The sequence below is a fragment of the Acinonyx jubatus genome, chromosome D3 (genome assembly GCF_027475565.1).
Source record: "Acinonyx jubatus isolate Ajub_Pintada_27869175 chromosome D3, VMU_Ajub_asm_v1.0, whole genome shotgun sequence".
NCBI lineage: Eukaryota > Metazoa > Chordata > Mammalia > Carnivora > Felidae > Acinonyx > Acinonyx jubatus.
The window spans coordinates 12,292,532-12,364,620 of NC_069392.1; the positions used below are offsets into that span (position 1 = coordinate 12,292,532).

Consider the following 72,089-nt stretch of genomic DNA (forward strand, 5'->3'; position numbering starts at 1 on the left):
CCAACTTTATACCACGGGACCCTGGAGAGGGGCGCTGGGATGTTTGTACCCAGACCCACCCCACTCCACGCAAGAACCAGAGAATCAGGTGCCTACTACCCAGGAAATCCCTGAGTTTGGTGAATGCCTGATACGTTATTAAATGCCCACAGCTCTGTGTGGGAGGAGATAAAGCAAGATACTTAAGTGCAGTCTGGCTTCTTTCAGAAGAATGTGAGTCTCGGGGCGCCTGGGTGGCTCAGCCCGTTAACCGTCTGACTTCGGCTCAGGTCACGATCTCGCAGTTTGTGGGTTCGAGCCCCGCGTCGGGCTCTGTGCCGACAGCACAGAGCCTGGAGCCTGCTTTGGATTCTGTGTCTCCCTCGCTCTCGGTCTGCCCCTCCCCTGCTCATGCTCTGTCTGTCTGTCTGTCTGCCTCTCTCTCCAATATAAATAAAAACAGTAAAAAATTAAAAAAAAAAAAAAAAGAAGCGTGTGAGTTTCATGATGACTTCTCACTTTTCTGGCCCCGCCCTCAGCAGACGTCCACTCAAAGTACGGACCTTCCTTCAGGAAGTAGCCACACTCGGACTGTCTCTACTGTCCTCGTAAGCCTAACGCCAAGAGCTAAGGGTCATGGGCACACGTCAAGGCCAGTGGATCTGAACTGAACTCTTGGCTCATCATCTGCCCCTCTCCATCCCGAGCTCTGACATTTTTGCTGAAGGCAAAGGTGCACCTGTTATCGTGTCACACGTCTGCTCCAAGCACAAGGGTGACCCTTAGGATTCGATCTCAGATTTCCAGTGCAGCTCAGTTTTGGCTCATGTAACCTTCACTAATGCTGCCCCAACCCATGCCCCCCACCCCCCCCCCCGTCTCTGAGCTCGGGCCACACTGAGCTTTTGAGAGCTCTTCAGTTGAACTTTTTTCTGCCTTAGGGCCTTTGAATGTGCTGTTCCCTTGACTTAGAATACCCTTTTCCCTATTCTTCCCTTGGTGAATTCCTATTTGGTTTTTGGCAGAAGGAGACCTTTAGACTCTCTCCTCTGTTAGTCACTTAAGATTCTCTCTCTCTCCCTCTCTCTTTGGAATGGCAAGTACTTTTTTTTAAAATACAATCTAATTTATGGAAAACAAGACCTAAGAAGGAGATTGCCAACTCAAAAGCACACAGAGCCTAGGCAGCTAATGTCACAGAGTCCGAAAAGGCAAAATATGTGAAAATACCCACTCCCACACACATAATACAAAATTACTCGCTTTAACAGAAGTATCCTGGGTAGGCACATAAGATACTCCAACCAGGGATCTTATTAGATGATATTTAAGATTAAAAAAAAATTTTTTTTTTTACATTTTATTTATTTTTGAGAGAGGGAGAGAGAGAGAGAGAGAGAGAGAGAGACAGAGCACAAGTGGGGGGAGGGGCAGAGAGAGGGAGACACAGAATCCGAAGCAGGCTCCAGGCTCTGAGCTGTCGGCACAGAGCCCGATGCGGGGCTCGAACCCACGAACCGTGAGATCACGACCTGAGCCAGTCCGTTGTTTAACTGACTGAGCCACCCAGACGCCCCTAAGATTAAAAAATTTTTAATGGGAAACTTAAAATAGCCTTGATGATCAAATTTTTCATCCTTCACTGCCGTTACATTGATTTTTAACTGGAAAGCTTACACCTTTTTTTTTTTCCTTTCTTTCTCCCATCTTATTATTTAGTTATTTAGGTAAGAACACTTAACACAAGATCTACTCTCTGAGCAAATGTTTAAGTATTACAGTTTGGTTAGCGGCAGGCAGTGTGCTGGACGGTAGACAGCTGGGGCTTCTTCATCCCGTGTATCAGAACTTTGTACCCTTGACCGGGACCTCCCCGCTTCCCTCTCCCCCAGCTACTGGTAACTGCCATATTTGCTCCAGTGAGTGTGGCCCCTTAAGGCGACATTTAGTGGCATCACGTAAGAGCTGTCCTTCTGTGTCTGGCTTATGGCACTTACTGGGATACCTTCCAGATCCATCCATGCTCTCACAAATGGCAGGGTTTCCTTCTTTTTTTTTTTAATTTTTTTTAACTTTTTTAAATTTATTTTTGAGACAGGGAGAGACAGAGCATGAACTGGGGAGGGTCAGAGAGAGAGGGAGACAGAGAATCCGAAACAGGCTCCGGGCTCCGAGCTGTCAGCACAGAGCCCAACGCGGGGCTCGAACTCACGGACCGCGAGATCATGACCTGAGCCGAAGTCGGCCGCTTCACCGACCGAGCCACCTAGGCGCCCCAGGGTTTCCTTCTTTTTAAGGCTGAAGAATCTTCACTGCACGTGACTACCACATTCCCTTTATCCCCTCAGCCACTGATGGACATTTCGGTTGCTTCCGGGTCTTGGCCATGGTGGATACTTCTGCAGGGGACCTGGGAGTCCAGATAATCCCTTCGAGGTCCTGATTTCCATTTCTCTGGAGACATACCCACGAGTAGGGCTGCTGGATCACAGGGTAGTCCTATCTTTACTTTTTGAGGACCCTCCATCCTGTTTTCCCACCGTGGCGGCCCCAATATCCATTCCCACCAACCGTGCACGAGGGGTCCCCTTTCTCCACGTCCTCGCTGACCCCTGTTACCTTGAGTTTGGTTGGGGTTTTGTTGTTTTTGTTTGCTTGCTTTTAATTAATAGCCACCCTAACCCGTGCGAGCTGGTATCTCCTCCCCCTACTTGATTTGCACGGCCCTGACGATTGGTGATGTGGAGCACTTTCCCGTGTAGCCGTTTGGCCACATGTGTGTCTCTTTTGGAGAAAGGGCTCTTCAGTTCTTTTGGCTCTTTTTAAATGGAGTTCTTTGTTTTACTGTAATGGAGTTCCTTATATATTCTGGATATCAGATATATGGTTTGCACATATTTTCTCCCATTCTGTGGGCTGCCTTTTCATTTTGTGGATCATGTCCCCGGGGGGGGGGGGGCAAGAAGCTTTTTAGTTGGATGTAGGCTATTGTCTGTTTTTCCTATCGCTGTCTGTGCTTTTGCAGTTACATCCAAGAAAGCATTGCCAAGGCCAACATCAAGAAGTTTCTCTCCTGTGTTCTCTTCTGGGAGTCTTACAGTTTCAGGGCTTACGTTTAAGTCTTTAATCCACTTTGAGTTGATTTTTGTACGTGGTGCAGGATAAGGGTCCAACTTCATTCGTTTGCACGTGGCCATCCCGTGTTCCCAGCATCACGTATTGAAAAGGCATGCTTAGTGTACCTCAGTTTTCTCCCCTACGATATGGGATGATATTCTTTGGTGAATATTGTGCTTTATTGCCCTGTGGGCATACCTGAGTGAGGCGCATACTCCAAAGAGTCTGGCACGCAGGACCATGCCCCCGGTAAATATTAGCTTCTGTCGCTTTCAGAAATAAAGGAAGAAGGATGGTGATGAAGAAGCATAGAAAGGAATGGATTGAAAAGACAGGCTGATACATCAAGGTGAAAGCCAAGGGACGTCCTTACGCAAAGCTCTGCAGAAATGCTACGGATACCACGGTTCCTGAGCGGCTCAGTCAGTGAAGCATCCCACTTTGGCGCAGGTCGTGATCTCGCAGTCGGTGAGTTCGAGGTCCGCGTCGGGCTCCTCGCTGGCAGTGTGGAGCCTGCTTGGGATTCTCTCTTTCTCTCTCTCTCCAACTAAGGAAATACACTTAGAACAAGAATGCCACAGACACGAGGTGTCATGGAACAGAGAGGTTGAGAGGCAGGTGAGGGCTTGATGTAAATGGACTGCCCCAGGACATGGGGAGTCAGCTACGAGGCAGGGAGAGATTTCTGACGACTTTGAAACGTTGATAAAAGCCACATGCCTTCTACCAAATGAAGTAGATACAAATTTCCACGTATCATTTCACGGGCTTCATGGTCTCTTAAAGTGGATTCACATCCACGAATCCCTCCAAAATCCATAGAATGCAGGACAGGAATTTCTAATTGAGATGGTTTGTCAAAGCACGTGTACAAACTCGCAGTTACCCTTGCCCTTGACTTGGACCTAGCACGTTCTTGGTAATAATAATACCTAGTGAATGTGGACCATGTGCCAGTGAACATGTTAGGAACTTTACCTCCAGCATCTGAATCATCCTCACAACAGCCCCATGAGCCAGGGACTATGATTATTATTAAGGCTATTTTTTAAAGCAAAGTTGTACGTTTAAAACCACATTGAGGGGGAGCCACAAAGATTTCCCATTATTACCCTCTATTTTATTGAGGAGAAAGCTCAGGCACTGAGAGATTACATGACTTTCCAAAGGACACTGTTGACTTCTAACAGTGGATCAAGGATTTAATCCAACTGGTTTCACTGAATTTGTGTGTTTATCAATGACATCATGCTTCTTGACTGTCAAGGTATGAATGGCAGATCAGTCAAGACTCTCGGGTTGCTTGCAAGTGACAGAAAGCCCAACTGAAGTTAGCTTAGGCACGAAGGGAAATGTACTGGAAGGCTCACCCAACTCAAGAAAGGCAGGCATAATGGGGAGCCTCAGGAAAAAGTAGAAGCAGGAAAAGTCAAATGCTCCCTCGAAAATTCTGTCTTCATTTCTGTTCCCTTGTCCTGTAAACCAGTTCCTTCCATGGGGTGGAGAACATCTTACCCCTCACAGATTCACCAAAATAAGGACAGGATGGGTTTTTTTTTCCTGCTTTGGCTGAGAAAAATCCCAGGGAAGTGCTCTCATTGGCCCTCTGAAGTCACATGTCCAACTCTGCACCAATCAGCTAAGACAGGATGGGGAGGAACTAGGATGGGCAACTTCCATGCAAGAAAGGAGGCAGGACTAATTTATCAAAGGGGAGGAGCTATCTATCCCTAATGAAGTGAGAATGTTAGCAGCCCAAACAATGGCAGGCAGCCCCTTCCAGAAGATTCCTTTGTCCTGCCCTTATTATTGTGATCATGCACCGTCTTTTGTGACTACCAGCTCTTCGTTCATCCACCTGTTCTGGACTTAGCTTCCAAACTCTAAGGGCATCTCCTGATACTTTGAAGAAGATGGAGTAGGAGAATTTTTAAAAATTTTTACTCAGCCAGGGAAGAATTTCTTAAGCAAAAGGAAAATTGTTTTTCCTTTAAATCGACCTTAAAGGAAAAGACTAATAAAATTTAGGGGCATTTGGCTGGCTCAGTCAGTAGAGTGTGCGACCCAGGGTTGTGAGTTCAAGCCCTACATGGGGGATGGAGCTTACTTAAAAAAAATGAGTAAGAAAAAGTCTAATTTAAAGATTTCTAATTGTAAAGAGACCTCGTTAAGAGGTAAGTCACAGAGTCAAAAGTTACCTGTAACATTTATAACCTGGTAAAAGTTCATTTTCAGAATATAGACAGCTTGACAAGTCAGTCAAAGGAGAAAGAGTGAGAGAGAGAAATAACATGATAGGAAAATGGGCAGAAGACTCGAACAGGCATTTCATAAAAATGAAAAGGCCTTCCGCCTCAACAGTAGTCATTAAAATGCTAGTTTAAAACACAATGAGGGGCGCCTGGGTGGCTCAGTCAGCTAAGCGTCCGACTTCGGACTTTGGCTCAGGTCGCGGTCTCACCGTTTGCGGGTTCGAGCCCCGCGTCGGGCTCTGTGCTGACAGCTCAGAGCCTGGAGCCCGCTTTGGATTCTGTGCCTCCCTCTCTCCCTGCTCCGTTCACACTCTGTCTCTCTCAGCATCTCAAGGATAAATAAACGTTAAAAAAAATTTTTTTTTAAAAACACAATCAATCAATTCGTTGACCATAAAGAAATAAATAAACGGTGAAAAAGATGTAAGACACAATGGGATACCCCTGCACACTTACTAGAACGGTGACCAGTCAGAACGACCGATGATAGCACATGTTGGCAAGGGTATGGAGCAAACGGAGCTCTTACGCATTGCTGGGCGGGGGACAGAATTTGGTGCAAACACCGTAGAAGACGGTCTGACATATGTAGGTTTTCATGCCGCAATCCCAGTACCACACACAGACCTGACAGAAGTAAATGCGCCGTGAGACAGGGAGAGGAAACTTCGTGGTGCCATCACAGCCAAGACTCCCAAACTGGCGACCCACCACATGCCCACACACGCTGGAATCCCTCAACGCGTCGTAACATACTCGCGCAATGGAATGACACCCAACAAAACACGGACAGCTTCGGCCGCAGCAGGGACAGAGCCATGACCAGTTCTGCACCGCAGAGACCAGCCGCGGGAGAATGCGTGTCAGTAAAAGAACCAGGCAAAAGTCAAGACGGGGGTTCCTTCGAGGAAGGGGTCAAGTCTAGCGGCTCGGGGGGCACAGAAGGGAGACTGCTGGGGGCCGCGGGCAACGTTCTGTTTCTCGGCCTGGGTGTGGTTGGACGAGTGTTCACTTTGTGATTTTCTGAAGCTGTACCTTTAAGTTTTATGGGGTCTTCCCCCACCGATACACTACAATTTATGAAAAGGTTTACAGATATCGGGGGGCCTCCCCTGTTGCTTCCTTCCAACATCAGTGGGCAATGTCCTCCCTGCAGCCAAAGCTTCCCGGGATCACTGTTTGCCTTAGCACTGGGGGCATAAGTGCCCCGGAGCCCCCTGTCAGACCCCCCTCCTCGGGCCCAGCCCCTCAGGTACCTCCGGTTGGCCTCAGGCCAGCTTCCTCCACCCCTGGGGTCTTTTGTGCTCCTCAGGTGGATGTGTTTTCCCAGCATGCTCCAGTCCCTTCCGTCAGAGGCCTGGGGGGCCTGGATTCTGTTTCCTCGGCGACACCCCTCCCTGTGGGCTGCCTCAAATGAATCCTGTGGAAGACAGAGAAACGAGAGAGTATTAAAAATGTCAACGGCAGATCCTGAGATGCACAGCTGGGTAAACAGGGCCGGTGGAGATGTTTTTATTAGTGGCTTTATGGTTATGCTCACTTAGAGTTGTGGATTTAAGGTAGGGGGTGGGGTAGGGGAAGCGGCCTGAGGGTCCTTCCGTCAGTTTCCGGACCTGCTTGGCCCAAAGCATCTGACGCCCTCAGATTGCGGGGGGGGGGGGGGGGGCTCCATCAGTTTGCGGGACCCGTCCCATTTGGGGAAATTGCATTCCTTGGAGTCACCTCTTCGTAACGAAGTCCCCCTGCCCGTGATGGAAACTTCCTGTCTCTCAGATTTCTCCGGGGAGCTTTACCCCCATCCCTACCTCTCGGAAGAACTGGTATTGAATTGTTGCTGCGGTGCAACTAGCTTAGTTTTGGAATGGGAAGTAGGAGAGGAAGGGTGCAGAGGAAGAAAACATCCTACCACGCGTCACAGTGCGTGTCGCCGCAGCCACCAGGAATAAATGCTGTCTCTGTAACTACAACATCCAGCCCGGGCATGCCACGAACACTCATTATGCGGGTCAAAGAGAGGAGGGTTCAAGTGCAAGTTTAGCAGCTTCGTGGCTCCGTGGCTTTGAGGAAATTATTTACGTTCCTGTTCCCTCATCACTGAAATGGAACTAGAATAGTACCAACCTCACAGCGCTGTCGTGAGAGTAGATGACTATAGACCCATAAAGCTCTTAACACAATACCAGGCATACAGCAAGCACCGAATAAACGCCAGACGTGATCAGCGTGAGAACATGTCTTCCCCACAAAACCATCATCTCGCAGAAACGTCTGCATTCCCACGTCCATTGCAGTATTATTCACAATAGCCAATGTCTGGAAGCAAACTAAGTTGTCCATCAAGGGATGAAGGGATCAAGAAAATGTGGTGTATACGGGGCACCTTGGGTAGTTCAGCTGGTTGACCATCCGACTCTTGGTTTCAGCTCAGTCACGATCTCACGATTCGTGAAATCGAGCCCCACGCTGCGCCGGGCTCTGTGCTGACCCAGAGCCTGCTTGGGACTCTGTCTCTCCTTCTCTCTCTGCCCCTCCCCACCCCCAAATAAATACACTTTAAAAAAGGAAAGAAAATGTAATGCACACACACAGTGGAATATTAGTCAGCCTTGAACAAGAAGGAAATCTTGTCATTTGGAACGACATGGGGGAAACTGAAAGGCATTACGCTAAATGAAATAAACAAGATACAGAAAGACAGATAATGCACGGTGTCTCTTACATGTGGAGTCTTAAGAAGAAAAAGCCAAACTCGTAGGAACAGAGAGTAGGAGACTGGGGGAAATAGGGAGAGGTTGGTAAACGGGTACGCATCTTCGGTGATAAGATGAATACAGTCTGAGGACCTGATGTAGAACGTGGAGACCATAGCTGTTAACGCTCTGTTGTAGAACTGGAATTTGCTGAGAGTAGAAGTTAAACGTTCGCACGCACGTGCACTCACATGCACACGCACGCACACACACACACATCAGAAAAGATACATGCGTAAGGTGACGGATGTACTAATGAAATCAGTGCTGGGGGTCTTTTCACAATGTACCCATATACCAAATCATGAGAGTTTACAATACATACATCTTACAATTATGTTAGTTACACCTCAGGGAAGCTTAAAAAAAATGTCTTCCCAGAAGACCTAATATTTGAGTGTCGCCTCAAAGGAGCAGAATAATACTAATAGTTCAGGGTGCTCTATATCACTACTGTAGAACGTTCTACCTCCAGACGTAGCAGCATGGAACCACAACTGTTCCATCGTGTTCCTTTATTCTGTGAGTCAGGCCTTGGGACAGGGCACAGAGTGGGTGGCTGGTCTCCGCTCCATGATGTCTAGCGTCAGCGGGGAAGACTTCAGCAGCTGGGACTAGACAGCCTGTTTCTAAGTGTCTGGGACCTTGGAAGGCTGGGTTCAGACAGGCCTGTTAGCCGCCCCGCCTTCCAGAGACTTCTCCAATATGGCAGCCTCAGGGTAGTTAGGTTTCCTTCCCAGTGACTAGTGTCCTGGTGAATAAGGCAAGAGTTGCCTTACCGTGTAGAACGTAGCCCAGGAGTCTCCCAGTGTCCCTTCTGCCATACTCTCCCAGTTGAAGCAGTCACAAGCCTACCCAGAATCAACCGGAAGAGTCGTAGATGTTATTTCCCCACGGGAAGAGTATCAAAATATTTGGGGGGCTCAGTGTGTGTGTGTGTGTGTGTGTGTGTGTGTGTGTGTATAAACAAGGTTTACTCTGCGTCAAGTCCCGAGCTAAGTTCTTTGCAATGTGTAGATAAGAAACCTGAGCTATCAAGTAGTGAAACAGCTAGTCATTCGAACACCCATCTGTCTGAAACATGTTATTTAATTTTGGAGTCAATTAACCCCTTAGTATTGAATCCCCCCATAAATATATCAATAAATGAGTGAGTAAATAAATGATAGATATGAGAGGTAGACAAATGATATATAGAGATAATAGATTGATAGACAAATAGAAGATAGGTAGATAGTTGCCAGACCTACAGTGAACAAAAGTGAAGCCCAAATTCCTAGGATCCCTGCAAGCCTGAATCCATATTAACTCTCTGAAAGAAAGAGGAATAGAATCCTTGGAGACCTAAAAGAACACAAATACCCCTGAGAAAGCCACCTCAGAGCACTGGCAAAAGCCTCCGAAAGGGTGTCTACAAGACGGTAAACATCTGTCTACTTCCAAATATTTGGATGATGGACTACCATATTTTGTCCAACTTTTCTTCCATTTGTTTGATAAACACAGCTGGCTTAGAAACGAGTAGTGGATCTAAATGCAGGGAACCCTTAGAGATTTTCTCACCCAAACCTCCTCTCTATACCAATGAAGGGAACCACAGAGAGCAAGGGGCTTGGGCAAAGTTACCCACCAAGTGGCTTTGGTATCTTTACTTCAACACGAGTTAAATAGAATCTATCTTGATTTAAGTACGATGTAGCTTAAGACCCAACAATCTACCTCCAGGAAAAACCTGACACAGATCTCTACCGTGCGGGTTGTGGTGGAGAATTGGAAGTAAGCTAGGTGTCCAACTCTAGGGGAATGATAGAGAAAATGGGGGGCAGGTGCACTACGGAGCCCCGTGCATTAGAAACAAATACACGCACACACGACATACACACTTGTGTCTTAATATGTTCACATGGCGACACGGTTCAGCCACATGGTGTTGAGTTAACAAAAATGAACAAAATGAGATCCTTAGCTCACTGACTCTTATGTAAAGTAAGTTCATGCACAAAGATCTATTGCATATATTTTTCTTTATATATATATATATTTAAGTCTAACCCTTCTAATATCTCTTTTTTTAATTTTTTAATTTTAATTTTTTTTATTTTTGAGCAAGAGACAGAGAGAGCCAGCGTGGGAGAGGCTGAGAGAGAGAGAGAGGGTGAGAGAGAATCCCAAGCAGGCTCTGCACTGTCAGCACGGAGCCTGACACGGGGCTCGAACCCATGAACTGTGAGATCGTGACCTGAGCCGAAACCAAGAGTCAGACACTTAACCGACTGAGCCCTGTCGGTTTTTAAAGGGAAAATATTTAAGGGCATGTTCAGACATGAATGTGAATGCCTTTAGATGCCTTTAGCGGGAGGGAGATAAGAATGGGGAATAGAACAAAGAGGGAAAATACAATGTACACAACACAACACAACACAATACAATACAGTGCTTACAATAGGATACGATACGATACGATACGATACGATGGATGGTATGATACAATACGATACGATACGATAAAGCAAGAGGAATGTTTGGCATATTCTAAGTTGATAAAATATGATCAAAGGAGGAGCGTAATTGCTTCTACCCTGCAGATGAGGTGAAAAGAAATTCCTCCTATGTTTCAGCCCAGTGACATCACAGGAAATACCAGAAATTCTCTGGAGGCACACACTACCTCCAGCTCTTGGCCAAAGGTCCGCTGAATGAGGTTGAAGGGGTGAAAGAAACATGTCCTTTAAAAATCCTGTTTTCATCAGCCATAATGGGCTTAAGCCACATGTGAACTATGGGACCAGTTTCACCTTTCAGGACTCCGGGAACCTGGTTTCCATTCACATGTCTTGGGGATTTACGTACATCTCAGCGGGCGATCCCGCTGTGGTCAGCTGGGGAGATCACCTTTCGGAAATGACGGATGAGTTTCCATCTTCCCCAGACGGAGCCCTTTCTTCAGCCCTCAGACATGCTTCCTGGATGGCACCGATCCTCCTCCAAAATACCACGGAGGAAAAGCAGTCCCTTCCACGTCTAGACTGTTTCTTTATCCTTTGCAAAGCGCTCGCAAAATCATCACGTAAAAAAACACGGGTGGCTGAGAAATTACCAGCCCTGCATAAAGAAAGCAAAGGACGAGGGGCGTCGGTGGCATTCAGCGATGTGCCCCAAATCACACGTATGCCTTTTGAACCCTCTCCTCCAGCTTTTCAAGCTATTCCTTCTCATGTAATGTTTGTCACGCTACTGTAACGAAGAATGATCATTCCTTTGATTGATTTAAACCTGTGTGGCACGTACTTTACACAGAGGATGTCACTAAATCCTTCTCTGTGCGGCAAACTCTTTAACCCATTTTACGGACAAGGACACCAACCTGTAAGAGGCCGGGTAATTTGACACGCGGCAACAGCTACTATGCTACCCAGGTAGTATTTGGATCCTGCTTCTGAGCTCTGGAGTCTTGACCCGAAACCACTACCCTTTGCTGTCTCGTTCCACAAATCGAATTTGTCCTGTGCTCTGATCCTGAGATCTAAGCATCTCATTCATTTATTCACGCGCTCAGAAGTGTTCATTGGGCACCTGTTATGTGTGAGACACTGTGTGTGGCCCGTTAGCGGGGCCTACACGTATGAGTGGCGGTGGGGACGGTCCAACTCCCAGACTCTAGATTCAGCCCTACTGAAGCCTGGGGTCCGCGGGAAACTGAGGCCAAGACATTTGCATTAGCAGACCGACGGCGAGTATGATCCCAGAGAGCACGTGAAGGAAAGAGCCAACGCAAGAACGCGTTACCGTCGAGCCACCACGAGGCTGTCATCGTATCCGAGAAACCACACGAAATGGACCTCGGGCCCATTCGTCTGCAAGGAGGTGGAGGGGAGTCTCATCTCACGCTCCCATCCCCCCTTCATCAGAAGGGCCATCCGAACGGGTCACGAATTCCCCCCGTCTCCAGGACGATGCGTCCTCTGCCGCGTCCCACGCTGTGACACCCAAAGGACAGGCCTGCGGCCGGAGGCGAGAGGTGCAACAGGGCGGGCGGGGGGGCGGGGGGGTAAGCCACGTACGTTGCACCTGCATGGAATGTGGTCAGACTCTGCATAGACCTGGACCCCGAACGGTGGCTGGAGTCAGACAGGTGAGGCAAGGGGGTTGGAAGCGTGCATCCGAGGTCTCTGAGTGCGTTCCGGAGGCAGATATCAAATAATAATAATGGCTGTAGAAACAACTCTGTTGTTCTGCACACGGGACTTGCCACCGAGGACAAATACACCGCAGGCTGCATATATGCGTACCTTAGACCAAGTGCTTCTGCGTCTGCAGACTGGCTCCTGCCTCTTCATTGTGATCACGGGAACCAAATGGAGACGGGCGTGTCTACACCTGCGGATGAGGACAGAGGCCGAGGGGCAGAATCGGGCCCCGGGGTTACCCAGAGCGTGACGGATGGGCCGGGATTCAAACCCAGTGCTCCAGCTCCAAGACTCTTTCCCCGCTCTCTGTGAACATTTCTAATTCTTTCCCGATCCTGTTTCAGGAAAGGACAGCTGGGTGGGGGTGAGAACAGCTGCCTTCAGCCTCATAAAAGATGAGTTTCTTGCCCCCCACTGCTACAGAAAGAAGGGAACGAATCCTTTGGTTCTGACCAGAAATTAAAAAAAATTTTTTTTTTTCTTAGCTAAAATATTGTGGGACGGGGGGCGGTGGGGGTGGGGAGGATATTTTGCTCAATTTCATCCTGAAATAGATTTAACCCGTTCAGGTATTCGTTAACCGCTTACGGGGTGTTTGACCCTGGGCGCGTTAACGTTTTTCTCCATGCCTCAGTTTCCCCCACGGCTATAATAACAGCACCTCGTTCCAAAGCTTGCTCAGAGGACTTAAAAAAAAAACATCGGCACCAAACATAAAATTTCGTTATAGAGCCTAGTTCACTTTCCCCCTGTCACTGGACTACTTCTGCCTCTATCCAGGTTATACGAGCAACTCACATCATTGCCATTTCCCTTCTCAAATGCCTTCAAGGGCTTGCATTCAAGGGCATCCAACATAGGGTCTTTTCTCCCTCTTCGTTCGTTTTTACAGCCTGCGTGCTGTTCCCAGGCCACACGCGGCAGTGCCCTGCTTGCAGGATCCCGCCTAGCCCATTCTTCCCACCTGCCATTCGCCCTTCTCGGCCCTCATTCCTTCCTTCCTTCATTCAGGGGTTCTCAAAGCCATCCCTGAGCCAGGCCCACGGCCTCGCCTTTCACAAGATACGCATCTGCTGAGGCCTGCTCTCTCATTTAGGGCAAGCAGACAGCGTTTATCCTGAAAGCCAATTTTAGTGCGCTGCAGGTGGTTGGGCCCCCGGGAGCCCCGTTTCGAGGTGGATTCTAGGGCCACCTGCAGGCTCAGTTGGTCTGCTGGGCTGAATGCTGGATCTCCGCCATCCGCAGAGGAAATGGAGTAGTAAGAGCATCCCAGTTGCCACTCCTGGTCAAGGGTTGGCACGACCGGACGCTATTCGACATCCCCTTTCGCGTTCTTCTCAAATTCGACCTCTTCCATCAGGATGACCGGCGTTCATCTAGCCCCACCTCCGGGTAGATGTGCATTGTCTTTCGGGAACCCTGATTCTTTTCGGCGGTTCACGAAGGCCATTTTCTTTTGCCCAAATACCGCAAACTCTTGAGTAACCGACCGTCCTGTTCTGCTTCCGAGGAAAGCTCAGGTCGGGTACTGAGAGCTTAGAGAGGATCCTTGCAGGAAACACGGCAGTCGTCCCGTTTAGTCCTCGCAAACGCCCTGGGGTTGGGTCTTATTTCACCCATTTTACAGAGGAGCAAACTATGGCCCAGAGACACTAGGGACTCTGCCGTGGAGCTTCACGCGGGTCTGTCTCATTCCAGCATCCACGGTATGGTTCTCTTGGCCACAGGGAACCACAGCACCTCAGAGGTGCTTGGACCCTGGAGGGAAAAAGACGGACCTACTTTGGGTCTCCCTTAGAGCATCCCACGGTGGTCCCAACGCTCCAGGCCACCCGTCTGTTGTCATGCCGAAGTCCACAGTGATGATCTCAGGTCACACCCCTGGAACCCCGCCCCGCTGCGTCACACCCCAGCAGCCTCTGTGCCTCCGGTCCCTGATGAAGCCCCGGCGGGGCGCACAGCTGTCCAGCTAAGTCACCGACCACAGCACACTCTGGCCCATAGTAGGCCCTCAGTAAATAGCTATAAAAAGAGAGGAGGAAGGAAGGAGGGGGGACGGGAGAGAGGGAGGGAAGGACACATGGGAATGGCTAAACAAAGGATTCAGACACAGCCCTGGGCCCCAGGAGCTCCCAGAGGAGTCCCAAACCAGTTCCTTCAAAGGATCGCCTGTCACTTGACCTCCACCTGCCCTGCCCCCCCACCCCTACAGCTCCCTCCCTTCTTTCCCCTCCCTTTACTGCCCTCCTCCCTCCACCCCCACCCCTGCCCCTGCCTCCTTGGAAAACAAGAGCCACGCTGGCCTTTACTGACTGTCAAACACCTCCGTGAGTTTCCTCAGAACAAACCGACTCGGCCGACTGTTCGGTTTGTTGTCTTCTTTTTTCTAAGCTGCTGAGTTGTCCCCGGCCATTGTGCAAGAGGTCAGATGGGGGGGGGGGTGCTGTCAACAGCTCCCGAAGGTAGGCTCCTACCCCAGAAAGGGGGTCCGGGGTTTTACAGGCCTAAGTGGCTGGGCTGGAACACACACACACACACACACACACACACACAGAGCGGCTGTTTGTTTTCGCAGACAGGTCTGGTATTTCCCCGGTGGGAGAGGCGGAGCTTGAAACACAGAAGGTCCTCCTTCCCTAACTGGACACGAACAACAATTTGGGTAAACAGACCCACGTCACCCCAGGTGTGTGCGCCCCTCCCGGAGAGCGGGAGGGAAGGCTGAACGCTTTGAGGGAAATACATTTTGACTTTGTTTTTCAAGTTTACCGTTCATGTATGTTGTATCGTAAAATAGAAGCCAAAAGTCCCCCTCCAAAAATCTTGAATCGCACACCCCGGGGTAAATAGTGACCGCTTGTTGCTTTCATCATCCATTCATTCGCTCAGCAGATATTTATTACATGCCTACTATGTGTCAGACACTGTTCTAGGTTTGGCGAGGAGAAGCGGACCCCGGTTCTTCTAGAAAGTTTCCCTCCGCAGCCCCAAACATCGGAGCGAGCTGCTCTAACGAGGGAAAGGCCTGGTTACATCCGGCCATCTCACACCTGCCCCCTGGAATGACTGTGCCAGACACACGGGTCAGCAGCTTAATTTTCTGTATTTAAAAAATAGTTATTGAACCCTTCGCTATCAGCCCAGGTACTTCTGCCCTTTGCATTTCAAAAGTTGCACATACCCTGCCCTACTGTTTCGATGTACTGTGACCCATTTGAACAGTTTTCTGTGGCTGGAGATGTGGGTTGTCTCTGAGCTGATTTCTAGAACTGAGGTTGCTAGAAAAGGGAACCAGTTGAAAAGCCAACAGACGTAAAAGGGGCTAAGGAGTTTGAAGGGACAAGTTAACTTGCCATCTTCCCCCAGTTGTACGTGCTGCGTCCCTTTCCTAAAAGTAAAGGAATCTGGTCCACCAGCTCGTGGAAAACACAGATGAAATCCACTGCAGTGATAAGGAGGCCCTCTCTGACATCTGCTTCGGAACCCTAAAACGGACCACACCCACCTCAGGGACTTCAGCCTCCTGGTGTCAGCCACCCTGAGTAGGGGTACTACCTGCCTGTGCTTCCCTGGGTTCGATGCTGACCTGGGCAAGCTGGCTCTCAAGGTGGTCCCTTCCCCGTGCCCGCACCCCTTCGTGCCCAGATTCACCCCAGTCCTGGGCCCTGACAGTGCCCCAGCTCACCCCACACATGGTGGGTACCAAGAACACAATGGCCGTCTGTGACCTTCACCATGGCCGCTACCTGACCAGGGACGCCATGTCTGGGGGCCGCATATCCATGAAGGAGTTGCACAAGTGGATGCTTGACACCCGAAACAAGAACAGCAGCTATTTTGTTGAGTGGATCCCCAATGATGTGGAAACAGCTGTCTGTGACATCCCCCCCGGGGGCTAAAAACATCTACCCCTTTGATCGGCAACAGTACAGCCATCCAGGAGCCGTTCAAGCACATCTCAGAGATATTCGCGGCCATGGCCATTCTGCCCCAGTGCACAGGGCACGGACGAGATGAAGCTCACTGAGGCCGAAAGCAGCATGAACGACCTGGTGTCCAAGTAACAGCAGAACCAGGAGGCCGAGGAGGAAGGCAAGTTTGAGAAGGAAGTGGCCTAGAGTTTTCTGGTATCCGGCAAAGCATGGAAGCCACGTGAGCTCTTTATCACTCACAACCTCTCCTCCGAGAGCCATGTCTCTGTAGGTTCTTGTGCTACCTGTCCTGATGTCATGTGCTGTACAGATGCCACTATTGAGGTATTTTCATAGTAAGAAAAAAAAAAGTGAAAGAACCTGTCCTAGGACACTCAGAGAGTGACATTTACATGGCATAAAGCTGTGCCCAGCCTTAAGAAACCCAAATCTCCCCCCATCTTGCTGGATGTCATATCTGGTGATGTGTTGGTTCTTCCTGGAGACCACGTGCTCCCTGAAAGCTAGGGTCTTATCTTTCCAATGCCCAGAATGAGTCTAGGTTCATAGTAAGGACTCTGTAAAAGTCCACTGGAGGAGTAATTAATGAAAGAATAGAGGAGAAAGTGAGTGAATGATTGAATGGATCCCTGGTGGTTAGACAGATGCGGGGGGTGGGTGGATGGATGGATGGATAGATGGATGAATGGATGGATGGATGGATGGATGGATGGATGGATGGATAGATGGTTGAATGGATGGATGGATGGATGGATGGATGGATGGACGGATGGATGAATGGATGGATGGATGGATGGATGGATGGAGAGATGGATGGATGGATGGATGGATGGATGGATGGATGAATGGATAGATGGTTGAATGGATGGATGGATGGATGGATGGATGGATGGATAGATGGATGAATGGATGGATGGATGGATGGATGGATGGATGGTTGAATGGATGGATGGATGGATGGATAGATGGATGGATGGATGGATGGATGGATGGTTGGATGGATAGATGGTTGAATGGATGGATGGATGGATGGATGGATAGAGGATGGATAGAGGGATGGATGCATGGATAAATGTATGGCTAGTAAAATGGATAGATGGAAAGGTAGATGGGTAGATACATAAAGTATGGAGGAATGGACGAATGGAGGCTAGATGAATGTGTGAATAAATGGATAAATCAATGGGCAGGTGAATAGGTAAATAAGGGAAAAGGTGGACGATGGATGGATAGATGGATAATGTGCAACCACCAAATTTATAAGAGTGGCAAATTATAAAGAGGGTTACTCAGCAAAATAATTAATTGGTTTCTGCAGAATACCCACATAAGACTCCTTTTAATAAGCTCCCTGGATGCATTCAGCATTATAATTCAATTTGCGCTCTGCTTATGAGGGGTGCACCAACGTGACAAGTGAACCCAGCAGAACGGTGGCCAGGTCTTGGAGCTGAGTGCACTGGGGGAGTCCAACAGGTAGTAATTAATGAAGGTGATGAACAGGAAAGAAGAGGTCGCAGGCCTGTCGGGGCCAGATGCATCCCGTGAAGCCCCATCACCGGCATTGGCCATCCAACATCTGGAACAGAGGATCCCACACCAGGACCCCTGTGGGCCTGCGAATCGCTCTCTACAGCTGCCACTTTCATGAATATACTTCCTCTTGTATATTCTTGTTTAAATGCCGAGCCATCAACAAGGAACGAAAAGGCCTCCCCTGTCTCCATAGGCGGCACACAGAGCCACCTTTCCAAAAGCAACAGAGATTAGGCAGTCACTCTTCTTCGGATCAGTGTGTCACCAGGCTTCTGTCCCAGCTTGTCTGCCAAGCCCCTTTGACCTGACCAGGAGCCTCTGGGTCTCCCGGTCCCTAGACCCAGCCCTCAAAGGCCAGGAGTTAAATAAATCACCTTGGGAGCCATCGGTGCATCTTCCAAGGGAAACAAGCCTTGGCCCCCGTGAGGTCAGCAGCCAGGAGGGCGAGGCACTTAAGCCAGTATGTTTGTCTGAGGCTTGTCTGTCTTCTCGACAGACAGCAATGTGGCGAGAGTCCAAGCTGCATCTGAGGAGAGACGAGCAAGTGTCCACTGAGAACCTACTATGTGTCGGGTAGTATGCTGGGCTCTGTACAACGTCCCAATTTCTCCTGAGAGGGAGGGAGCAATTTTCCGAAGAGAAGGCTAAGGCTCAGAGAAGCGAAGTGGCTCGCCCAAGGTCGCACAGCTAGCAGGTGGAGGAATGAAGATTCAAAGTCACGTTTGCCTTTCAGCAAAGCCATTTTTTTTTAAAATATATTTCAGCTTTTGACTGAAAGGGTAAAACAATGGGATCTGTTCTCCACTTCTGTGTCTTCGTAATGGAAAATCCTAAATATCAGAACCTATGAATGCATTTTGAGGGGGCGGGGAGGGTCAGAATAAAACTATGCCAAAGAAGGAAGTCTTCTATAACCCAGTGGGAATAGGGAAGAGGAAACCGATCATTCTGGAGCACCCCTACGGACCAGGTAGACACAGTGGTCAGCCCTAAGCCCCCTGGATCCTGCCGTCATGGAGCTTTTAGTTGCATAAGGAAAAGAGCCATCAAGGAAAGATGCACACAAAAAATGCTGAAATTGCAAATGGTGAACGGGAAGTGCATAGGATACTGTTTGTACAAGAGAGGGGAGTCTGAACGTATCTGAGTTTCAAGGAAGGCTTCCAGGAGGAAGTGACATTGGAACTGAAATTGGAAACGCAAGTCGACGCTGGTCAGGTAAAAACAGGCAGAGAGAGAGCATTTCAGCTATTGAATGTGCAAAGGCCCTGTGGCACAAAAAGGCATGTGGCACCTGCCATGACGGGAAGTCCACTGTGGCTAAAGGATAGTGATTGAAGGGGAAATTAAGTGAGAAAAGACTGGGGAGGTCTTTCGAGCCAGATCATGCAGGACCTAGAAGGCCACTGAGGTGGACAGAGACACTCTCTCTAGATCCCTCTAAGGAAAAATGTGTCACCTCAGCTGCCCGAAATACTGTGAGCAGTTGGGTTGACCTGCAGCCATCAGCCTCTTCAAGGATTCCTCCAGTAGCAGAGAGCTGCCTAGCCCAAGGTCACACCCCTTCTCAGGGAGACCTACGTCCAGCGACCGATTCCTTTCGAAGGAATATAAAGGTCTGGTTGTGCCAGAGCAGGGCAAAACAACGCTGGAGGGCCTTTCTGGCTCCAGGGTCCTCCATGGGGTTGGCCAAGTCTGGGGTCAGGCCCGCGTCTCCTCTGTCTGCTCCCACGTCCTTCCTCCCCTCTCCACCGGTGCTGGCTCCAAGAGGACCCCTGAAAATTCATGCTGTGCACGTCACTCCACACAGAGCCCGCTTCCGAGGGAAACCGGTGTGCAATGGCAGTTCCAGAGCTCAGCTTCTGTCGTGAGAGCAAAAGGAGACACCACGGGAGGCTCTCAACGAGAGGGCGACAGGACCCCAGTTGCATTTTCCAACGTGGGAAGGATGCTTCCCTTCTGCTGTTGCGCGACCAGACGCCCTAGACCCCAGAGGCTCTCTCGAATAGCAACGCGAACACAAGAGAGACCAGAAAAGTCTGTGCCTCTTGGTCCCAAGGCTTCAGGTCATCTACATGCCGAAGCCCTGGTTAGCCAGTTCCCGGACTTGCCAAGAACGCGCTGACGGGGGACCCGGGGCGAGGAGGCCACAAGTGGGCCAACAAAGCCCACCCCCGGCTCCCCATCCTTCCCTCAATTAGCTCCAATCTTTCATGCCTGGGCCAAACGCCCCATCACTCACGCAGGCGCACAAAACCATTTTGACGCCCCCCCCCCCCCCCCAGCAATCCTCACCTGTCCTGCCACCAGAGCCATAAGGATGCCAGCTAACTCTACCAGAGTGCCCACCATGTGCCACAGCTATCGCTCAAGAGTGGCTTTATACGGGGGCGCCTGGGTGGCTCAGTCGGGTAAGTGTCCGGCTTTGGCTCAGGTCACCATCTCAGGGCTCACGAGTTCGAGCCCCGCGTCAAGCTCTGCACTGACAGCTTGGGGCCTGGAGCCTGCTTTGGATTCCGGGCCTCCCTCTCGCTCTCTGCCCCTCCCCTGCTCACGCTCTGTCTCTCAAACATAAATAAACGTTACATGAACCGTGAGACTATGACCTGAGCCAAAGTCAGACTCATAAACGACGGAGCCACCCAGGCGCCCCCAGAATTAGCATTCTAAAGTGAAATAAAACATATCTAACCTTATGTCCTTCCCGGCTTAAAAATCTTTGCTAAAGAGCCAAATTACTATGGAGGTAAGAGAGAGATACTGACAGATGATGCTAAAGACATGAGAAAAGGTTCCAGAATACATGCTTAAGGGCATGTGTTTTACTAGTGTCAGATTAGCCATGGGAATCACGTGAAGGGGTGGAGAAAAATGTCCTAGGAGATTATGAGTGTTTGTGGGGTGGTGTCACTGGGGTTCATGGAGCAGGGACAAGACCCACAAACCATCCCCAAGGCAGATGTCCAAAGATACGACTTACACAAAGGAGTGCATACGATTTGGATTCAATACAAGTTAGATGAATGAATGAATGAATGAATGAATGAACAAGTGAATGAATAAACTATTTTTAGAAACGAGTGGCAGACTGCACTCAACATTTAAGAAAGAGCTAACCAAACTCACCACTCTCCTGAGATCATCTGAACCCCACTTGTTGGAGAAAGTCACCTATGGATGAGTTCAACAGGCAAGTTCATATAGACCTTATTAAGTAGAAAATACCACCTGTGCCTTGGATGAAAGAAGGGAGACCAGGGCTCGTTGATAGGAGGCCCTGAAGACCTTCCAGGGTCCCCAGCCTCTCCTGTCCTGCGGCTGCCAGACAGTACGTCCCCACGGCGACAGGAGATGGGAACTAAGCCAAGGGCATCCTTCCTTTTACTCTTGGGCGTCTGTTCTCGGCTAATGAGACAACGATGTAGGTGAGGATCTTGGTTGTTAGTCCCTTACACATCCGATATGGTCCTTGTTTCTAGAAACTTCTTTTCTATGTGCTTTCCCACGAAACATTCATGTGCCTGGCCAAGTGTTAGGTATCTGGGAATCATGTCTAAGACGTGGCCCTCGCCCTCTAGCATCTCCCCGAAGATGGGTGATTATTTCTGAAAAGATAATTTAAATACACCATCGTATGTGCAATTTGTTTCTCAGACATTATCTCACAGGTTATCTCTGAACACAAGGCAAGAGTAGACTTATCACTCCTTTTAACTGAAAATACAGTATGTGCAATGAATTTCTCAGACATATCTCATAAATGATCTCCAAACACATATGAAAAGGGTGAAACCATCACTTTCTTGAATTAAGTCGAGGCGCAAAAATGCTCAGCACCGGACTGGTGCTCGACAAGTACTGAATGAATAAATGTTGAAATGCTGAAATGAATAAAGAGATGTTGAGTGAATATGGAATAAATCAATTGAATGCAGAGACAGACTAGCTGCCCACCCAACCCCCTTCTTCTTCCTCCCCAGTAAAGGGCTAGGCGGTATTTCCCAGATGCCCTTGAGGTTAGGTGTCGTCAGGTGACAGAGGTGTGGCCAATGGGATGCCACAGGCCAATGGGATGAAAGTCCTGGCGGAGGGCCAAGCCACCAGATGGAGGGAATTTGGGTCTCTGAATGACCACATGGAAACACGTCCCCCACCAGGCGCGTCTGATTGGCCTTTAGCGCGACCGGGATAAACGTCCACTGGGTGGGGCCACCGAAGTCTGGGGATCATTTGTTACAGCATCGAGCCGCGCCTGTCTTGAACCGCCCAGCTGCTGCCAGCTTTCAGGCTCAGAGCCCACGGGCGAAGCACCTTCGTGTGAATCAGAAAAAGGCGCTCCCGCCCCACGCTTCCCCCGTCTGCCAACGCTCCTTTTCTCATCCAGAACGAGATCTCCCGAGACAAGGGTCGTTCCGTATTATCTTCACCGTGGTAGGTAACGTCCTGTACCTGTCCCTCCTGAAAGTCTCTCTCGGATCAAGAAATCGTGTTCTGGAAGATCATTGAGATGAGCGCTTGGCTTCGGGGATCTAAATATGTGGTTGGGGTCCACGACACCTGGAGGCTCTCTGCCATTTCTTGTCCCCCCCTCCACATAGCCTGCCCCGTTTCTCCCAGCCCCGGCACACAAGCTTACGGCGCCCCGGGGGCCCGCCCTGGGTTGGCCGCAAAACTGAAATGCCACTTCACCAGCTTTTCCCAGGCAGAAGCACCCAGCCCATTTCTCTGTGCTGCGCCCGTGCCCAGCCCTCGCCATTCGTCAGCTTTCTCGATGACTTCCCCCTGCTCGTCCCAGCCACACTTCTTTGCAGGAAACTGGAAGTCAGAACGTAGTAAAGACGATTTGCTCCGGGACACAGATGCCCCTGACCGCCTCGCCTTTGAGAGCTGTCCAAGGGGCAAACGGAAACACACACACACACACCCCAAAACCCCAGAGCACTGCCCATGGAAGAGGGATGTGTGTGTTTGTGGGTGTGAGCGTGTTGTATGTGTATCTGTGTTGAGTATGTATGTTGTGTGTGCATCGTATTGAGTGTGTGTGAGCGGGTATGTGCTGCTCTCAAATACCCCTGCCAGTCTGCTTAGCAAGTAGTTATTATTTTTTTTAATGTTTCTTTATTTTTGAGCAAGAGAGAGACAAAGTGAGAGTGGGGGAGGGTCGGAGAGAGGGAGACACAGAATCCAAAGCAGGCTCCAGGCTCCGGGCTGTCAGCACAGAGCCCGACGTGGGGCTCGAACTCACGGTCCGCAAGATCATGACCTGAGCTGAAGTCGGACGCCCAACCGACTGAACCACCCAGCGGCCCCAACAAGTCATTATTATTTTAATGACGTTGCAATGTGATTCGCACAGTGCACACTTACAAAACTTCCCCAAGGTCTGTTGCAATTCTTAAAATAATAATAATTTAAAAGATTTTAAAAATATACAATTATTATTTAAATAGGAACAATGCTATAAGAATCTTAATAATAATTTAAATATTATTATCATAATAATTTACAGCTTTAAGATATGATAACAATTCTACAACTCCACCAGGAAGTCTGCAGCTAACAAAGCTGTGCGATGTCTGGTGAGTTGCTTTGCCTCTGTGGGTCTTGTTTCTGGACCTATGAGATTTTAGCCAGATACTCCTCATAGCCCCATCTAGCCCCAAATATTTATGACTTTTTTTAAGTTGTTTTTAATGCTTATTTATTTTTGAGACAGAGACAGAGCACGAACAGGGGAGGAGAAGAGAGAGAGGGAGACACAGAATCCGAAACAGGCTCCGGGCTCCGAGCCGTCAGCACAGAGCCCGACGCGGGGCTCGAACTCCCCAACCGCGACATCATGACCTGAGCCGAAGCCGGACGCTCAACCGACTGAGCCACCCGGGTGCCCCCCAAATATTTACGACTTGATAATTCCATAAAGTACAACTGACAAAAGCCACTGCCAAGCAGAGACAGTACAAAGCTCTGTCATCCTTCAGCTGTGTGTCCTTGGGCAAGTGACAGGGGCTCACTGTGCAGTGGCTATTACTACTCATATTGTTGTTCCCACACAGGGTTCCAGGGCCAGATGAGGTGACTCCCGCAGATGAGAGGGCTCCTCTCTGCAGGGGTCTAGATTCTTTCCAACTGGAATGTTCAGGAATCCAGAGATAGGTGGGGCTGATCTGCAAAACCACTGCACAGGGGTCGGCCCAATATCCACCCACCTGACTTCCCCGGGCAGGAGGGAGGAGAGGGGAGGAAGGGAGGATCTAAACTTCGAGCAGGAAGGGCCTTGAGTTCACCACCGCCAACCACTCCGAAGATCACAGGAAGGCTCCCAGGGCCCCCACGGCCTCGGAGCTGAACAAACACAAGCCTTGTGGCATGCCTTGGTTGACTAACTAGGGCAAATTCTGTGTGTGTGTCTGTCTCCCTCCCTTTTATTCCACTAATGAAAGAGAATGAGAAGAAAGATTTCCCTTTAGAAAATCAGGAGACAAGAGCATTAAATGCTGAAACCCCAGAGGGCATCTTCGGGATCTAGCCACATAAGGCAAATTCCTTGTCTCTCTGAATCCTTGCAACTGTTCAGCCGGCCAGGTGTTGGCAGCTAAGTTAAGGACTGTCACACAGGAGATGAGCAAGTTCAGGTTGGCTCGAGGCCCTGTGGGTATCGGAGCCAGAGAGAGTGAGAGAGAGAGAAGGTCTCTTTACTTGGGGGACGGCACGTGAGGTCGGCCGGGAGAGGCGTCTGGGGACAGGGAGGACGGGACACATGAAGCCAGGTGGCATCTCGTAGCAAAATCCCTGGCCTGGGTGTCTGAGTTTCTCCTTTCAGATCTGGCACTCATCTGCCACATGACCTTGGGCAAGTCCTTTCCCTCCTCTGGGGTTTGATTTCCGCATGTCTGGGATCCCTTGTGACCCTATCATTTCGTGCTGAGGAAGCGGGGCCAAGCTTTGGCCCGGTAGCCCCGAGGATACCCTATTGAGAAGGCACTTGGTGATGATTCTAGTGAACATTTCTGCAGTGAGATTGATCCGTGTCATTTTAATATGGTGCCACCCGTCCCCGGGCCTCCTTTTAAGGGCCGCAGAGTAGATTGTTCTAGTATGTTCTTTTCCCATGCTTGGGTTCAGACAAAACATCAGCGGTAAAGATTGAGAAGGCGAATAATGTGCTGAGTGCCAGAACACTTGAGCACTTACCAGAACTCGAGCAGTTGCTCAAACGATCACTCATTCATCCTTAAAACTATCAAATCACCCGTCAGCTTATAGATGTACGCGTGTTTCCATCATCTGTCCCTTAATCAATCCATTCATCAGTTTATCCCTGGATCCACACATGCATACATGCGCCCATTCACACACACACACACACACACACACACACACACACACACACGTATCCATCCATCCAATCATCGAAACTTCCATCCAGCCACTGATCTATTCACATATGCATACGCCCATCCCCTCCCCCATGCATTTACATAATAACCATTTATATAATCCGTCTAGCCATTGATGCATCCATCCAAATATCCATTCATCTATTCACACATATACCCTTGCCTCCATCCATCCATGCACTCATGCATTCATCTATGAACCCGTACACGCGCACATAAATACGTACCTACCTGTATACACGCATCCACACTTACATACAATATTTACAGCCTCCTATCCATCGTCTATCTCTCCACGCGCCCATTCATTCACTTACCCCCTCAGCAATGCATCATCTACCTTTCACCCAGCCATGCGTCCACTATCCATTCATCCATCCCTCTGCTCTTTGCGAGACCCTCAGAGAAGGAGGACCGTCGTTCGTTCCTTCAAGGGGCTCACGGGCAGTGACAGACAAGAGAACGGCTATTTCAGTGGGGTGTGCAAACTCCCGTGATGCAAAGTAAAGAGACACAGGTGAGGACGGGGGAAATACGTCCATGACAACCACCTCCTGTGCGCCTGGGTCGTTGCTTCTGTTGCACATTGACTTTATGAGCTGGATGTTATAATCCTCGTGTTGAGGGGGAGGAATTTAGGCTTAAAGAGGTTCCTTCATTCTCCCACGTTCTTGCAACGAGTAAGTAGCACAGCTAAGACGCAAATACTTGACCTGAGAGCCCAAGACCCTCATCCACTATTCAACCAGTTCCAACGGAAGAAGTAGGAATAAACACAAAGAAAGGCAGAAACGAAAAGAACTCATCAGAAGCAGCAGGCCAGAAGGGACCTCTGAAAATCTCCTGTCTTGTCACAGAGGACAGGTGAGGGACCACTTCCCTTTTAAAGGGATGGCACGGGGCGCCTGGGTTCCTCGGTCGGTTGAGCGTCTGACTGCGGCTCAGGTCGTGATCTCACGGTTCATGAGTCTGAGCCTCACGTCGGGCTCTGTGCTGACAGCTCGGAGCCTGGAACCTGCTTCAGATTCTGTGTCTCCCTCTCGCTCTCTGCCTCTCCCCCCGCTCACACTCTGTCTCTCAAAAATAAACAAACATTAAGAAAATTAATAATAAAGGGATGGAAACTCTAACATCTTGTGCGAGGTGGAATAACGCCCCCTTAAAGATGCCCACGTCCCCAGAACCTAGAAACACGTTACCAGACATGGCAAATGGGACTTTGCAGAGTTTAGCATCTTGAGAGGAGGGAGATCATCCTGGATTATCCAGGTGGGCCCAGTGTATCACCAGGACCTTAAAGAGGAGTTTAGAGGGTCAGAGTCAGCGAAGGAGATGGAAACGGAGGTCAAAGTCATGCCAAGATGCTCACGGGGCCCCTGAGCCAAGGTGGATTCTAGAAGCTGGGAAGAGACAAGTAAATGGAGTCTTCCCGGGAGCCTCCAAAACAAAGACGCACCTGCCGACACCTGGGTTTTACCCAGTGAAACTGATCCCAGACTTCAGACCCGAAGAACTGGACAATAATCATTAGCGTGCATTGTGTTCAGCCACCAAGCTTGTGGTCACTTGGTGCAGCAACAACCGGGGTATATTTGGGGACATATAACCATGATTCAGGATCTTCTCCAAGAACCAAGAAACTCTTTCCTGTAGTTGACAGCAATATCCCTTCTGATTTTGTTTCTTAGAGCATAAGCACCGAATGGCCATCTTTATGAGAGCTTTATTGAGATAGAACTCATCACATAAGGTGCACAATTCATCCACGTAAGGCGCACAATTCTGTGACTTTTAGTATATGCATGGCCGTGAGCCACCATTACCACAGTCAACTTTAGAACACTTTTGCCACCTGAAAAAAGAACTCTGTACCCATCAGCTGTCACCTCTTTAAACCCCCAGCCCTTCCCCTCGCCTTCAGCAACCACTAAGATACTTTCTGCCTGTATACATTTGCCTGTTCTGGACATTACAAACCAATGGAATCACATATTACATGGCCTTTTTTGACGGGCCACTCTCTCTTAGCATGATAGTCGTAAGGTTCACCCATGTTCTAGCACAGATCGGTGGTTCATATCTTTTCAGAGCTGAAGAATATTCCAGTATAGGGATAGACCACATTGTGTTTATCCGTTCATCTGCCGACAACCACGTGGGTCGTTTGCACCTTTTGGCTGTTATGAATAAAGTCGCTACAAACATTTGTACAATTTCTGCGTGGGCTTGTGTTTTCACTTATCTGTTCGCTCCTCTTGGCTTTTCTCATTTCACCTCATTCCCTCCCAATGGCCAGAGGCAGAAGTCCTGGTTCACATGGTAACTGTGTTCGGTCATCTGAGGACGTGCCTGTCTGTCCCAGAAGCTGCATCATTTTATATTCCCACCAGCACTGTACGAGGGTTCCCATTTCTCCCCAACCTCACCAACATTCGTTCTTTTCTTTTCTTTTTTTTTTTAAATTTTATAGAGAGAGTGAGCAGGGGGAGGGGCAGGGAGAGAGAGAGAGAGAGAGAGAGAGAGAGAGAGAGAGAGAGAATCTTAAGCAGGATCCATACTCAGCACAGAGCCCAACACGGGGCTTGATCCCAGAACCCCGGGATCGCGAACTGAGCCGAAATCAAGAGTCAGATACTTGACCGACTGAGCTTCCCAGGTGCCCCGACACTTGTTATTTTCTGATTTGCTGGACCCAGTCCTTCTTATGGGTGTGAAATGGCATGTCTTTATGCTTTTGATTTGTTTCCCTGACGATTAAGGACCTTACACATCCCTTTCTTGTGTTCATTGGCCTTTTGCTTATCACTTCCTTGAAGGAATGTCTATTCAGATCCTTTGCCCACTTTTAATTGTCTTTTCTTGAATTGTTTTTTTTTAATGTTTTTATTTATTTTTGAGACAGAGAGAGACAGAGCATGAGCGGGGGAGGGTCAGAGAGAGAGGGAGACACAGAATCTGAAGCAGGCTCCAGGCTCTGAGCTGTCAGCACAGAGCCTGATGCGGGGCTCGAACTCACAGACTGCGAGATCGTGACCTGAGCTGAAGTCGGACGCTCAACCGACTGAGCCACCCAGGCGCCCCATGTCTTTTCTTGAATTGAAAGAGCTCTTTATATGTTCTGGATACCGGTCCCTCATGGGATATATGATTCGCAAATATTTTCTCATTTATCAATTATTTACATATTTCTATTCTATGTTAATATTTCTTATGCCTTAATTCAGTATGTCGAATATTTCTTCCTAGCCTGTGGGTTGTCATTTCACTTTCTTGATTGTGTCCTTTGAGCTGACAGCTCGGAGCCTGGAGCCTGCTTTGGATCCTGTGTCTCCCTCTCTCTCTGCCCTTCCCCCACTCGCGCCTCCCTCTCTGTCTCTCTCTCTCTCAAAAATAAATAAAAACATAAAATTTTTTGAAGTGCAAAAGTCTTCAAATTTGGTGAAGTCCGATTTCTCGAGTTTTCTTTCTGTGGCTGGTGCTTTTGATGTCACTTGAACGATTATTTAAATGACAGAATAATAGATTTAAAATATACGGCACAGGGTCTGGCACCGTTATGTACACCGTTATGTAGTTCGAGAATGACCCCTCCTGAGCTGCCATCATCAACAACGTAAGAAGACTTCAATGCAGCGTCTGTCGAGGGCACTGACATGTTCATTCTCCCCCTGCTTCTAACCACCTTAGAAAGGCAGGGATACTTCTCTCCTATAGGACCCCAAGGCCTGAGAGGTTGAATGAGGGTAGGTGGTCAAGCCAGGATTCCCTCCCCAAGCCTGGCATTCCTCCCAGGATCCCACAGCGGCCTCAGCACTTTCCTAAGCCCTCTGGGCCAACGGACGATGAAGTGTAGAGATTGCTGTCTGATCCAGGACAGGACTATTTCTCCAGAACTCGGGCATACTCGTAGCGTGCAGAGCGGTGCCTGATGGAGGAGGCCATGCTGACCCTCTGGCAACTGGGCATATTCATGGCAGCGCCGGGTTCTGTGTGGGGCTGCCTGATACAGGCCAGAGTAACTTGCAGAGGGGACAGAAGTCCATGAGACCTGGAGAAACCAGGGGAGGCTTCATGGAGGTGGTAGCTGTCAAAGAGGGTAGGATTTAGGGGTTTGAGGGCAGGAAGTAAGTAAAGTTGGGTCGACGGAAATGACCAAGAGACAGTGCCGACTCACTGAAAAAGTTCGCGGTGGACAAACAACTTCTCATGAGGAGCAATACCAATAATGGCAATAAGTGTAACCATAATCATTGCTCACACGCCAGGCATTGTTCTAAGGTTCATCGGAGCCCATCTGGTCTTTACGATAATTCTCCGAAGCGGGTAACGTTATCAGCCGCGTTTTAAGTCCAGTGGAAATTTAAGTCCAACTCAAAGATGGGAAGACTGAGGCGCGGAGAGATTAAATAATTTGACCGAGGCTACAAATGAGAAGTGGGAGAACCCCAAACTCGGCCAGCGGGGCGGATGTGGGTGGAGGACACAAGAGAACGAATTCCTAAGTTGAACCAAGACAGGTAGGGGTTCGCTCCACCCGCTTCCTGGCTGTGGAATCCTATCCATGTCTTAACTTTCCCGAGCCTGGCTTCCCCAGGCCACGGAAATGGTTAGTTCGGGCCCCTGAGGGGAGGATTTCCAGAAATCAGAGTCATCCAAGAAGGGACTCAATACATTTTAAATTAGGGGATGACATTATTTTCTTCCGGGGGGGGGAAGGGCCTTAGAAACACAAGCTGAGGGGCGCCTGGGTGACTCGGTTGGTGAAGCATCCGACTTCGGCTCGGGTCATGATCTCGCGGTTCATGGGTTCGAGCCCCGCGTCGGCCCCTGCACCAACAGGGATTCCCAATCTCCCTTTCTCTCGGTCCTTCCTTTCTCAAAATAAAGAAACTTTTTAAATTATGTAAATAAATAAGGGACACCTGGGTGGCTCAGTCGGTTAAATGTCCGACTTCGGCTCAGGTCGTGATCTCACGGTTCGTGAGTTCGAGCCCCGCATCAGGCTCTCTACTGTTAGTAAAAGAGCCCGCTTCGGAACTTCTGTCTCCCTCTCTCTCTGTCCCTCCCCGGCTCATGCTTTTTTTTTTTTTCTCTCTCTCTCTCTCTCTCAAAAACAAATAACAATTTAAAAATCTTAAAAAATGGGACACCTGAGTGGCTCAGTCGGTTAAGCGTCCAACTTTGGCTCAGGTCATGATCTCGCGGTCCGTGAGTTCGAGCCCCACGTCTGGCTCTGGGCTGACAGCTGGGAGCCTGGAGCCCGCGTCCGATTCTGTGTCTCCTTCTGTCTGCCCCTCCCCTACTCTCACTCTGTCTCTCTCTCTCTCTCTCTCAAAGAATAAATAAACATAAAAAAATTTTTTTAATCTATTTAAAAAAAAGAAACACAAGCTGAGGGGCGCCTGGGTGACTCGGTTGGTGAAGCATCCGACTTCGGCTCGGGTCATGATCTTGCGGTTCATGGGTTCGAGCCCCGCGTCGGCCTCTGCACCAACAGGGTGGAACCTACTTGGGATTCCCAATCTCCCTTTCTCTCGGTCCTTCCTTTCTCAAAATAAAGAAACTTTTTAAATTATGTAAATAAATAAGGGACACCTGGGTGGCTCAGTCGGTTAAATGTCCGACTTCAGCTCAGGTCGTGATCTCACGGTTCGTGAGTTCGAGCCCCGCATCAGGCTCTGGGCTGACAGCTGGGAGCCTGGAGCCCGCGTCCGATTCTGTGTCTCCTTCTGTCTGCCCCTCCCCTACTCTCACTCTGTCTCTCTCTCTCTCTCTCTCTCTCTCAAAGAATAAATAAACATAAAAAAATTTTTTTAATCTATTTAAAAAAAAGAAACACAAGCTGAACATCGGGCGAGATGTGTATGTGAGCAAGTGGCTCATATACGGCACAAAGTACCAGCAACAAGACCCAGCAAAGGGGAGTTCACTGTGAAGGTTCACTGTCATTAGTGTAAGGGGCCAGGCTAAGGGCACCCCCAAGCTCCAGAGCATGCCACGCAGGTGTCTTCCAAGGACCATCAGGCCCAGTGCGCGTGGCACCCACAGCGGGCAGGCGGAGTCAGCTCGTCAGCTATTACGATGCTACGATGGGTGTCGGGGCCTTGGAGCCTCCTGCCTCATACGCCGGAATCCAAAGTGTCACCCCCGCGGTCATGCAAGCTTTCAAGAAACGAGGAAGGTGGCCCTCGTTTGTCCAGTGCAAGACCTCCGGCCACCGCCCCCAGCTCCTCCAGTGCACACACGCACACGCACACACACACACGCACACACGCACTCCCCCCAGGAACCGGCCATTGTGTCCGTGCTGTTGTTGAAATGTACTCCGTACATATTTGAGGCCGCACAAGGGAGCGATTACTTCCCAAGTCCTATTTATGGCTGTTTTGTTTTGGAGGAGTTAGCGAGGGCGCGGGGGGCCGGCGGATATCGTTGGTTTTTTCAGAAAGGCTATTTAAAAAGCAGAATGCCGTGGCTGGCTGGGTTTGAAACAATGAGGATGAACATTCGCAGGCGGTGATGCTTTTCCCTTCATTCGCTCGGACTTCTGTTGAAACCTGAATCCCAAATGACCCTAGACACAGACATCCCACGGTGGAGATGCGTTTTTTTTATTATTATCATTTTAAATCTTTAACGTTTACTTATTTTTGGAAGACAGAGTGTCAGTGGGGGAGGGACAGAGAGAGAGGAGAGAGAGGGAGACACAGAATCCGAAGCAGGCTCCAGGCTCCGAGCCGTCGGCACAGAGCCCGACGCGGGGCTCGAACTCGGGAACTGCGAGATCATGACCTGAGCCGAGGTCGGACGCTTAACCAACTGAGCCACCCCGTGCCCCTTCCTTTAATTGTTAAAAAAAGATAAAGAGATCTTCAGACAGACCCTAAATATTTGAATCAGCTCCCTGGTGAAATCTCCGGGGGCACACGCACCTGAACTCTTATAAGCAGCTCTTATAAACTCATGATTAGTTCATTCCGTGTGTAATTGTGTGTGGCAACCCCGCCTTTCTTCGTGGCCAGGTAGAGGGGTCGTTACCTCAAAAGGGCCATGTAGCACATGGGGCGGGCAGCACAGGGCTCAACCTTGGCTCTGCCTTTTACTGGGTGTAACCCGTCCTTTAACCCCTCTGAGCCTCCGGTTCTGGAAAACAAGGGATTGTAACGATTGTTTTTATTCATTCATCCTGGCACTTATATACTTGTTTTTGAGCACTAACTTTGAGCTAGGCACTGGAGGCAGGTCAGTGAATAAACACAGACACAGATCCTACCCTCGCTTTTGTGCAGGATGATCAATCACAAGCACAATTGGGAAGAAAATCACATAGAAGTTCAGAAAAACCAAAAAAGGGAGGGGGGATTGTGTGTGTGGGTTGGGGGGGGGGGGGAGGTTGACAGAATGATCCAGAAAGGCCTAAGATGATGTTTGGGAGAAGATCCAAGGTGAGAGGCGAGAGAGCAAACCGTGAAGATACCTGGTAAAAAGTGTTTCCGGCAAAGGGAATAGCATGTGCAAAGGCCCTGAGGTGGGAGTGGGTCCGGTGTATTAGAGGAACAGCAGGAAAGCCAGGAGTGGGGGGTGTGTATGCATAAGGAGTGGGGAATAGATGGGGTCAGGGACATAACTTTATAAAGTGGTCCCGAGAATTCAATCATCAGCTGGCCCATTTACCTAATAGATACGCAAGGACAGCTTTTAGATGGCGGACCCATGCAAGTGAGTGGGTCAGTCAACGGAGAAGTCATTTATCCATCAGGACCCTACCACTCGGAGGGGTCTGTCGACTTGCCCAAGGCCACTCAGCTGGCTTATGAAGCACTTGCGGGGAGGCTTCAGGACTCATGTTACTAGCCCAAGGTTTCACCCTCCCCAAATTGACACAGATAAAAATCCGGAGCAATGCCCTTCCCCAATCCAGCTCGAACTGCTAGTGTTTGCTGCTGTGAAGTGAGGGTGTCCCGCTCTCCACCCTACAGGGCACTGAATAGCCCCACATCACAAAGACGTCCCCAGTCCCCAGCGTCAACGACGACGACGACGACGACGACGGTGATGGTGACAGTCGGGGAACAGCCCCAATCTATTGTTGTTGTTGTTTTTTTCCTCTTCGAACTCTCATTGTTTTAAACCCTACTTGGTGATTCTCAAGGGCATGTGGGGAGCTGATAGTGAGATTGAATGGGGGGTGGGACCCGCTAGTCCCTCCACCCACCCCAGGGTGGGGATATTTGGGGTGGGGCGGCGGGGGGTGGGGGGGAGGAATAACTCAATCCTATTTCCCCTTCCCGGGATCTTTGTTGAAGGCATTAGCATGGACTCGGGGGGAAAGGGTGGAGCTAGGAGCCAGCACAGTTTTCCAAAATAAAGTCATAGATGAGAGATCAAGATCCAGGAGACTGTTTAGCTCTACTATTCACAGCACAAAGGCTTGACCCAGGGCTTCTCCCTGGCTTGGCTGGGACAGCAGATATTATCAGGGTGACACATGAGAATAATAATACCTTAGGTCAAGAGGGTGCGTCCTTTCTTCCACAGGGATCTCGGCACACTTCTATCCACACGAGCCCGTGTCCTTTCACAAAGACCAAGCTACGGGGACAACTTCCTAAGCCAACTTGAACCCAGGGACCGGAACCAAGAGCAAGGCTAATGGCACACCCAGTGACAGCCTGATGAGGGCAACGGAGGCGACAGACCAGTTTTCTTGAGCTCACTGCCCGTTCACTCATTCATTCTTGCATTCATACATTCAACAGGTAATTACTGGGTGCCCACAGTGTGTCAGGCTCCACTCTAGACCCTGGAGGCACAGCTGTGGACAAGACACGGTCCCTGACCTCTGGAGACTCGCAAGCTAGAGGGGAAGAACGACAAAGACGTAGGTTGACACGCGGGTTCTTCACCTGGAGTCCAGAGACCACACAGGGTGCTGGAGGCTTCGACGGACAAGATCAGGATGTCGTGCCCCCCAAGGGGCATGTCTGCTCAGGTCCAGGGATTCGGGAAAGGCTTCTGGAGGAGGTGAAGGCCTACACCAGTTTCTCAACCTTGACATTATTGACACTTTGGACCCGGTGACTGTCACGGAGGCCGCCCTGGCCTTTATTCACAAAAACTCAGTAAGTAGCACCCCCCCCCCCCGAAATTGTGACGACTGGATATCGCCAAATTGTCCTCTGGGGGACAAAATCGCCGTCCCTTCAATTTCCTCCCTCCACCCCTTGAGAACCAGACAAAGGTGCAAAGAATATGCGGAAGGCGGGGCGGTCGAAGCTTCCGGAGTCCCGCACCCCGGGCCCTGGTGCTGTGAGGGCCAGGCGGGGCGTCTGAGTTTTATTCCAGGATCCACTGAAGCCACTGGAAGGTTGAAAGCTGAGCGACACAACCTCACTTTCAAAACCTGCCTTGGTTGTTGGGGTAAGAGGTGTGAACACGGCACGGGGAGACCGGAAGGAAGGGCTTCCCCCAAAATGAGCTGGCCTGCCAATGGCCCCAGGGGATGGACTGCAGAGAGGAGCCCCCCCCTGCCCCCCACATCCTCCCCCTCCCGCCTCCGCCGGGGCAGGCCTGGGCACCCAGGCTGATACATCCTCTCGGGCGGGGTGCTCGGGAGGGGTTCCTCTCCCAGGTCCGCTGGCTCCGGGGGGGACAATGCCAACATCCCGGGGCAGCTTGGTGACTCACAACAAAAGGCCTTTCCCTTTCTGGAAAGATAGCCCGGTTCTTAAGGAGGATTAGGTGTCAAAGAGAGACCACTGGGAAGGGAGCACGGGCCTGAAACCCACAGGGTTGTCAGGTGGGGCTCACGCCGGACCCTCAGCCTGCGGGGACCTCGTGTTTAAAACACACAGCGTGTCCCCCGGCCATCTCACCTGCGACGCGTGAATGACCACTTCTCAAAGAATTAGAATAAGGTGCACTGAACGCTGCGACTACTTAAAGCTCATTTTCAGTGACGTTCCTTCTCGATAGCCATTGTCACTGTGCGGAAAAAAAGCAGCGCCGTCTTCAAGAGGAAGAGACAGACTCGGAGCGCTGTGAAAGGCCCAAAGTCACACAGCGAGGAGGCTGGGAATCCAGGAATTCAAGTTCTGTCTTACCGGCGTGTCAAGTCTGAGGTTCTGTCACTGCCCAGATTTTCAAAGGTCCTGAGAGTTTACCCACAATTATTTAGGATATAAATATCCTAAATGGATAGAGATTTAGATGTATAGATTTTAAACTTAGATTTAGAGATATTAAAACTTCTTTGGCGGGTGGGGGGGGGCGGCGCCTGGGTGGCTCCGTCAGTGAAGCATCCAACTCTTGATCCCGGCTCAGGTCGTGATCTCGCGGTTCGTGAGTTTGAGCCTCACGCCCGACTCTGTGCTGACAGTGTGGAGCCTCCTTGGGATTCTCTCTCCCTCTCTCTCTCTGCTCCTACCCCGCTCGTGCGCTCTCTCTCTCTCTCTCTCTCAAAAAATAAAATAATTTTTCTTTAAATTTTAAAAAATTAAAAAAATTCAAAACAATTAAAAAATTAAAAAAATTAAATGTTTTAATTTAATTTTTTTAAAAATTAAAAAAAAAAAAACAACTTCATTGCATTCTAGGTGTTGGAATTACCCAGAACTATCATCCTCTTTCAACTTTATTTTTCAAATTCCTCAAAAAAAATTTAAAAAATACGAGCCACTCATCTCGCAGCTAACGATAGCAGCGTGTGCCCGTTATCGAGGGACTGTGGTATATGCCGTCCCTCTCTCAGGGCTCAGACCCGTGCTGTAAAGTCAGCACTGTTGTTATTCCCATTCTGCGGATGAGAAAATCAAGACTCGGTGGCTCGGAGAAGCTTCGCAGCTGGGAAGCGGCAGGGCCACAGTTCAAGGTGAAGTCTGGCCACCTCCAGAGCAAGCAGAGGGCGCAGTACCTTTCTAGCCGCCGCCTACACTGCGGGCTTCACTTCCTTGGGGTGAAGCAGCCCTGATGGCAGGAAGCAGCCAGAGGGACGAAGGCAAGACCAGGGCACCTGTGCCCGCCGCCTTTCTTTTCTGGAAAATAACAGGGCTTTCATGCAGCCCAGGCAGGGATCCAGGCCTCTCCACTTGGCCTTGGGGGCTCTCAATACGAACAGGCTTTTCTCTCGCGCTTCCCAGCCCTTTCAGACCTCAACTCTCTGAAAACTCAGGCACGGAGGAAGGTCGCACGGACAAAGGCACCCACCGGGTGCTTTCCGGAAGCATGTGCCAGGATTCCCCTTGCAACAGCCAGAAGCATCATCTTAACCCGGTGCAAGATCGAATCACTCCTCTGCTGAAAGCCTCCGCATTTGATTTTTCTTTTCCTTTTTCTTTTCTTTTAAATAAACGTTCGTTCATTTTTGAGAGAGAGCGTGAGCAGGGGAGGGGCGGGGGGGGGGGCAGTGAATCCAAAGTGAGCTATGCGCTGGTAGCAGTGGGCCCGACGCGGGGCTCGAACTCGCGAACCGTGAGATCGTGACCTGAGCCGAAGTGGGACACTCAACCGACAGAGCCACCCCGGCGCCCCAAGTTTTTTCTTTTTTTCATCAGATCCAAACTCCTTTGGACGCCCCTGCTGACTTGGCCCGGCCAGAACTCCTACCCCTTCCCCTTGCTGGCCACATGCCTTCTAGCTGATTCTCAAACACCCCACACCCGTGAATATGCACAGGTCTGTGCACCCACTGTCTTCCCTGCCCATTCTTCACGGGCTGCGTCTCTCCCCCAGCTTTGATCGGGTGGGCAGCAGGGAGCCATGTAAGGTTTCAGGACAGAGGAGGAGTGCACAAAAGGAAGGACACCTTTACTGGGTACCGACAATGGGACTGGCAGCCGATGGCATTTAACGCAGTCCCCTCAACCGTTCTATTAGGTTGTTTTACAGATGAGAAAACTAAGGTCTGAAGAGGAATGGGGCGTTCTCCTGGCCCCAGGGTAGCTGGGTTCCAAGGGCAGAGGTGGGATTTAAACCCGTGCCCGTGGTCTGCCAGGCTCCCTTCCCCTCTCCACGTCCTCGGTCAGAACCCTTTGAGTCGTGAGCTTGGGAAGCTGTCGGAAGCTCAGCTCTGGGGTCATTCACTCATCCCCACGGGAGCTGGCGGCCTTCACAAAGCGTCATCAGCCTCCCAGAAGGCACAGCGCACCAAGGACTGGAGATTCTAGTCTGGCCAGAGAATGACTGTAGGATAATAGCAAAGCCACCTTGGAGCGTGAATCCATCCAGTGTATCTGGGGATTCAGGGTCCCCACTACCTGTAATCACAACCCCTGACAGGGAGGAACCCTGGTGAGAAGGGAGAAGGAAGAATCCGGCCAATCACCGACATGGGAGTCTTGTCAACATGGTTACGGCCCTGCCTTCGGCCTCCCAAACGACTTCTGTCTGATCTCTATCGACCCTGGCTCCACAGGCCCCTGTCCTTCGAGAGTTATCTGCAGATCCGCTAAAGAGCCAAGCAGGGTTTAAATCCGCATCCAGGGCTTGTTGGTGGATGAAGGCAGAATTCCCAGACATCACCTGGGGGGCCTGAATGGAAGGGCACAGGGCAGAGAAGGGGTGTGACCTTTGATGGAGCCGTCATCGGACCTCGACAAGCCCGGGAAAGGCCACCCCGGAAGCAAGACCCCAGAGTGCCCGGGCAAATGGAGGTGTCTCCTCTCCCTGAATCCCAGAGGGCCGGCAGGAGCTAAGGTTTGCGGCTGTCCCCCGGCCACATGGATACCCAGGAGACCTCCTTATCTGGACTCCCTTGCGGCCCTCTACCACAGAGTTGACAGGCTGTCTGCAAAGGACCAGAGACTATTTCCGATTCTGTTGCCACAACTCCACTACCTGTCAGAGCACAAGAGCAGCCAGAGGCAACAGGTAAAGAAAGGAAGGAGCGAGCACGGCCGCGTGCCAGTTCAAATAGGTGGCCGTCCCAGTTGAGCCCATCGGCCACAGTTTGTAGATCTCTGCTGTACCAAGCGTGTGAGATCCTCAGATATGTGTACCAGCATTTCCGGAGTTGTCTTCTGTCCAAGGTCAAAAGAAGACCCCTTTTTTTTTTTTTTTTTTTTAGGGAGAGAGTGCGAGCAGGGCAGAGGGAGGGAGAGAGAGAGAGAGAGAGAACCCACACTCAGCGCAGGGCCCACTGCGGGACTCGATTTCACGCACTGTGAGATCATGACCTGAGCCAACATCAAGAGTTGGGACATTTAACCGACGGAGCCACCCAGGCGCCCCAAAAACAAGACCCATCTTAAGGGTAAGATTTTCCTGGAAAGGCCACGGGCCAACTGTCATCTGGCCCCCACCGGACTCCGGAAGGGACCAGAATCACAAGGGCTGTTAACTGCTGCATCACCGGTGTCCAGGCAATTGCCTAAACCGTTGTTGAGTTGGCTGGATGTGCTGAGCTTCTGGCTGTAACGCAAAACATTCTGAGCAGGCTCTTTCCACCCGTTCACCCTGGCTGCCCCAGCCCCGCACGTCCTGGGAGCTTTGAAAAGGCTTCAGGCTGAATTCTCATGAATGGTAGCCGCCCTGTGCAAGGCTGCTTCGGCAACGCTGGGGGTGTTTTTCCCTCTCTCTCCGTTTAGCGAACCTAGCTGTTCTATCCAGAGATGTGCACTGGGAAGGAGAAACCGCCCTGGTGAGCATTGGCACACGAATCATTCTGTGAATCTTCCCTTTTTAATTGCTTATTAAAAGCAGACCAGATTTTCCGAAATGGTTACAGTAAACATGTGTTACTATTGTAATTACTTTAAAAAAAAAAACAACAACGCAACAACTCTTCATGTGCAAAGTCGGAGAGAAAACCAAGACGAGGGGCGCCTGGGTGGCTCAGTCGGTTGAGCGTCCGACTTTGGCTCAGGTCACGATCTCGCAGTCCGTGAGTTTGAGCCCCGCATTGGGCTCTGTGCTGCCAGCTCAGGGGTTGGAGCCTGTTTCAGATTCTGTGTCTCTCTCTCTCTCTCTGCCTCTCCCCTGCTCATGCTCTGTCTCCCTCCCTCTCTCTCTCTGTCAAAAATAAACATTAAAAAAAAAAGAGAGAGAGAAAAAAAAGAAGAAGAAAACCAAGTTGAACTTTCCTCCAGGAAAAGGAGGATGTCTCATACTTCACAGGGGGTAAGTGCAACTTGCGTGCCCACTAAAACCCAGCCCCCAGGCCCACCTCTCAGCTGCTCTTATGCAGCAGATCTGGGGCAGGGCCTCTGCATCTGCATTTGGAAGACCTGTCCCCAGGTGAGCACTGCAAAAAAAGTATTGCACCCTGGGCTAGCCAATGCCTGCGATTGATTTCTACCAATCGCTGAAGCTTTTGAGAGGACGGTCCAAGACCTCAGAGCTCACCCTGCCCCCAGCAGGAAATCTACATTTCTGAAAAGGGCCCACAGACATCCAGTGACTGTTCTGCAAATTACCGGTGAATCACCTGCCAAGGCCTTTGACCCCTCCGGGTCTCCCCCCCCCCAACCCCAGCTTATCTGCCAGGTTGCCTATTTGCTCTGTCTCAAAAGTGAACAGAGGTGCCTCCAACTCCAAAGCATCTCAGGCTGTTTAATTACACTAATTGCCACCCGGGGCTATAAATTTTATGTTAATGCTCTACCAGGTGATTCACCCGGTAAATTACACACTAACGACTTCCCCCAGGCTTACCTTCAGACCCTAAGCTCACTCGGGACACTAACGCCCACGCCCCCAGAGCCAGAGAGGCTGGAGAGAGGAACAGATAGGCCTGGGGACCTCCTGCAGTGTCTCCTCGAACCCCGCCATCTCGCTGTTCTCCTGGACGACGTCTGTTCTTGGGCAAGGCGAACCCGCCCTTCTCTGTAGTAAGCGGGGCTCCGCTGCCCGGGGCCAAGTCACCATCTCCCGGGGACAGATTATAGGCTATGCAAGCAGGAGAAAACAGACAAAGGAGTCCACCTTCACCTCTTTAACAGGTGTCTCCTGTCCATTTCTCCTTCCTCCGCCGGTACCTGGCGGAGGCCTTCCGATTAATCTTCCTAAAGCACTCCTTTGATCATGTTATAGCTCAAACACCTTCCATGGCTCCCACTGGCCGCGCTTTTACATCCACGCCTCTTCAGCAGACTTTCCTAGCCCCGTCCTGCTCTGGTTATCCATTGCTGTACAGCAAATCACCTCCAACTGAATGAAACAAAACAACTCTCATGTATTATTCCTCTCTCTCTAGGGGACACCTGGGCTCCGCAGGGCAGTTTGTGCGTAGACCCTCCCACGTCACTGGAGGCAGAAAGAGGCTGGGGCTGGAGTCATCTTGAAGGCTTCTTCCCTTATACATATGGCACCGGGGCTGGGAAAATGTAAAGCATCCCTCCCTGTTCTTTGCGATCTCTCCACGTGTTCCCTCCAACACGGCAGCTTCAGAACACATCCAGAGCTCCAAAGGTGAATGTCCCGAAGGACAAGGTCAGGCGGATGCTGTATCTCTCTTTATGACCTAGCCTCAGCACCCACACAGCATCATTTCTGTGACCGATCACCAGGATCGCCCATTTTCAACACAGGGGAATGAAAACCTACTTCTCTCTTTCTTAATGTTTTTATTTTTGAGAGAGAGAGAGAGAGAGAGAGAGAGAGTACAGGGGAGGGGCAGGGAGAGGGGGACAGCAGGCTCCGCACGGTCAGCACAGAGCCCAGTGCCGGGCTCGAACTCACGAACCGTGAGATCATGACCTGAGCTGAAGTCGGACGCGGACGCTTAACGCACCGAGCCACCCAGGCGCCTGAACACCTAACCCTTGATAGAAGTGTCAAAGAGTTCGTGAGTGTAGTTTAAAAGCACTTCAGGCCCCAGACTCCTTTTCCAGTGAATGAGCCCGGCTTGCATTTTTCAAGTAAGCCAGCTGCTTCTGGTCAACCTGCCCTACTCATTATTTTACTTTAGTTTATTTTTCATTTTTATTTTATGTTATTTATTTTTTATTTTCTTAATATAATTTATTGTCAAGTTAGCTAACATACAGAGTGTCCAGTGTGCTCTTGGCTTCGGGAGTAGATTCCCATGATTCATTGCTTACATACAGTACCCAGCGCTCATCCCAACAAGCGCCCTCCTCGATGCCCGTCACCCATTTTCCCCTTCCCCCGCGTCCCCCCATCAACCCTCAGTTAGTTCTCTGTATTTAAGAGTCTTATGATTTGCCTCTCTCCCTCTCCTTATAACTGTTTTCCCCCTCTCCTTCCCCCATGGTCTTCGGTTAAGTTTCTCAAGATCCGCTTATGTCTACTCATTATTTTAAAAACACATTCAAGGGGCGCCTGGGTGGCTCAGTCGGGGAAGCACCCGACATTGGCTCAGGTCATGATCTCACAGCTCATGGGTTCCAGCCCCGCGTCAGGCTCTGTGCCGACGGCTCAGAGCCCGGAGCCTGCTTCGGATTCTGTGTCTCCCCTCTCTCTCTGCCTCTTTCCTGTTTGCACTCTGTGTCTCTCTTTCTTTCTCAAAAAATAAATACAATCAAATAAATAAATAATTAAAAAGATAAAAACACACTCCAAACTTGCCCACCCCATGACTCCATTTACCCCATCGTCTCTGCAAGGGATGCCCCCCATTTTGCCCCCTTTTCACCCATAAATCTCCCCTCTCGAGCCCAGTCTCTTACACCGTTATTATTCGTACAGTTTAGTGGGGGGTTAAGTATTGTCTGTAATATGACTTCTATCCCCACCTTGACGTTGGGGTCAAGCGTTTTAGGATTTCATTTCTTACATGTGGACATTTTACCTCCTTAGCTGCCTGGCTAAATCGTCACCACCATCTATTGGGCACTTCCTACGGGCCCAACAAAGCACTTGAACTTTTGCCAACGCTAACTAACTCACCTGTTCTGGACCGCCAGCTGGAAAGACGGGGATTAGCATCTCATTTTGCTGATAAGAAACTAAGGCACCGACAGGTCGCCTCGCCCGGCCAAGTTCACATAAGCTCGGAAGCAACAAAGCTAGAACTGGACCCATTTCTCTGTATCCTAAAGCCTGACCGTTGTCCCCTTGGTGGACCACCTCTTAGGATTATCTGACTGCCTTTCCGTCATCATTCAAGTGGAGGACACTTGGAGAGTACCGTCAATTTAATTGTATTGTTTTCTACCTTAGTTTGATTTCCTTTTCTTTACCTGCAGCCTGGTTATAACGCCAGGCATAGACCGGGCACCAAGCAAGCTCTTAGGAATAAAGAAAAGTGTAGCCAGTTAATTTGGGGGGGGCGGGGTTTGATAAAGATGCACTTGACTTGTGAGGATGCTATAGCACAGGTTTAAAGACCTGGGAGCTAATCACTAGGTGTTCTCCTGGTTTTTGAATTGCGTTTATGACTCGGTCCAAACCCCCGCCAACTCCATTTGCCCACTCCCCAAAGACAGACGTCATGTCTTCCACATTCTCCAGCCTTCCGCTTTTCCGAGAAGCCTTATAACCCCCCCGATGCACCACCGCCTCCCCTCCAAGGCTTGAGCGGTGCCTCCATTATGCCCTGCTAGGGGTTGAACTACGTCCCCTAAAACAAACACATTGAGGTCGTAAGCCCAGATTGCCGGTGAATGTGACCTGATTTGGAAACAGGGTCTTTGCAGATGTCATCAAGTCAAGATGAGGTCCTAAGGAGGGCCCGGATCCAATATGACCGATGTCCTCATGAGACGGTGAGAAGAGACACACAGGAAGAACGCCATGGGATAAGAGAGGCGGGGCTTGAGGTGACGCAGCCAAGGAGAATGTGCCCCCTCCCAAAGCTGGAAGAGTTAGGGAAAGAGTCCAGGAAGAGTCCAGGCTTCCGACAGAGGAGGGCACTACCTTGAGTAAGGACTTTGGCCTCCAGAATTGCGAGAGAATACATTTCTGTTGTTCGAAGCCCTCGGGAAATGAACACATACCCTATCCTACGCGATTTCTGTGCTGGCCATCTGCCCGGTAAATGTCAACCCCACGAGAGCATCAACCGTGTCTTGCCTGCAGCCATACGCTCAGGAGCACATAGTAGGTCCTCAGTAAACAGTCCTTGCATGCATACATGAATTCAGGCTCCTTCACGCCATGTTAGTCGAGTGTTACCAAGAGCTGTCACTGTTTATGTCACCCGAGAGCCACACAGCCACGACAGCTTCCGTCCGATAGGACTCCTCTCTCACGGGGACACGCAGTCAGGACTCTGAACTCAGATGGGCCTGGAGACTTGTGTCTGCCCCATCCCACTCTCTGAGTCCCACGACTAGTAGGTACCCTGGGATCATCACGCGCCTAGCTTCTCACCTCTCCTGGGAGCAATTAACTAATGGGTGGCTGGACATAATTAGACTCCCATCGGAGTATGACAGCCAAGCCTTCCTTTGGAAGTTTGAAAACAAAGATCACCTGTAATGCACAGGCCTCAAACCCAGGGAAATAAATCTAAAAGCTCCATGAATTGAATCAAATTCCCTGCCTCGAACTGAAGAATGCACAGGTTCCTGTACAGCCCTTCCAGCATTCTTCTGGTAAGAACTGTATTCAGCCGCTAACCTTTCTCCTAAATTGTTCATCCAAGATAGACCATTATAATAATGAAATACCTCGCCCGGGAATGTTCTTGGTTTCAGCTAAAAGGTTTTCTCTCTGACTGCCGTGCTCACAGGCGCTGCCTTAATTTGGGGTAACTTCCCCTTGGCTGTCTTGAAAGGACTTCGACAGGCCTCTTTATATTTTATTTGATTTGCTTCATTTCGGCGTGTGGGTCAGCACGCCCCAATCCTAATGATGATGAAAACTGGAAAAGATGGCACAGCCCCAAGAAAGGATTAAGGAAAGAGAGCCATCATTTTAGTGAGGGAGGAATTGGGAGCAAAGCCTCGGGTTCTAGAAGGTTCTGCGTCCTTCCGCCTTCCGGGAGACAGAGAGAGCCGAAGGGAAGAGGTCAGACCTAGATGTTTGCAGCCTCTGGCCCCTCTGGGGCTCCCTGTTTGAACTGTAAATTATCATGGCCATTGCACAGGGCTGTCTCAGGAGGGACAGACTTTAAGGGGAGTGGCAAAGTCCAGCACTAAATTCTGAACTGTTCAGAGCTCCAACTTAAGGCAGACTGGGTGGCTGGAGGCCTCATCAAGACTTAAGGAAGAAAGAGCTGGCACGCCAGTTGGCCATCTGAGATCCTGTTTATGGGATGACCGATCGCCCTCTCTTCCAGTATACTTCCCAGAGATCTCAAACCGGCGACTCCAGGGCCACTAGGAAACTCTGCCCACCTCCTGATTCTACAGAAATAAATCAAAGTCACCGTTTGCGGGAAGATTCTCCCCCACTCCCCGACAGGAAAAAAAAAAAAACCCTCCGGGCCCTACTGTAGGTTTGTGTTTTATCTGCCAAACTCATAGGAGTAAAACAGAGCCCTCTGTCTGGGCTACCTGAATAACTCCATTCATCCTTTATGACTTAACACAGAGGCCACCTCCTCCTCCAAGGGGACTTCCTTGATTGCTCCTCCCTCCTGCCCCCACCCCGCAGGATAAGTTAAGCACGCTTCTTCCCTTTGTGCTGTCATTAACAGTCGGCTTTCTCCACCCATGCTGTGCTGAAATGTCTGTTTCTGCTGTCTCCCCCCCGCCAGGTCCCAGCTCTGTGCAGAGGTCTGTAGACTCAGCATGAATTTTGAAGCCTGGCACCTAGGAGGGTCTCCACGTGCTTGCAGAATAGAGAGAGCATGGGACAGAACGGACGAAACGGCCCCGTTGCTCAGGGTGCTGACAGCGGGAATGCACAGTAATAATAGCCAAAGTAGTAATAGCTCCTAATGCCTATTGGTGGGCTTTGTATGTGAATCTTTTACAAATTACTTCACTTAGACTCAGTTTAGGTCTTCTGGGAAGGAGACACTCAGATGCAGTCAGACAGTCAAGAGATTTGTCTGGGGATGCTGGGGAGAGATCCAGGGGCCAGGGCGCAGGAGTAGGGCATTCAGGCTACACCACAGGGTACTCTTGGGAAGGCTCTAGTCCCTCTGCGGTGTTCGGGGACGGGCTGTGGGCAGCCTGGGAGGGTGTGAACACCGTACCGGAACCTAGAATGGGTCAGCAGGAGGCTCTCCTACTGTGGTACCTCTGTAATATTTCTAATAACTCCTGGGGAGCCACTGATATTAACGTTGTTGTGTTCCAGAGGCCTCCAGCCTAGGCAAACTGGGGTGACTTGGCCCAAGGTCTCACGCACATACACGGGGCTCTTAAAGATGCGACGTATAGCGCTACCCGACCAGCCTGGCTCCCAAACGTGTGTGCGGCCTCTTTGCCCCAGAATCTCCGCAAGCCTGGGAAGAAGACAGTGACGACTCCCAGGGGCTTAAGAACAACTTCTCTGTGCCTGCACCGTTGAAGCATCACATCTTCGAGCTCCTTTCACCCTTCGGGCAGCCCTGTGTGAAGGCACCTCCATCCTCCCATTTCCCAGAAGAGGAGCCCGAGGCAGAGAGAGGGGAAGCCGCTCACCCCAAGGCCACAGCTCGTAAATAGCAAAGCAGAGCGGCAAGCTCCGGGAGGCCTCTGACTCCTAAGGGCTCCGTCCACGGCACCAGTGCAAATAGCAAGAACGTTCGACATACATGTCGTGTGTACAATACGTTTCTGCAAAATGTTACTGTTTAAATTGACCCGGAACCACAGATGTTCACAAGCAGCGGCTTGGTGAAGACGCAAGCCCCCAGCAGAGCCCCTGGGGGAGGATCGCAAGCCCCGGGCGGGTCCTGGGGCGGAGGCGGGCGGGGGGCAGGTGCCCAAGCCTCCAGCTCTGGCGGGCAGGTGGCTGGAGCCGGCTCCGGGCTGGCCGGCGGAAGGGCGCCAGGCCGGGATGCTCAGCGCCCTGCGTGCGAAGACGAGGCCGCGCCCCCGCGCCCCCGCTTGCGCCGTGCCTGCCGCCGCCACCCGCCCGGCCGGCCACGCAGCGGCCTCCGCAGACTCGGCGGCGCCAGCGCACCTGCAATAAGGCCCCGCCGCCGCCGCCTCGCGCCCAAGGCCGCCCGCCCGCGAGCCGCTGATAAGACGCGGGGAGGGGGCGCGAGGCGGCGGGGGCGGGGCCGGGCTCCGGCCCCCTCCCCCACCGCCCCACCCCCCCTCCGCCAACCCTGTCCCCAGACCGCGCGCGCACTCAAGCCAGTCGCCCCTGCAGCCTCTGCCTGTAGCTTTCTCTTGCCTGGGCCCCGCCCCCGCCGCGTGCTTGCGTGCGCGCGCGTGTGTGTGTGTCCCTGTCTCTTTCCCTCTCCCGTAGCCGTCCATCTCTCCGTTCTCTGCCTCCTTTTTGGTTTCTCTCTCTGCCTGGTGAGTCACTCTATCTGTGTCCCCATCTGTGTGGCTCCCTCTCCACTGCACCACTGCAAGCCTGCCTGCCGGGAGCTAGGTCCCCAGAGCCAGCGGGAGCAGGAACAGCTGGACCCCTGGAGCGGGCTCAGCAGGTGTCCTGACATCAGTGGGCTGGGCTGTACTCACCTGGGCGCCTTTCATCTGGGGCTCTGCGCGCACTTCACAAACGGGTCATTAGGGCCCGCCTGGGGGCAGGTCAGGGAATAGCGCGGCCCGGGCTGTTTGGTTATCTTCATTATTAATACGCACCCCCTCTCCCTTAAATGAGTTTAGTGCTGGAGACAGAATCCCCGCTGACGCCCAAGAGATTAAGGTCTCTCACGGTTGCACAGGCCAAAGATAACTGATAGCACGGGGAATATGAGTTTCTGCCGCTTCCTGCCTGCAGTGGGAGCTTAGAGGCTGCTTGCGGGTTTGAGAGCGCCCCTGGGGTCCGGCCAGGAGGCTGGATTTCTCAGAAGGGGTCCTGGCAACCAGGGGTCCACCGGGAAGGTACTCCTGCCTCCCAGAAGGGACACGCAAGGATCCCAGTGGGACCACAGCCTCTTCGCCCTCGGCGAAATCAGGAGAGTGGCAGAGACAAGGCCAGCGACCTAGGTTTTATTTCTGCATTCATTTTTCTGATCAAGTGGTGCGTCCATCCGGGTACTGCCTGCGGATAAACAGCTAGGGGCCCATGCAAGCCTGGGGCAGCTCAGGAACTGGCCCCGGGGAGGAGCCCCCACCCAGGCAGAGAAGGCCTCCTCAAAAGCACATTCCCTGGGCAACAGAGACTCTGCCTCAGGAAGGCGGTTTAGGTCCAACCAACTTGTCCCCCTAATCCCCAGAGTCCCCGAAAGTGATTTTGCGGGTACCCATTCTGGGTACCCAAAGCTAGCCTAGAGGAGCCGCAGGCGGGGCCTGGGGATTGAGAAATCTGGAATCGGAGTCCTAACTGCCTCCGGTAAACAATGAGAGGGATGGTGTGAATGGGGGGCAAAGCGATACTGACAAAAACGTTGGGGCCTTCTGAGGCCTTTCAGACCAGCTCTGCCTCCAGGGTCCCAAGTTACTGGTCTAACACTGTCACTGAGAGGCCTTCACTGTGTGACCTCAGGCAAGTCGCTTGCCCTTTCTGGGCCTTATCTCTAAAATAAGATCAAAGCTTTCTTTGGCTCCTTCAAGTCTCTCGCCAGGCAGTTTCTTATAGCCTGACCTCTTACACGTTTCCCATAGGAGGGACCTAAACTGTTAATTCCACACTCCCTGTCCCAAGTCTATGTTTGGGTGTGTGTTCATTTTTTAAGCTATGGGAGGGGAACTTCTTTTTTTTTTTTTAATAGAAAAATCTAGCAAAATACCACGATATTTTATTTTAAAGACTCGTGCCAGGATATATTCTCAACGTGAAGAGATTCTTGCAATCTGCTTGTGATTTTACTGTGATAGCAAATATGGGCGAGGAGCTGAAAGACTTAAGTAATTTTTTTTTTTTTAAATTGCTTTCGGGACGCCTGGGTGGCTCAGTCGGTTAAGCGGCCGACTTCCGCTCAGGTCATGATCTCGCGGTCCGTGAGTTCGAGCCCCACGTCGGGCTCTGTGCTGACAGCTCAGAGCCTGGAGCCTGTTTCAGATTCTGTGTCTCCCTCTCTCTGACCCTCCCCCGTTCATGCTCTGTCTCTCTCTGTCTCAAAAGTAAATAAATGTGAAAAAAAATTTAAAAAAAATTGCTTTCTTATCAGTCACAGACATTTAAGAAGATTTTCAATAGCACCACTTACTTGGACTATCATTGAAAAGAATTTCGTCTTTCTGCTTAACAGTAGTTCGGCTAATCACAGGGCAAAGCATTAATTGTAGAATCTGGCTGCTGGCTGTGCAGGTACTGACTGTAAAATTCTACCCGCTTTTGTGTTTGCTTGAACGTGTTTATAATCCATTCTAGGAACAGAAGGATGGAAGGTCAACGAGAACCCCTCTTGTCCTAACGCATAAAGCAGAGTTCACACTGCTGACGCCCCGGATCTCGCTAGTGACTACACTGCAGGAGGAATATGGGTGTTCGGTGGCACTATTCCGAGGGAAAGGAGGTGTCGCCTGCTTGGCGTCCCAAAGCTAGCCTCGAGGAGCCGCAGAAGGGGCCTGGGGGCCGAGAAATCTGGAATCTGATTACGTGTGCGTCACTGAGTCATGCTCTGACCTTAGGTAAGTAGCTTTGCCGCTCGGTGTCCTGGTTTTTTCCATCTGTGAGATGGGAATGATAACAGCAGGGCTGTTGGGACAAGCAAGCAGATAACTTCCAGAAAGCCCTTTGAGCTTCTTGGAAATAGCACGAAAGATATGATTAGGCGCCAGTGTGCTACAGGGAAGCGTGCCCAGTGGCAGCTGGAATGATCCGCGCTCCCTCTGGGCAGACGTGGTCATCAGGCTATAAACGGAGCTTGTCACTTCTAGCACCTGGCATTATTCATCTTCTCTCCCCCTCCCTTCCCTCTCCCATCCCCTTCACCCCCACCCCTACACCCAGCACATACTGTCTCTAGAAGCTCGTCTTATCGTCCCACACTCTTGCTCGTGTCACCCCCCCCGCCCCAAGCCTGAAATGCCCTCTCCTCCTGAAACCTAGGGCAAGAGCCCTCATTCCAGTCCTTTCTTACAGTAATGACATCGGCACGCACCAGCACTTACTATTACATCAGTCTCCATACTACGCAACGGGCCCTGTGCTAAGTGCCGTACTTTACAGACGTGATGTCACGGAGCCCTCGCCGGGCGAGATAGGACTTCGGTCCTCACTCCACAGACGCCCCCCCTTTCTGTCTCCTCGATGCCGTGACCCTCCCCATACGCGTCACCTTGACCTCGTCAAGGAGCTGTTTGGTCCGTGTCCCCAGTACTTCCGGGGTGCGTAGACACCCGCGAGGCATGTATTAGGGCCGACCCGCCGCGGTAACAAACAAAAGTCTCTCAAGTCCCAGATGGCGTGTCACCATCAAAGTCTGGTTCTCTGTAAGACTAAATCCAAGGAAAGTCCGCAGAGGGCTCCGTTCCACACCGTCATTCCGAGATCCGGGCTCCTTCCGTTTGGTAACTTTTCTGCCCTTCCTTGTGCCCCTGGAGTCTTCTTCATTTGGCAAATGGATGGGAAAGAAAAGAGCACAAAAGGTGGTGTGGGAGGTTTTGGGGGGCCCGGTCGGCAAGCTGAGAATGGCACTAACGGCCACCATCGGACGTCAGCAGGTCCTGCCCACAAAGTGTCAGGAATGACACAGAGGGAGCATAGAGAGGTATGTCTTCCGGAACGAGAAAGAACTTCAAGGTTAAGTGTTTTCAGAGCTGTGGCACCTGGCTCCTGGCCGAGTAACCTCTTTACCACACACCCGCTGTGATTTCCAGGTCCTTGAAGAAAAAGATAAAAATATCTGCCCTGGAAGTCTTTACTCCCGGCTAGTGGATTTCCTCACGGCAACAACAGCAAGACCCCTTCCGAGTTTAAAACCTGCCCATGACTCCCTAAGAGAAAACTATCTTCCCTGCATGTTATGCCTACATTTTGGGACATGTTCCTGCTCACCCGCCCTACCCTCACCACCATGGAACCTCACCTGCCATGGGCTTATGTGCAATTTCCTGAAAAAACTAGGCTTTTCCCATCCCCGGAGAAACGGCACGTACGGGTCCCTCTTGCTAGAGGCTACGGAAAAAGACGTCTTGGTCCTTTTGAAGAGACACAGGGAAGAAGTGGACCGTTTTCTGCCTTTAGCCATTGGCGTTTGAGAAAGTGATGCCTGAAGCAGCAGAATCTATGGGTAGAACCGGCTGGAAAGGTTGGCAAGGGAAAAGACGGAAGGAGGCTCTTTGAGCTTCTGAGTTACTCAACCCTACAACCATCCTCCTGCACATCTGATCTCTCAGATTATAAAGCCCTTAAGTGTCCAGACCTCCTGAGTCTTGGCTTCTTGGTGCTTGAAGCCAACAGCCTTCTCATAGGTGATAAATGTACCATCTGAACTGAAACACCTTTGAGAGCGCAAGGAACCACGATCGATAATTACGCCCGGGCACCAACCATGAATTTCCCAAGCCGAGAGGGGAGGATGTTCATCATAATGCTGAATTATCTAAGTTCATATCCAAGTTTGTATGCCTGTCGGACATAAACGTCCATTTCCTCATCTGCAAACGGGGGATGATATTATCTGACTTGTGTCGTAGGTGTGAGAATTACCTAAGAGGGGATGGAGGTGCCTCCAACGATGTTTAATACCTAGTAGGTGGCTGTCCTTCTTCCTACATACTACGGAGAATTCTGGTCCACTCTTCTGTTTCCCTTTCCATCACCTGTTGCCTTACTGAGACTTCGGGTTCTATTCTACAGAATCACAGGAAGAGAGAACAGGAGAAAAGGAAAAAGGCCCATGGCCCATAGGTTTATGTCCATTTCACAGTGTCCAGGAAGGACAAATGAACTTGAGCCACTGGGAAATTACTTTTGGGTTGTCTGTGTTTTATTGACAGTGACAGGGGACCAAAGGCTGACCTCCATGGCTCATGGAAGCCTCAAGATTATAAGTAAGCGAATGAATAAATGAATGAATGAATGCCTTACCTGGGCCAACGACCAGTCAAGAGTCTAGGAGCACTTGGATGGCTCAGTCAGTTAAGCATCTGACTCTTGGCTTCAGCTCAGATCATGATCTCATGGTTCGTGAGCTCGAGCCCCATGTCCAGCCCCACGCCGATAGCACAGAGCCTGCTTGGGATTCTCTCTCTCCCTCTCTCTGCCCCTCCCCTACTCACACTATCTCTGTCTCTCTCAAAAGAAATAAATAAACTTAAAAAAACTGTAAAGAGTCTATCTACCAAGAATATAGCTGCTGTAAGCGTGGACCTAAAAATAAATACAGATGACCTTTCAATAATGTGGGGGTTCTGGATACCAACCCCCCATGTACAAAATAACTTTTGACTCCCCAAAAACTTAACCACAAATACAGCCTACTGTTGACCAAAAGCCTTAAAAATAGCATAAACAGTTGATTAACACATATTTTCTGTGACTTGTAGTATACACTGTCTTCTTACAATAAAGTAAGCTAGAGAAAATAAAATGTTATTAAGAAAATCATAAGGAAGAGAAAATACATTGGCAGTCCTGTGTTGTATTTATAAGAAACAATCCACATATAAGTGGACCCATGTTGTTCGAAGCTCAAACTGTATGTTTAGCCCTGTCTTTATTTATTGTCTTTTAATTTTTTTGATGTTTTCTTTTATTGTTGAGAGAGAGACAGAGTACACGCAGGGGAGGGGCAGATAGAGGGAGACACAGAATCTGAAGCAGGCTCCAGGCTCCCAGCTGTCAGCACAGAGCCTGATGTGGGGCTGGAACTCAGGAACCATGAGATCATGACCTGAGCCAAAGTCGGATGCTTAACCGGCTGAGCCACCCAGGCACCCCTCGGTAAGCCCTGCCTTTATACTGGACACTCTATGTCCTCTTATTCTCCATGTTCCAGTTCCGTGGTGACTTCAGAAATAAAATCGATCTGTGAGACAAGTGATGTAGCGATGTCTGTGTTCTTTGGGGGAGAAAAGCTGATGTGATGAACAAAATCATTCATAGTGTTTCTGCCTTCAATTCAAATCGAATCAACCAACATTTATGGAGCTCCTACAAGGGCTCAGGCACTGTTGTCCCATCCAGAAGTATCTAAATTTGAAGAATAAAAGAAAGGGCATTACTTAATTCAAATTGATCAATTTCAAATGCCCTGCCAAGACCCCAGAGGGAAATCATCGTGGTTTGGAACCTCCCTGAACCTTCATCATCCCATTGAATGTTGTCTATCCCTGACCTACAGGTTTGACAAGTCCTGAAAGAAAAATGGGTAGATGCTGATGTGAAGAACTCAGCTCAGAGGACACTCAGCTTTTTGATCAGATATATTAAAATAATTTTTAAAATATTTAATAATACACATTCTTATCATCAAAGAAATAACACAAGAATTTGGGATATATAGAAATGTGCAAAGAAGAAAATAAGTCATCAATCAGAGAACCATTGACACGATATCTTTCCACTCTTACACTCTTTTTCTGGTGTGTGTGTGTGTGTGTGTGTGTCTGTGATTTGTGGCAAAAGTGATATCATGCAATGCAGATTCTTTTAGAACTTTTTTAAAATTATTTTTTAACATTTGTTCAGTTTTGAGAGACAGAGACAGAGCATGAATAGCAGAGGGGCAGAGAGAGAGAGGGAAACACAGAATCCAAAGCAGGCTCCAGGCTCTGAGATGTCAGCACAGAGCCCAATGCGGGGCTCACACCCACGAACCGCGAGATCAGGACCTGAGCCGAAGTCGGACGCTTAACCAACTGAGCGACCCAGACGCCCCATAGAACTTTTTAAAGATTATCTATCGTAAGGAAATTAAAGAAGATATAAAGAAATGGAAAAACATTCCGTGCTCATGGGTTGGAAGAATAAATATTGTTAAAATGTCAATACTACCCAAAGCTATCTACACATTCAATGCAATCCCAATCAAAATTGCACCAGCATTCTTCTCGAAGATAGAACAAGCAATTCTAAAATTTGTACGGAACCACAAAAGACCCCAAATAGGCCAAGTCATATTGAAGAAGAAGACCAAAGCGGGAGGCATCACAATCCCAGAATTTAATCTCTGCTACAAAGCTGTCATCATCAAGACAGCATGGCATTGGCACAAAAACAGACACACAGACCAATGGAATAGAATAGAGACTCCAGAATTGGACCCACAGAAGTGTGACCAACTAATCTTTGACAAAGCAGGAAAGAATATCCAATGGAAAAAAGACAGTATCCTTTAACAAATGGTGCTGGGAGAACTGGACAGCAACATGCAGAAGGATGAAACTAGACCACTTGCTCACACTATTCACAAAAATAAACTCAAAATGGATAAAGGACCTGAATGTGAGACAGGAAACCATCAAAACCCTAGAGGAGAAAGCAGGAAAAAACCTCTCTGACCTCAGCCGCAGCAATCTCTTACTTGACACATCCCCAAAGGCAAGGGAATTAAAAGCAAAAATGAACTACTGGGACCTCGTGAAGATAAAAAGCTTCTGCACTGCAAAGGAAACAAGCAACAAAACTAAAAGGCAACCAATGGAATGGGAAAAGATATTTGCAAATGACATATCGGACAAAGGGCTAGTATCCAAAATCTATAAAGAGCTCACCAGGGGCGCCTGGGTGGCGCAGTCGGTTAAGCGTCCGACTTCAGCCAGGTCACGATCTCGCAGTCTGTGAGTTCGAGCCCCACGTCAGGCTCTGGGCTGATGGCTCAGAGCCTGGAGCCTGTTTCCAATTCTGTGTCTCCCTCTCTCTCTGCCCCTCCCCCGTTCATGTTCTGTCTCTCTCTGTCCCAAAAATAAATAAACGTTGAAAAAAAAAAATTAAAGAGCTCACCAAACTCCACACCCGAAAAACAAATAACCCAGTGAAGAAATGGGCAGAAAACATGAATAGACACTTCTCTAAAGAAGACATCCGGATGGCCAACAGGCACATGAAAAGATGCTCAACGTCGCTCCTCATCAGGGAAATACAAATCAACACCACACTCAGATATCACCTCACGCCAGTCAGAGTGGCCAAAATGAACAAATCAGGAGACTATAGATGCTGGCGAGGATGTGGAGAAACGGGAACCCTCTTGCACTGTTGGTGGGAATGCAAACTGGTGCAGCCACTCTGGAAAAAGTATGGAGGTTCCTCAAAAAATTAAAAATAGACCTACCCTATGACCCAGCAATAGCACTGCTAGGAATTGACCCAAGGGATACAGGAGTGCTGATGCATAGGGGCACTTGTACCCCAGTGTTTATAGCAGCATTTTCAACAATAGCCAAATTGTGGAAAAAGCCTAAATGTCCATCAACTGATGAATGGATAACGAAACTGTGGTTTATATACACAATGGAGTACTACGTGGCAATGAGAAAGAATGAAATCTGGCCATTTGTAGCAACGTGGATGGAACTGGAGGGTATTATCCTAAGGGAAATAAGTCATACAAAGAAAGACAGATACCATATGTTTTCACTCTTATGTAGATCCCGAGAAACTTAACAGAAGACCATGGGGGAGGGGAAGGAAAAAAAAAAGAGGTTAGAGTGGGAGAGAGCCAAAGCATAAGAGACTCTTAAAAACTGAGAACAATCTGAGGGTTGATGGGGGGTGGGAGGGCGGGGAGGGGGGTGATGGGCCTTGAGGAGGGCACCTGTTGAGAGGAGCGCTGGATGTTGTATATAAGCCAAAGTGACAATAAATTTTTTTTTAAGAAAAAATAAATAAATAAATAAATAAATAAATAAATAAAAATAAAGAGTATCTATCGTCAATATTTCCTCCTGTTCTTTAAGACCACAGTTTTAATCACTATATATAACTGTCCCTTGTATAACATTGCCACATTTTCCGTAAGGATCTATGACCATAGTCATCCATACATCTTGGTGACATCTCTGACTACCGCCTCGATAATTGTCACTGTAAATTTTTTCCTCCTTCGGTAGGCAAAACACAGTAGCTTGCTGTTTTAATTTATACATATTTTATGATGATGTCACATGCCTTCTTATAGCTTCAGTCGCCATTTAGAGTTCTTCTTTGGAAACTGATCACGCCTATCCCCAGCCTGTTCTTTTCTACGTGCACAGTTGCCTTCTTAGTAATTTACAGTAACTCGTCACGTAGTGAAACCAATAATCATTTTGTCGTCACGATGTATGCATTTTCTTCTAGAATTATCTTCCTTCTAATTTTCATGGCGTTTTTTTGGTTTGGTTTGGGGTTTTTTGGGGGGCAGGGGTTTGTTTTTGATTTTGTTGTTGTTGTTCTCATTTTTATTTGGTCGAATACATCGCTGGTAGCTTTGCCTTTCCTTTTAAAAAAGACTCCTCCACACAGGGTTCAGGTAAAAATTCGTCTCTGTCTCTAATTCTTTTATGGTCTGACTGTTCACAGGTGACTCAATCTCCCTGCAGTGGCTTTGCCACATGGTGTAAGACTTTGACTTCACTTTGTCAAGGTTTATCACGTGTCATAGTATCTTTCTTTACCTAATGGTCATTTCTCCTTTGATTTAAGCTCCCACCTTTCTCATGGATTATACCCTTATCTATGCGTGGATGTATTAATGAGATTTTATATTTAATTCCATGTATCTAGATGTCTATTTTGCGTTAGGCCCATATTGCTTGAGTCATGTAGCTTGGTAATATGCTTTTAAGTTTGGTAGTATAATTTCTCCCCTACTTTTCACATAAAGATGTATGGCTACTCTCCCTTCATTTTAACTTGAAGACCATTTCACCTAATTTTAACGAGTTCCTTTAAAAGCCCTTTTTTGGAATTTCATTAGGTTAATTTAATTTAATTTTTTATTATTTTTTAATTCTTTTACATTTTATTTATTTTTGAGAGAGAGACAGAGAGACAGAGCACAAGTGGGGGAGAGGCAGAGGGAGAGGGAGACGTAAAATCGGAAGCAGGCTCCAGGCTCTGAGCTGTCAGCACGGAGCCCAACGTGGGGCTCGAACCCACAAACCGCAAGATCATGACCTGAGCCGAAGTCGGACGCTCAACTGACTGAGCCACCCAGGTGCCCCACTATTTTTTTATTTTTTTAATGTTTATTTATTTTGGGGAGGGACAGAGACAGAGCGTGAGTGGAGAAGGGGCAGAGAGAGAAAGAGACACAGAATCCAAAGCAGGCTCCAGGCTCTGAGCTGTCAGCACAGAGCTCAATGCAGGGCTCAAACTCACAAACTGTGAGATCATGACCTGAGCCAAAATCAAGAGTTGGACACTTAACCAAATGAGCCACCCAGGCACCCCATTAGGTTAATTTTAAAAACCAGAGAAGGTTTTGGTTTATTTTTAAACTCTCTATCTCTTAAAATTTTCCTTTGGTTCAATCAGCATATCTGCAAATAATTATATTTTTTATCCCTCTCTTTCTAGTTTATCTTCATTTCATCTGGGTTTTTTTTTTTCCTGCTTTATTGCATTGGCTAGAACTTCTTAAAAATTATTAAATTAAGGGTGTCATAGGACTCCTTGTTCCTGACTTTAATGGGAAGGCCTCCACCAGGAATGATGTTGCTAGCGATCTGAAAAAGATAATCATTATGTTGAAGGAGCACACCTAGTTTAATGAAACCTTGGTTGTTGTTTTTCTTTTAAATCCCATGAATCTTGCGTTCATCAAATACCTTTTTGATCTACATCAAAATAATCCTGTCAGATCATCTTACACTTTGGGATACAAACCCTATTTCACCATGATGGCTATGATTGTAATGTAGGATTTCCATGGACCCCGCCAGGGAATATATGGGAGTGGATTTAGGGAAGGAGGAGGGGAAAAAGAACCAGAGGTAGGTATTTAGGGAGAGACTCGGAAGGAGGGACGGCCCACACCATCCTTGCTGTCAAAACTTAAGACCTCACAGACGAATTTCTGTGAACAAAGCTTCTTAAGTAAACAAAACTACTTTTACATAGCTCATGCCTCAACACCAATGTTTCTTTGTTTACTATGTTCTCATTTATATTCATAAGTGGGTGTGGCCTGTCAGTTCTCTTTTCAGCGCCAAATTGGCTTACTTTCACCCATTACTCATGGCAAAGTGTTAGAATGACCAGCTGGCCCTGGTTTGCCCAAGATCCTCCAGGTTTTAGTAGTGAAAGTCTCATATCCCAGGAAACCACTCAGACCTTGGCAGTGCATAGTGAGTGATAATTTATTACCTCCTGAGCATGGACTATACCTCACCAGATTTGACCCAGGATTTGGTTTTCTAGAGACGGAATTTTGACCACGCTGCAAATGTTTTCCCCGCCTCTTACGCATGTACAGAGATATGTGCACACATACAAATAGACATACTTACATGCATTAATTTTTCAGTAAAATTATTACTGTTTCCCTAGAATAGTTTCCTCGTCACTGAGATTTTTCAAAGTGAATAATACAGAACAAGGGTTCTTAGCAGGGGGTGGTTTTGCCCATCGGAAACATTTAGCAATTTCTGGAGATACCTTTCGCTGTCATAACTGGGGGGGGGGGGAGAGGTGTTAGTGGCATCTCCCAGGTTGAGACCGCGGATGCCGCTCAACATCTACAGTGAACGGGACAGCTCCCCACCACCAAGAACTCTCCAGCCCACGTGTCAACAGTGCTGAGGTTGAGAAATCCTGATATAGGGTGACATATAGCACTCTCTCACAACTTCATGTTCTGTTTTTTGTGGCTAACTTAGGATATTTATGTTTCTTCTTGCTTGACCTTCTTTCAACTTCTCCATACCTTGCCCTTTTAAATTTGTTTATTTGATTGCTTCTCAGCCTTTCGGCTAAGATCAAGTGTAAAATCTGTTTGTTTCTCAAAGAACAGCCTCCCAAGTTTACCTGTCAAAGTGGGGTCGGTTTCGGTCCTTACTTTCTGATTTCATATGAACGACTTCTGGTCTCCTGCATTTGCTCGGTTCGTTTTGATGTTCTTTTCCCAACCGCTTTCGTTGAAAGCTATTAAGTGTGAATCAACAAGACCCATTTCCAGCTGACATTCAGGGACATACACTGTGGTTTCACATTTATTTCAACCATCAAAGTCACGCCAAGCAGAGGGGGAAAGTGGTCGAAACATACATCACGATCTGTTTTCCAGCTGAAAGCCTGGCTCCAACAGCTGGATCAATTCAGCTCACTGGGTTTTAATGAAGCCTGCTCATGTCCACAGTTACGAAACGCGAGGTTTCTTTCAAAAGTAGACAGCTCTGGAGATCTAAAAGCCAAACAGGTTCAAAAGGAGACACAAGTTATGTAGGGCATAAGGCGAGTGGACGAAAGAAGCAAGGTAAAGTTAAAACATTGGAACAGCTGGAGGCAGGGATGGGTCCAAAAAACAGAAGCCTCACAAGTGAATGGAAACAAGGGCGGTCCTGCAAAAGTGGTCAGAGGGAAGGCAGAAACCACGAGAATAAGTATCAGGATTCAAAGAGAAGGCGGTGCCTAATAAGGATGATCTTCTCTGTCCTGTAGGACAGATACCGTCCTTTCTCATTTGGTAGATAAGGACAAGGGGGAGGTACAGAAGGGGCAGATAACTTGCCCCAAGTCATAGGGCTTCAAGAGACAAACCGTCTCAAGATTCCAGAAACCAACCTCTTTTTCCCTACACCACGTTTCCTTGCAAATTACCCCTCGCAGGTAAGAACTAGTCCAAGAATCTCACTACAAAGCAGTTTCTCCAACGTCCTCTGCTTCAGACACTTCCGCCTGAAGGAAAACACCCACGACTGAGAACCAGCTAAGCTGGGAAAAGTCCACATGAGGGACATAAATCTCCAGTTTACAAGAGTCAGGAAAATCCCCCTTGGGAAGGTTCTGGAGACGACTCAAAAAAGACAAAGTCTGGGAATTTAGAAAGAGAAGCTAAAATGAGCCTGACAATGATCTCCCCGGGTTGTCACATCCTGGGGCACCCACACCCATGGAGATTGATGGCAAGAAGGCCTATTATTTGATCGTGTGACTGTTGCCAATTGCCCAATGGAGCAGCGAGGGGGGCCGAGAGGGATGAGCGTTCCTTCCATGCGGTTTCCGCACGTGGGATTGTGGAGCTTTGCCTCTGCGTCGGTTTGCCTGCAAAAACTCTTCTCATTCCGCTCCCCAAAGTTGACTGCCCCAGATATCCGGGCTCTGCAGACCACGAAGGGGCAGCGTGCCTGCAGCAAAGTCTCCATCAGGCAGAGGAGGCGTATTTGTGAACCAGTAACCACAAGAGTGTTCTCTGCGAACAAGGTGCCGCTGCGAAAGAAATGCAGGGCTTAGGTGAGAGGGGAGATGGTCCTCGATCCAACTCAAAATATCTGTCCCTTTATGTGTTGGAATATTACTCAGCCATGAGAAAGAAAGAAAGCCTGTCGCCATGACAACATGGAAGGTCAAGCAGAGACAGACAAATACTGCCCGGTGGCACTTATATGTGGAGTCTTTTGGGGGGGGGGGCAGGGGGAGGGTGCAAGCGGGGGAGGGGCAAGAGAGAGGGGGACAGGGTCTGAAGCCGGCTGTATGCCAACAGGCTGACGGCACAGAGCCCGACGCGGGGCTCGAACTCACCAACCGCGAGATCATGACCCGAGCCAAAGTCGGACGCTCAACCGACCGAGCCCCCCTCCCCACCCCCCCCCCGGGGCCCCTGGAATCTTGAGAACAAGACGGAAAGTCAAACTCACAGAAGAGCGAGTAGAATGGAGATGGCCAGGGGATGGGGAGGTGGAGCAAATAGAGGGAGGTCGGTAAAAGGCAGCACATTTTCAGCTCTAAGACCAACGATGTCTGGGGATCTGTTGCAGGGCACGGTGACCGTAGCTGATGGCACTGTATTGCACCATTGAAATGTGCTCAGAGAGTGGAACTTTTACGCGTTCCTCAAAAAGCAAAGATAAATATGTGAGATGCTGGGCGTAATTAGCTAGTCAAGGGAACTCGCGGACAAATGTACGCAGATATTGTCCAGACACCGTGACGTGCGCTTTAAATGCCTTCCAACTGTGTTGGCTACTTGGGCCACAATAAAGCTAGAATTGTAAGAAATTAAAAATAAGAATGCCCCCGTTAAAATCACGCCTGTTTTCTTGTAAAAATGCATAAAGTCCATTAGATGTCTGACATATCGCGAACGCCCAACTGCGGCTGTGAGTATCGATTCTTATAAATATTTTATAAAATATTCAATGCTGTCATTCCTATTAATTTTATACGAATTAATGATGCAATTCTTACCATTACATGATTATAACCGTTATCATTAGTAGTATGATGTGTCAGTTAATACAATTAATCCTAATATTATTATTAATATTCAGTATACATTTTATTATTTAATATTAATATTCCTGTGGCGCTTTTTTCCTTGGGAATGCCAGCCCCTTACTCAATAAACACCACACAGTAGCTGTTATGGAAATGCCCACCCGGGTGACTCTTTATCCTTTGTTTTGCAGGTAGTGGGAAATATCTTTCTGGGCTTAAGACCGCGGACCCAAGCCAGACATACAAGATCCGTGACCTTGGGCAAGTTACGTAACTTTCTGTACCGTCATTTTCTTATCTGTCCATTGGGTCTGAAATGTTACCAACCTCACAGAGTTGTTATAAAGGATAATCATGTTAATTACAAATAACATTTCAATGGCATGACAAACACATAGTTAATCGCTGTGCCCACATTTTCCATTATCACTTGATGGTTTCTTCATCTACAGATAGTCCCCGTGACTCAACCCTGCATCCCCATGAGGCAATCAAGAAGCCGGCCCCTTGGAAACAGCTCAGGCTTTCTGCAGAATGTTTTTTTGCTCTCTGCAAAGACCATACAGATTGTTTCACTTCAAACCAACTTAGCAAACATTAACTGAGCACCTGCTATATTTAAGGCCCTGGGTCAAGCACTCTGAGGATACGTTAATGAACCAGGGACTGCCCTCAAGGAAGCCTGTGCTCTGGCACAAGCGGGACCTAAAGGCGTCCATTTCTCAAAGCGCTCATCACCAGCACAGGGTACAGGATGGCCAAGTAGGCGGTGCCTGGGGGGCCCGCTCACACGTCACCCGGGTCCAACCTGCCTGCAGCTGGCACCTGCCAGCTGTAACCTGGGGCAGGCGACATAACTCGGCCGGGTCTTAGTCTCCTCGTTTGTCAGACTGTGCGCAAAAGTGGCTCCTGCCTCGTGGGCTTCTAGTGCAAGTTCAGGGAAGTGTTCTATGCCAGGGGCCCAGCAAGGAGCCTGGCAAAGCCTCTCAGGTGATAGCTGTTTTTATTATGACTAATCTAGGGAGCGATGGTGGAGTAGAAGGGTATTCTTTTAAAAGCACTTTTTTGAATTAGTAAAGTGTCGGACTTACTCAATACACAAGGCTTTGAGTTCTATTTTTTTCTACTGAGAGCTTTCTCTGTTGTTTTTTCTTTAAGTTTATGTATTTTGAGAAAGAGAGAGAGAGAGAGCATGCGCACACATGAGTGGGAGAAGGGCAAAGAGAGAGAGAGAGAGAGAGAGAGAGAGAGAGAGAGAATCCCAAACAGGGTCCACCCCATCGGCACAGAGCCCAACTTGGGGCTCGATCTCAGGAACCGGGAGATCACGACCTGAGCTGAAATCAAGAGTCAGATGCTTAACGGACTGAGTCACCCAGGCGCCCCATCTGTTGTGTTTTCCAAAAATGGCCTTGCTCCCTTGTACGGCATTTTCCTGTTGCTCCGGTTGTTTTTGAGGCCCCTTGCCACGAGACAAGTCTTACCTGTCCATCTCTACACGGGCAAGAAGAACTTTTTAGGTGGATTCCTCAAAAGGAATCAACTATTCTGGGTCCCCGGGCCCCGGGGGATTTCCCAGGATGTGGAACATCCAGCGCTAAGACGAGGACAGTCCCGGGCAAAGCGGAAGAGCCGTGCCCAGCCCGGACCTGCGCGCACAAGGGAGCACGTGCACGCACGTGGAAATTTCCGTGCGTGTGCACAAGCGTGAGCCTCTGAAGACGAAAGCCACCCCTGGACAACACACAGCTGGGTCTGGCGCGCAGCGGACAAGGTCCACGGGACGGAGCAGGGGCGTGACATCCGCTTCCATCCATCCCTGGCCGTGCCTGAGCCACGGAGAGCCTTTCCGCAGGCTGCCGAGCAGGAGGGCTGGCACGACTTTTTCAGGATGTGAGCCTCAGCTTCCAATTATGCGGGGCAGTCCTGGCTCCTGACAGTACGTGTGATCCCTGAGTCACTCGGGAGGATTTGGAAAGTAAACGGGAAAAACAGATCAGCACGTCCACGAGGGGTGACGACGCGATTGCCCGGGAACGTTGATCCTGGATTCAAATGTGGGCTTTGCTACTTTCTAGAGCCATGACTTTGGGAAAACTACCAACCCTTCTGAGCCTCAGTTTCCTCTTTAGAGGACTAAATAGATCGTGTCTGCCCCCTACGGAGTGTGGGGAAGAGAATACAGACGGGACGCCGTAAACGGCTGCCGTGACTGACCGTTGTCACCGCTGTAGAGACGTCATCACGAACAGCACTGACACTCGCCCATAATGGGAACCCAAGCATTTTTCATTCCTGAGCCTTTAAGTCAGCCATTTAAAACAGCTACAAAAATCTCACACCAACATTTCCAGGCACAATACACAAGTTTTGTTTTGTTTTGTTTTGTTTTTTTAAATGACATTCAAGTAGGACGCATTATGAACAACAGAGATTAGACACAAAATCTTCTTCTTTTTTTTTTTTCCAACCTTGGGAAATTTCCAACCAAATTCTCTTGGTTAAACTCAATCTCTCTCCCTAAGTATTTTCAGAGAAAGGATGTATTATTTTATGAAATCCAATCAGATAAAAGGAGGGGTTCAAGAGTTAAATAGGTTTGGGGAATACTGGAATTTCCTCCTGGAAATTCAATGGACTTCTTCACCGAAGGACTTCTCAGAGCTTTTATGATGCAGATAAACTTGGTGGCACCCCCAGAGGGAGGAAGAACATGCTCCCCACTTACTTGGCCATGGTGTCCTTTGCTCAGGGAGGGTGAACCAGTGGACTGGTATTGGGTAGAACAGCCTTGGAAAATCCCGATCGAGACGTTTCTAGAAGAGTCTTAGTTCCTGTCTCATCTCAATCCACACCCCATTGCCTGACTTACTTTATTCTTGGTTTTTCTGCTTGGCCACCCAAGAGCTCTGACTCATTCTTATGCTTGGCCTTTGCTCCTGGATGATTCCAAGCCCTCCCGACTGACCACCCAGAGTGCATGGCACCAGGATCTAAACAACCATAGAACTCTCTCTGCGTGTCTCATGCCTCCTTTCTGGGAAACCGAGTTCCTTTTTGATCTAGCAAGATGCTTGATTTCTCCTAGGAGAGCACTGCTGTTTGACAAAGATGATAACACGTGGATGACCAACATGAAGATAAAATAACCAATAGCTTATCTTTACAGAGCACTTGCCGTGTTTCACACGCTGCGTTTCACCCCTGGGAAGTGGGGACTCTCCGTATCCCCATTCCCCAGACATGAAAACTGACATTCCCAGAGGTTCTTCGACTTCCCTACCGTCACCCAGGAAGTAAGTCTTAGCACCCGTATTCCTAGGGACCACCAGAAAATGGACTTATTCCAGAACCCGTGTTCTTCAAATACATGATGCAGAGACTCTCAAAAATACGAGGACTCGAAGATCTTAAGTGAAGTCCCACAGGCAGAATTATAGCAAAACGATCAGGCACAGAGGCCCTGCAAGACCTCAGCTCCCTCCAAACGCTAACATGAGCATCTCAAGCTCCACAAAATATGGCGGCCAATGACCCGAGCCTTGGATGACCACCTTCCACCTTCCCCTTGGCCTTGGCAGAGGAAAACAAGGCACGCAGTCCCAGCCTTGGCTCTTCTGCATCTCTTTCATGGCATTCTTTTGTCCCATCGGCACCTCGGGTTTTCCCCTCATCTATATAATGGGGTAACTGGGGGAAACTGACCCTATCCCGTGGCCAAAAGACGCTTCCCTCACCTGGGCTTCTTGGGGGTGGAATCCTCCCACTAATCAATAACAGGCTCAGAATCACCTCCACCCATTCCCCCCACCCCGGTCAGAGGAGATAAGACACTGCCCTACTTCCTGCATCAAACTGTCTCCTTGTCGAGTCCTTGGTGCCACTGAGGTGACTGGCGCCTGCTGCCACCCCCACCCCATGAGGTGGCAGCTTATCATCTGAGGGTGAAGCAAAGTGATGCGTGTGTCCACACAGGGGCCAATTGTCGCGAGCGCTTGTAGGATTGTAAAAGGTGCTGTATAAATCAATTATTAATACCAATCAGAGCATAATAGCACCATGAGCAAGAGACAGGACGCCCGGAGACAGGCACCACACCCTCTGTGACACCGTCCTCAGGAGCCAGGTATCTCACGAGTTATGAAAAGATCTGAGGAGAGATGACCTGAGAGCAGTCAGGATTAACCTCTTCTCCACGAATCCCACCTGGCCTTTCAGAAGCCTCCGCCTGAGCTAGGGAAGGTTCTAGAACTTTAGAACCGTGGGGTATTGAGCACCAGCTCTGAGTGCCAGTGCCCAGTCAGGACGGCAGCCTGCGCCACTGGACTTCACAGAAAATGGTTCCCACTGAGACGCCTCTCATAAGCCAACCTGATGCTCCCTGGCATCAGGGGGTGCCATTCACAGGCCCCCTGAGCTGGGTGTATTTTCTCAAGCCACTTCCTGTTCCCTCTTGGGCTCCACCTTATGAACTGGGGACAAAAGGAACAATCTATTCAGGCAGTGGCTATGATGAGTTGATTTTGTGTGGGTTTTTATTTAATTTTTTTATCAAAATTTTTTTAATGTTTATTTATTTTTGAGAGAGAGAGAGCAAGTGGGGAAGGGGCAGAAAGAAAGGGAGACACAGAATCGGAAGCAGGCTCCGGGCCCCGAGCTGGCAGCACAGAGCCCGACGCGGGGCTCGAACTCCCGAACCGTGAGATCAGGACCTGAGCCGAAGTCGGACGCTTCACCGACTGAGCCACCAGGTGCCCTAAATTGATTTTGTGTTTATTCTCTGATGTTCCAAGCCCCTGGTCTGGTTTGGTGATTCTCCTCCGAGTTTTCACATGTCTCCGACGAGTGGGTATGCCAAAGTTACACAAACAAAACTTCCCTGGGGGGGGAAGACATCATTTGGGCTCTTTCAGAAATACAGATCGGGGCACCTGGGTGGCTCAGTCGGTTGAGCGGCCGACTTCAGCTCAGGTCACGATCTCGCGGTCCGTGAGTTCGAGCCCCGCGTCGGGCTCTGGGCTGACGGCTCAGAGCCTGGAGCCTGCTTCAGATCTGTGTCTCCCTCTCTCTCTGCCCCTCCCCCGTTCATGCTCTGTCTCTCTCTGTCTCAACAATGAATAAACATTAAAAAAAAAAAAAACAGGAATACAGATTAAGCACCCTATGGCACTTGTAGGACCTACCAGTGTTGGGTGACAGATCAAAACTGGACAATGATTAATACCAACAGCCTCGAGGCAGGGTATCCCTGTCCTCAGGAAAAACAATTGATGATAAAAACGAATCTGGGTCCAGCAGGAACTGCCTGAGAATCCAAAGTACCAAGAGAGGCGGCACAGGAGGGAGAAGACATCTTGCAGGAAACGGAGCGGAGGAAAAGCCCAGGGTGAGTAATAGCAGATCTAGACAACAGGCGCCAGCTTCCAGAACAACTCGAGTCATCTTTTTGTTTGTCTCTTACTTTTTTGGCCAGTAAGACCGGCCCAGTGGCCAGAATAATGGCTCCCCGAAAAGAGGTCCACATCCTCAGGGGGGCGCCCGGGTGACTCAGTCAGCGAAGCGTCCGACTTCGGCTCAGGTCCTGATCTCACGGTTCGTGGGTTCGAGCCCCGCGTCGGGCTCTGTGCCGACAGCTCGGGGCCCGGAGCCTGCTTCGGATTCTGTGCCTCCCTCTCTCTCTTCCTGTCCCTCCCCCGCTCACGCTCTGTCTCTCGAAACGTAAATAAACGTTCAGAAAAATTTTTAAAAGATGCCCACGTCCTGATGCCTAGAAGTCCCGGAAACTGTGCACGTGTTACCTTACTGGGCAAAAGGGAGCGTGTAGATGTGATCAAAGACCTCCAGATGGGGAGACTATCTTGGATGATGCAGGTGGGTCCGATCCAATCACAAGAGCCTTACAAGAGGAGGGCAGCAGGAAGAGTCTGGAGTCGGAGAAGATGTGCTCATAAGGCTCTGAGTGATGCCTTTGCTAGCTTCGGAGAACGGAAGGGGCCGTGAGCCAAGGAGTGTGTGCAGCCTCTAGGAGGAAAAGCCTCCTTTTCCTGGAAAAGGCAAGGAACCAGATTCTCCCCGGAGCCTGAAGCAGCCGTGCCGTGCCGCCCAGCAGACAGCTCCGTTTGGGAAATTCTCATCTCCAGCGCGTTAGGAGAGTAGACGTGCATCACCCCGAGCCGCTGCTTGTGCTCAGACGTTCACGCCGCAGCTGGAGACGAGACGGGGTGAGGCTGGGTTCCTCTCCCCTCCCGGCCCCCGAAGGCATGTGCGCTCCCTTCACAGAATCATGCTCGAGGTCCGTGCATGTATTCATTCATCCAACAAATACTCAGCGCAGAGCTCCTACGTGCAGGGCTCTCCTCCCAGCCTTGGGGGTTGCACCTGAGAATGATCCAGATGCGGAAATGAGTGGAAATGACAGCCCAATGGAGGGACGCGCGGTAACAAGGCGAACGAACGATCAAATGACTCCCATCATTGCTGATAGACAATAAAGAGAAGGTCAGCGATGGCTTGGGAGGAGGTGACATTTGAACCAAGATGGGCCTATGAACACCTGGGGGAGATCCTATGGATACCCTAGGGTAGGAGTTGGCTGGGTAGGTCTGAGGAATAGCAAAGGGGTCGGTTAGGCTGACAGTGACAGAACCCAGAGACGCCAATAGAGCGTGGGGTCAAAGAGGGAGCCAGGGACAGATCATACAAGGTCTTGCAGGCCACAGTAAGGAGTGGGATTTTAGGGTAAGTGGATGGGAAGCCACCGGAGGGGTTTGGACCGAACTGAGCGATCGTTTATGGAGTGTTCTGAAAGGATCCGATCTATGGTTATCTTGCAATAACATTACTCTCAGTTGCATTCAGCGTGCTTCCTTGAGGGGAGAAACAATGAGGAGGACCAGGAACGGACCCCAATCCTACCTATCCCCCCGACAAAATATGTTCCGCAGGGCAACAGCTCTACTCGGGCACACACCAGGAAGGAACGGGACTCTCGGTCCGTGTTTCTCAAGCCCTTGGCATCAGAATCACGCAGGGGTGCTAATTAAATCGGCAGAGTCCTAGGCCCTGCCCCCACACCAGTGGAACGGGCATTGCTGTGATTTGGGCCCCGGACCACCCTGCTCGAGAGGCGTCTCGGGAGGGTCTCTGCCAAGGAGGGTTTGAGGCCCACTGACCACTTCAGGGAAGACACCGCAGAGTCCTGGGGCACGTCAAAGAAATGAGGGTCGAACCCGTGAGGAGGTGGTGAGACTTCTTTCCTGGAGGTTCCTCCCAAAACCCAATTACTTTCAAGTTCCATAATGGCCCTCACGGGGTTAGGTTCACCGGGGTTCCCTCCGGTCACTATTTTCATTATGCCGTTGAAAGGATCGTTTGCGCATATGACAAACGCGTCTCGGGCTCCGATGGGCCCACGGACTCCCCGGGGGCCGTGTCGAGTAAGACTGGTGCAGCAGATCCGGGGTGGGGCTGCAGATTCTGTAGCTCCGACCAGACGCCAGGCAACCTCAGTGCGGCTGGTCCACGGCCCCAGGCCCTTTGGATCAGCGAGGGTTGCAGACACCCAAAGGAACAGAATCCGCCAGATGGGTACATCCCCCGGATGGGTACATCTCCAAAGGCAGCCGGGTCACGAGGACGCTCTCGTCCGCCACGCAAGAGCCAGCGTGTCAGTTTCCACTGGGACATTAGCTGTGGCGTTTGGGGGGCCGTCACTTAAGGAGCCTGTGCCTCTGTTTCCCCATCCAGAAGATGGGACCCTAATGGTGTCCACCACAGAAGAGTGGTCACGAGGATTCCAGGAGCAAATATGAGACGGGCCGTACCCGTCATAAGCGTTCAGTACGTGTCAGCTATCGGCCTTGTTGACGTTTCTTTCCCTCTTTGGACGCGGTTCCGTCAGGGAAGCTCTTTTATCTAATCTTTTTCTGCCCGGCCTGGATTCTGGCACTTAGTAAGTGTTCGATCCATCCGAGGAACGAACGAAGGGATACAAACACACCCAATCTATTCACCTTCAAAGGTGAGGTTCCAAGGAAACAATAGGGAAGGAGGCGATTCCCGCTTGTGGAACACTGCGCGGGGCACGATGTCGGTTGCTTTTCATACATTATTGTAGTCCGTTCCCCAAAGAGCCCTCGGAGAGAGGAAACGGAGGTTCAGGAGGTTGAGGCTTCAAGAACTGAAGACGCTTGCCCGAGATCCCGCGGCTGTTAAGCGTCAGAGGCAAGGTTCAAAGCCATTTCTACCCAGGGTGGCTCTTCCTCGCCGGTCCCGTGACACCAACCTCCCCTGACCCTCAATATTTCCCCCTGAGAGAATTAGTCACAATCGGCTTTGATCGGCTGGGCGGCCAATGCGGTCCCAGCTCATGGCATTTCTCCGGGGCCTTATCTTTATGAACTGTGAATTTATCTCCCTGCAGAGATAGGGCTGTGGGTGAAGGGCCCCTGTGTCCACACCTGGGCAAGTCTTACCTGCTTCAAACGGGTCAGCAGGCAACTGGGAGCCTTTAATTGCCTTTTTCCTCACTTAGCCCCCTCCCTCAAGTTCAAACCCGCACGGTAAACACAGCCTCCAGGACCAAAGGTAAGGGAGGTGAGGCATGAGAGTATTAGCCTGTAATCCCTTGATAAGACCCCACACATTTCACAGAGCCATACATTAATTCTTGGCCTCCGCAGCCTGTGAGGGTACAGAAAAGAAAGAGCAAACTGGGAGGTGAGGACAGGCCACAGCGGCACAGGGAGCACAGCGTGATGCGATCGCAGCAGCAGGAACCCCCCCCGAGTGTCCCCTCCTAGCAGGTGAAGGGTGTAACCCAGACCATCCCGTATGGTCTATGGTGGCAGGCTTCTCAGAGAAGGAAAAAGCAAACAGTAGGAGAAGGGGCAGGCGTGTTTGTCCCATCCGCTGTGCCCAGCTCACGCTTACGGCCAGGTTGGGGGGGGCGGGGTCTCGTGTTTTCAACAGGCGGCAGATTTCCCACATCAGGCTGGACTGGCCACCATGTCCCAGAGAGCCTAGAATTCATGTATGGAGTAGAGTGACCCCAAAGCGTGACTGGGCCCACCTCAGCCTTGTCAGTCAAAGGTTGTCACCCTGACCTCAGGGGCCACCCGCAGAGTCATTTCCCATAAGTCCTGTGGTTCTAAAAAGCCCTCCCTTGTGACACTTGAAAAATGAGTTCAAAAGGCATCCAGGCTTGGGCGCCAGCTTGGCTCAGTCTATTTAAGTGTCGGACTCTTGATCTCAGCTCAGGTCATGATCTCAGGGTCATGGGATCAAGCCCCAGGTCAGTATCCGTGCTGAACATGGAGACTGCTTGAGATCCTCTCTCTGTCTCTTTCTCTCTCTTCCCCTTTCCCACTTGTGCTCCCTCTGTCTCTCTCAAAATAAATACACATTAAAAAAAAAAAAAAGGCGTCTGGCATACAGGGATGTCTCCAAACAGAGTCATTTCCCAAGTGTCTATTTACACGACTGTCTATAGTTGGTTTTCCTAATTCTTTGCTTCCTTTCAATACAACTTTCTGAATGCCCACCAAATGCCAAACATTATTGTCAGGCCCTGGGGATCCTACAGTGTCCCAGATGTATATTCATGGGTCCTGAGATTCCTGATCCAGTGGAGGATGAGGATAAGTGGACAGGAAACCAAAATATCCCTTAGCAAACTCTGTGATGGCAGCCTAGGACAGGTGGGGTTTTAAACGGATCCTCACATGGGCTTGCTTTCGAAACACAGCAAATCTCCCTCTGATCCTTCACCCATTTGGAGTCAGCAAATACTTGGAGAATGAGAAATCGTTTCATTATTAGCTAACACCAACTCACAAGGTAAAACTTCTATTCCGATTTGCATAGCGCATTCCAAAGCCAATCATCAAATATGTTTAGGCTTTCTACTTCTTAGGATAATCTACTCATCGGCTCTCTGCACAGATAGACAGTATGAGATCGCCCCACACTTCGGATGTTTTAAAAATATGATTTGAGTTGTTGAAAAAGAAACAAAAACCCACTTAGGCAGAAAAAAGAGGGTAAGTCAAGTGTCTTTAAGGGACCAGCTTTGAGAAATTGCTTTAGGATAGAGGTATGGTTAAATTCACTCATCTTGACCTGAAAAATACATTTACTTCCTTAAGACTTGCCAAAAAGATTACGAAAGGGAGAAAGAAATAGAGAGAAAGAAAGAGAGAGAGAAAGAAAGAAAGAGAAGGAAAGAAGGAAGGAAGGAAGGGAGAAAGAAAGGAGGAAGGAAGGAAGGAAGGAATGGAAGGAAGGAAGGAAAGAAGGAAGAAAGGAAGAAGGAAGGAAGGAAGGAAGGAAGGAACTCAAAATCTCAATCTGATTTTCAAAATCAGTCTACACACATATTCCTGTTTAAAGATGTCCCTTACAGCGTTACTGAAAATACAAGAAAAGTCCTTTAACGAGAGAATGAATGGTTTAAGTAACAATCAAATAGCAATTAAGGAGCTATAAAAAGCTTCTACTGACACGCAAAAGATGCTTCAAATGTTAGGGGAAAAGGCAGAATACAAAATAAAATTTTACTTTAAATAAGTTGTTAAAAAATAATCAAAACTAAGAAATACACTGAAATGCCAGCAAAAGGTGCTTCTGGGTCATGGTCGTAGCACAGTGGTTCAACAAATGACGTCTGTTGTCAGAGACTTTTTGATCAAATCCTGACTTCCCCACTTTCTACTTGACTTGCTTTGGGAAAATCGGTATTTTCTGTCCATGTTGATTTTTCCTCTTCTGAAAAATGGGGCTCACGGCAATACCTACCTCATAAGAATTAAAAGAAATAAATAAGTAAAGAATATATAATAAATGTTTAATAAACAAAAGCTGAAATATTGAAATGTTATAAAATGAAATATCATGGGCATACCATTTAATAAGCTTTCCACGATTTACATATACGATATATTGCATCAGAAAGAGAAAAACATTAAACATTTTTTTAAATTTTTGTTGTTTTTTATTTAATTTTTGAGAGAGAGACAGAGAGCAAGCTGGGAGGGGCAGAGAGAGAGAGAGGGAGACACAGAATATGAAGCAGGCTCCAGGCTCCGAGCTGTCAGCACAGAGCCTGACGCGGGGCTCGAACTCATGCACTGTGAGGTCATGACCTGAGCTGAAGTCGGATGCTTACCGACTGAGCCACCCAGGTGCCCCATAAACATTTTTTAATTTTACAGTTAAACACAAATCAGGATCTCAGATGTCAAACTGCCTTCCCATCAATAAAGTCAGTTCCCCGTAAACCAAAGCGCTGGGCTTGGCAGGGGTTATGGTGATTAACGTATCAGAGCAAGGCTTACCTGTTGCTAGAGATCAATGCTTCCTTTTTTAAAGAACTCTTCAATAAAAGAACAACAGAGTTAGAATCGCTGGGTGTTCTGTGCTATGAGTATAAAGTAAGGCTGTTTTCTTGCAAATGGACAGGGGGATTTTTACTGTCCATGTGAAGTGAACTTAGAAATAGTTGAGTAGCAGGGGCGCCTGGGTGGCTCAGTCGGTTGAGCGTCCGACTTCAGCTCAGGTCACGATCTTACGGTTGGTGAGTTCGAGCCCCACGTGGGGCTCTGTGCTGATGGCTCGGAGCCTGGAGCCTGCTTCCGATTCTGTGTCTCCCTCTCTCTGACCCTCCCCCATTCACGCTTTTTCTCTATCTCAAAAATAAATAAAAATTAAAAAAAAAATTTTTTTTTAAAAACAATTG

At 49.4% G+C, this 72,089-nt stretch overlaps 1 long non-coding RNA gene across 1 annotated transcript; it reads right to left on the reverse strand.

Moving 5' to 3' along the window:
* Positions 1-5,809: 5,809 nt before the first annotated feature.
* On the reverse strand, positions 5,810-46,851 carry LOC128312435 (uncharacterized). The gene is made up of 3 exons (XR_008291756.1): positions 46,621-46,851; positions 6,605-6,768; positions 5,810-5,975 (listed from the first exon to the last, which is right to left on the reverse strand). It is a non-coding gene; the product is annotated as an uncharacterized LOC128312435 (long non-coding RNA).
* Positions 46,852-72,089: the final 25,238 nt, after the last annotated feature.